This window comes from Cygnus atratus, chromosome 28 (genome assembly GCF_013377495.2).
Source record: "Cygnus atratus isolate AKBS03 ecotype Queensland, Australia chromosome 28, CAtr_DNAZoo_HiC_assembly, whole genome shotgun sequence".
In the NCBI taxonomy this organism is placed as follows: Eukaryota; Metazoa; Chordata; class Aves; order Anseriformes; family Anatidae; genus Cygnus; species Cygnus atratus.
Window position 1 is genome coordinate 1826462 of NC_066389.1, and position 60948 is coordinate 1887409.

General features: G+C 55.9%; 2 protein-coding genes across 4 annotated transcripts; both read right to left on the reverse strand.

Moving 5' to 3' along the window:
* Nucleotides 1-6698: 6698 nt before the first annotated feature.
* Nucleotides 6699-21441, reverse strand: PLEKHO1 (pleckstrin homology domain containing O1). 2 transcript variants are annotated; one of them, XM_035571812.2, is made up of 7 exons: nt 21068-21441; nt 20115-20261; nt 12338-12478; nt 11305-11409; nt 10376-10477; nt 9134-9900; nt 6699-8870 (listed from the first exon to the last, which is right to left on the reverse strand). In XM_035571812.2, exons 1-6 carry the CDS (start codon nt 21095-21097, stop codon nt 9136-9138), a joined length of 1290 nt encoding a protein of 429 aa, XP_035427705.1. In that variant the 5' UTR covers nt 21098-21441; the 3' UTR covers nt 6699-8870; nt 9134-9135. The 2 variants fall into 2 exon arrangements, with proteins under 2 accessions (XP_035427705.1, XP_050571808.1); XM_050715851.1 differs by having other exon boundaries at nt 7353-8870; nt 20115-20252; nt 21068-21435.
* Nucleotides 21442-27424: 5983 nt separating this feature from the next.
* Nucleotides 27425-51138, reverse strand: VPS45 (vacuolar protein sorting 45 homolog). 2 transcript variants are annotated; one of them, XM_035571800.2, is made up of 15 exons: nt 50954-51138; nt 50393-50527; nt 49968-50028; nt 48803-48882; nt 48347-48415; nt 47936-48073; nt 47390-47500; nt 46162-46296; nt 45714-45827; nt 45031-45198; nt 41412-41570; nt 40653-40760; nt 40214-40335; nt 34398-34529; nt 27425-27975 (listed from the first exon to the last, which is right to left on the reverse strand). In XM_035571800.2, the coding sequence occupies exons 1-15, from the start codon at nt 51044-51046 to the stop codon at nt 27888-27890; spliced, it is 1713 nt and encodes a 570-aa protein (XP_035427693.1). In that variant the 5' UTR covers nt 51047-51138; the 3' UTR covers nt 27425-27887. The 2 variants fall into 2 exon arrangements, with proteins under 2 accessions (XP_035427693.1, XP_050571801.1); XM_050715844.1 differs by lacking the exon at nt 27425-27975 and adding an exon at nt 33784-33921.
* Between the last annotated feature and the right edge of the window lie 9810 nt (nt 51139-60948).

A 60948-nucleotide genomic window follows, 5' to 3' on the forward strand; every position in this document is an offset into this window, starting at 1 on the left:
CAAAAGTCCCGAGTTTGGGTTGTTTTAAATTAATTTTGTGTTGGGAAAAGCCGGGAACGGGGATTTTCTCGTCGGGTTCAGAACCCGGGTGGAGGATGCGGGGGGGGGCTCTGGGGGGGGCTCGGGTGGGCCCGGCTCGGCTCGGCTCGGCTCGGCGCCGCTCCTTATATGGCCGGGAGCCGGAGCGCGCCGCTGATTGGCTGCGGGAGAGGCAGAGGCCGGGGAGGGGCGGGGCCAGGGAGGAGGCTGGGGAGGCCGGGGGGAGGCTGAGGGGGTGGAGGCCGGGGGAGGTGTGTGGGGGGGTGAAGGCTGGGGGAGGTGGAGGCTGGAGAAGGTGGGGGTGGAGGATGGGGCGGCTGGAGGTCAGAGCAGATGAAGGCTGGGTCAGGTGGAGATGAAGGTCGGAGCAGGTGGAAATGAAGGCTGGAGCAGGTGAAGGCTGGGGCAGGTGAAGGCTATGGCAGGTGGAGGTGAAGGTCAGAGCAGGTGAAGGCTGGGGCAGGTGGAGGCTGTGGTAGGTGGAGGTGAAGGTCGGAGCATGTGGAGGGTGGAGCAGGTGGAGGCTGGAGCAGGTGAAGGCTGGGGCAGGAGGAGGTGAAGGTTGGAGCAGGTGGAGGTCGGAGCAGGTGGAGGTAAAGGCCAGAGCAGGTGGAGGCTGGGGCAGGCGGAGGTGAAGGCTAAAAACTGGAGAAGAGCCATTGCAACAACCCTCCGGTTCGCCCCAACCTTAATTTTTGGCGTTCTTCTTAACTCTTCAAGCTCCCAGAGCCATGCCACCGCGATTCCCCCGGAGGCGGAGGCGGCAGCAGTCTGAGATAAAAACCACGGGAGAGGGTTTGTCACGGCACGGCCTTGCTGCCCAAGCAGAACGTGTGGGTTTATAAATTGGGGCTTTTCATTTGGTGCAGATTGGTGCGATTTGTGAATCTCTAACAGGATTTGTAGAGCCACAGCAGGGTTAATAAAACGAGGCTGAGATTTATAAACTGAGAGTGGGGTTTGCAAATCCATCAGTGGGGGTGGAAATCCTACAGGCCAACTCCTACAGCTGCTGAAGGTTTTTAGTCTCCATCTGATTTTTAAGAGTTATTTTTTTGAAGCCAGTCTGCAAGAGCTGCCATGTGTAGGTGAGGTTGTTGAAATGTGAACCAAGAAATAGGACATTTCTTGGGGTTTAAGAGCAAGCCTAGAAAGGCTGGAAACTGGAGGAGTTTAAATGCATTTTTGTGTATCTTAAATCTAGTTTTCCAACCTGTTTTTCCTGTCTTAGCATGGATCGCTACAACACTAGCCTGAACGCTTGCTTCCTGCAGGCCACCAGTTACTGCTGAGGAGGTCGCAGGGAGCCAGCGTTGGGTTTTTGTTGCCAACAGCTAGTGCTAGAGTGATCTTGTTGGCACCAATAAAGAGCCTGTCCTTTCACAGGGTTATGCAAAGGCATGACGTTCAGATTCAATCCCCAAGGATGGGATGGATAGGACAGGACAGGATAGGATAGGATAAGGATGGATAGGATAGGACAGGACAGGATGGGATGGAGCAGTTCATTTGGAAGGGACCTACAAAGACCACCAAGTCCAGGTGCCTTAAGCGTGCTGCAGGAATTATCTGTACACTGGGGGCCGGGGGAGATCTGGGTAGCACTGGGTGCCTCTGGGACGTGAGACAGCCACTGGGTATCCAGCAGGGACCTGTAAGCAGTGAAAGAACCCAAAACTTGGCCATTGCATCCTGCGGGGTGTTACTGTATATTTAGAGGATGCGTAGGAGGGAGCTGTGCGATTCCAGGAGCTGCAGAGCATCCACGCTGTGAGCTTGGGCAGCGCGTGTGCAATAAGCTGCTGGGGTGGCAACAAGCCCCGGGGGGCTCTGCTGCTGTGGACCTTGCTGTGGCAAAGGGCGCTGCTTCGTCCACGCAGCAAGCCCCGAGCATTCCCTGCCTGCTGGCCTCCGGGGAGGAGGCTTTGGTGGGAGCCTGTGAGAGAAAGGAGCTCGCTGCCCTCTTCCAGCCCAGCCCAGCTCTCCATTGATGGTTTGGGGAGGAAATGTGGGGAGTCCCAGCCGAGCTGGTAGCTGTCTGCCTGCTGATAGCCGCCCTTGTCATAGTCACAGTGTCGTGGGATGGGTGAGGTTGGCAGGGAGCTCAAAGCCCACCTGTTTCCTGCCCCCAGCCCCATACAACCTGGTCTTGGGCCCCGCCAGGGATGGGGCACCCCCCAGCTCCTCCAGGCAGCCTGCGCCGGGGCCTCGCCGCCCTCCTGGGGAAGGATTTCTTCCTGATACCTGACCCAAAACTGCCTCCAGGGGTACCTGGCTGGGGCTGCCAGCAGTGGCAGCGGGTCGTGGCCAAGGGCTGCTGCGGTGCGGACAGGGTCTGAGCTCTGCCCTCGTCCTGTGTGAGCAGCACCCGCTGCTCGGTGCCAGCGCCACTCATCTCAGCAGGTCACCAGCACAGCACCTCCATCAAGTTCTTCGTGGGGCAATCCAGTTCATCAGCATGAAAATGTGCTCAGTATTAGTCCTGCAAACATCATGTGGTGGTTCTGGTTATGCAAAATCCATTAAGAAAGAGTTCTTTTTTTTTTTATAGTTTTCCTTTAATTTAAAAAAAAATCTTTTCATCACAGCCTTAAAATCAATCAAAGTAAACAGAGCTGCAGCAGACTGGAACAATGTCCCAGAGTCTGTACATATGGAAGGTTTAATTGACATAAAAATCAGTGCAGATTGGTTCCAAAAGCAACAACCCATTCCATTCCCCCCTCCCAAATCCCCTTTGTAAGAAGAGGAAAGGAGAAACTGAAATACAAGTCAGAGAGGAAAAGAATTGATAGATCAAGCAACAATAAAATCAGGTCTGTAAATATTCTATTGAGCAGTCGCAGCAAAAAAATAGCACCTTCAAAGCCCCTTTGTACAATAGATGTGGAAACCAAGGCTTTCCAAGGAGTTTGATGAGTTAGAGGCATGACATGGCGTTTTGCTTATGGGCAGGAATCAGCTCCGCCAACTTCAGCTGTTTGGGCCTGCGTACAGTTAATGGAAGGAAATCAATACCCCTAGAAGGTGATTTATCCATCCCAAGATGAGCATCTGCAATAGTTTAGATTTACTGGAGATACCATTTCTGTGTAAGGATGTGAACTGACTGATGGCAGGGAAAACAAATCCCGTCCCGATCAACCCGTCTCTCAGTGGCATTTCTGTTCCCAAACCACCGAGACGCTCTCGGAGGCGGTGGGGGACCCAAGCCCTTAAATTCCCTTTTAGCTCTTTCTGGAAACTTGTTTTGCTCTGGGCTGTGACTAGTCGGGGGACGAAGCCAGATGGTTCGTTAGGCATGAGGATTCGTTATTCCGGGATTTCCCTTTGCTCTCTTGGTTTGTAGACGATTTGACCCCTTTGAGTGTTGGAAGAAGAGCGGTGGAAGAGGAGCACGCCCCGCTATCACACAGCAAAGCCAACCTTGGGAAGGTCTGACCAGATGGGTGTTGAAACGTGCTCCCGATATCTACGTTCCTCTGTGCTCAGCCGCTGCCGGAGCTGGGTGATGGATGGAAGCTAAGTGCAGAGGAACTTTGGGTGTCCGAGCAAAGCAGGAGACAGAAAAGGGGGGCAGCTGCAGCCTCGCACCACAGCCAGGCGAGTTCCTTGGCAAGAGCTGCCCGCATTGTGGCGGCCTTCAGATACCTCCTGCGGCCCATGGCCTGATCCCGGCAGCAGCATCCCTGCAAGCTGCGTGGCCGCTGTCAGGAGACGCCGCTCGGAGGACGTCCGTGCAACCCGGGGCCGTTGGTGGGTGCCAAGCACCCGGCCCCGCCAGGCGGCTCCTCGCGGGCCGGAGCTCGTGATGTCCAGAAGAGGAAGGGGCTGGCCACCACCACCTCCCTGCTCTGCCTGCGCTGCTGTCCTTTAAGACCAAACCAACCTTCCAGCAAATAACTAAAACTCATGAGTCCCTGAGATCCTTTGCCAGAAGGCCGGGAGTTGGCTCTGGGCTGCACGCGCCAGCAGCACGCGCGCCCCGGCCGCAGCACCGGAACCAAAGGCAGGCCCTGCCGGGGGCGAGGCCGGGCTCAGGCCCATGGCCGGGTGCCCACCCAGCTCTGTCGAGGCCATGGAGAAGCCCAGAGGCCGGGGGCCTCCCGGAGCAGCTGCAGCTGGGGCAGGGGCAGCCTTCCTCTCGCCGCTTCCTACAGCCAGCACAGCGTGGCCTCCCAGAGCACGCTTCTCCAGGCCTCAGCCTCCTCGTGCTTTACAGCCTCCATGCTGGTCCCTAAAGCCTCCCTTTTCTCGCCCCCCAGCTCTGCAAATTCCCTGCTCCCTTCTTCCCGGCGCCTTTTGTTGGCTGTGGGGTCTTGGAGCTCAGTTGCAAACAGCTCCCAGCCCTCTGGAAACCATTCAGGGGTTGTTCCTGGGGGAGGACAGGAGGCTGAGGGCTTCTGGCCAGCCCCTTCTGCTCTCAGGACCGGCAGACAAGAGAGAAAATCCCAGAAATACATAGCCTTCAAGTTTTCTGGGAGGCTGCAGCCGGAGCAATGAGACAGAGCCCCCAGGTTGGTCCCCGTGGGTGTGCAAGGAGGGGTGCAGGGGCTGGTGCCATGCATTGGAGCCCCCCGAGCCCGACCGAACCGGGAAGGGGCCGGGGTCCCCGCTCCTTCGGTGAGCCTGTGCTTGGAGCAGGGAGAGCTGGGGGAGATGGAGCAGGGGGCAGTTTTTCTCTAAGTTTTCTCTTCCTGCCTGTTTTTTGGTGTGTTTGGAGGGACAGGAGCACACTTAAGAGGGGAGCTGGGGAGAGTTTCCCTGCAACGGAGCCAAGGAAAGCTGTTTCCTATTGAAAAAGCCCATAAGTAGGTGCAAGCTTGTTTAACAGGAGCCCACAGCAGGCTTGAGGCAGATTCCTCAGCACGCTGCAGCTGTGCAGGAAGAAGGGAACGCAGATTCGGGGAAGGGGATTTGGCAAAAGTCTTAAATAACGCTCAAAGTTTTAACACCTGAGAAACAAGCATGTGTCTGGGAGCCTCGGGAACACTGCGCCGCTGTGTGTGCCACGCAAGCAGGACCCCGGGGTGTGGTCCCGGGGGGGATTTCAACGAAATCGGACCTCGGTGGGCACCTCGCACCCTGGTGGGCACCACAGCCCCTGCCCTGCATCGCCCTCTGGGTGGGGAGCCCTCTGGCTGGAGGAGCTCTGGAGGCCGGGCTGCAGAAGGGAAGGGAGGCAGAGGCAATGGGGGAGCAGGCGGGTGGTTTTCTTGCTTTCCACAAGAGTCCCGGGTCCCTCTGAGAGCCCCCGCTGGGCTGAGCAGGAGGAAGGCGGCGGCACTGAGAGCGCCGAACCCTCGGTGCTCCGGCAGATCCGCCACTTCATTGGCAATGCTTTCCCTTGTAAACGTTTGCATAATGCTGTGGATGACAGCTGAAAGGGAAGAAAGTCAGAAACCAAAACGAAAGGCCTTTGGAAATGTCCCTGAAGGAGAAGTTGGGAGCGATTTTCTGGAATAAAGCCAGCCTGGAAATTTCCTTTTTGAAAGGGCGTTTCACAGCTCGACACCTCAATCCCTGACTTGGGCACACGCCGGAGTCAAACCGCGGTCAACACTTCCACAGCACCAGCTCCCGTTTGCACCTACAGCCGCTCCTGCACCATCTTCTCCAGGCACTCGGCGTGCTCTGGGCCATTCACCGGCCGTCCAGCAGGCAGGGACCTGGGGCTCTTCCCTGCCTCCTTCGGTGACACCGGGCACGGTGCTGCAGGCAGATGTGGGGCCGAGCCTGGAGGATGGGCTCCAAATGCTGAGGTTCTCGCGGCTCGGGCACACGAAGGGATCTTGCTGTTGGCATTCTCGAACTGCTGCCTTAAAAATGTTCTGCTTGCCTCCAACGCCACTTGTTCACCTTGCAAGTTTTCCCTGCCTGTGCAGCATCCCGGGGGACATGTCCCCCTTCGGTGGGCACCAAAGCGAAATGCCAAAACTCTCAGCTCCACGGCGGGCTCTGCCGTTCGTCCTGCTGGCTGGGGACCAGGCTCAGAGAAACTCTTCGTTTGTGATTTCATTCGCTTGGGAACATCTGGTCTCCCCGAAAAAAAATCACTGCCCAATGCCCAGAGGAGCTCCGAGGGGCTTTTTGGAAGGAGCAGCGATGCTGCGGGGAGCTGGGGACGACGGGGAGCTTCTCGGGGTGCGAACCCAGTGTCCCATGCTTCGGGTGGGCTCCTGAACCCTCCTGACTCCAAAAAACCCGCTGGAATCCTTTGCAGAAGTTTATTGCAGCTTGAAGGTCCTTTGTTATTAGTTTTATTATTGAAAAAAAAGCAAAATTTCTACCCCTTCTGGGTCTGGTCACCGGGGGCTGCGCTCAAGGTGTGGCAGCACGGAGTGACTGGCACATTTTCCATGCACGTGCCGTTTTTGCTCGTAATTGGCTTTTTGTCTCTAATCTCACAAGTCAGATCGACAGGGGAGAACTTTGCAAAATTTAAAATTATCGAAAAAAAAATAAAAAGAATAAAAAGAGGGCAGAATTACAGCCCGCTTGGGAGAAGGGGTGGGGGATCTTTCTACCCTTTCTCTTTGCAGTGGGGGGGCGCTTGGTAAAACAAAATGTTTTATTTTGACTTGGAGTGATTTTTAAGGGAAAACTATTTGTTTTTTTATAATACAAAAATATTCCCTAGTGAAAAATAGAGGTTTTCTACTCTGAAAAGTCTTTTTTTTTTTTTTTCCTTCATAAGATGCTCCCTTTCCCTGGGCCCTTCCAGAAATGGTGCTTCCTAACAGGAGCAAATCCTGAAAGAAAGTTCAGCTTTGGCAACAACGAACCTTCCCTAAATCAGCCCCGTCATCTCCAAACCTCGTTCTAGTTACAAGGAAAAAGGCTTGCACGGGCTGGGCCAAAGAGCTGCTATCGTCCCATGGCTCTGCCCCCGTGCGATGCATCCCATGGGCAGTGGGGAGCAGGGGACGGCCGGGGGGGGATCCAGCCCCAAAACCTCATCGACGCAGCGCCGAAACAAGGGCGCCCTTGGTGACTTCATGAAACAGACACGTGTTTTGGATGACCTCAGTGCCTCTGGAACTGCTCCGGCCCTGTTAATCGGCCGATTTCTGTACTAACGTGGTGCTGAAGAAAGACCAGGGGTGTTCCCATCCTCGCTCGCGGCACCCGCGCGTCCCCACGCAGCGCAATTCACACCACCGGGGTTTTGGAATAGCTTTCCTACTTTGAAGACAAGGCTAACGTTAATGCTGAATGTCACACCAGGAAATTATTTGCATATTTTTCTTGTTCTCTTGATCAAAGAGCTGAATGGGAAGGGTTTTATCAGAGTGGCTCACGTGAGTTCCCTTTTAGTCTCTTTTAGGGGTTATGTTTTTTTCCTCTGATGCACCCAGACAGATCCTTCGAGTGATAGAAAAGGTGAGGAAAGATGTTAGAGCAGAAGTGCTGGACGGGTGAGACGTGTTCCCCCGGCCTGCAGCGGCGTGAGCTCAGCGGCAGAGCGTGACCACGCCGGTGACGCCGTCCCAAAACCGTCCTTCGGTGGCGGGCCAAGAGCCGTGCCAGAGCTGGGAGCAAGCAAGAGGCCGGGTTTGAAGCCTGTCCGTAATGAGACCTTCAGGAACCCGGTGCCAGCAGTAACGATTCTGACGGGGAGGTGGGAGGAGGAGTAATGGAAACCAAACAGAAATGCTTTCCTCGCAGCGCTGGCGTCTATGCTTCAGCAGCACGGCCCTGGGTCGCGGAGCTGAGCCGGCACAAGTGACGGGAGCCGGCCTCTTGTCCCAGGGAGCCCGGGGTTAAAAGAAAATAGACAACACCGACTGCAGCCAGGAAATAACTCTGTTGGTTTTAATATTTTCAGGGGTTATTTGCAAGGTAGGCAAGGGAATTAGGTTTCTTTAAATAAAAAAAAAAAAAAGTAACGATTGGATGTTATCACACTGGTGTACTTCGAGCCCTGTGAGACATCCTAACATCCACCTCGTGCCCTTCTGCGTAACGGCGTGCGAGCTGAGCCCCGCGGAGCAAAGCTCTCACCTCGGTGGGCCTGATCCTGACCCCAGGGAGCAGCAGGGCCAACCTGCTGCTGCCCCACTGAGCGAGACTCAAACCCACCAAAACTCCCTTTGGCTCTCGGTTTACAGCCACCGCCTGCACGCAACCCTGATTTTTCCATTTCCCCTCAGCTCAAAGAAAAGAAGAAAAAAAAAAAAAAAGAAGAACTGAAAATGAAAAAGCCAGCAAACAACCCCGCCAAACAACCTGCATGGGCTGTCGGATAGATTCAAGGCTTTCATCCTCTATTTGCACAGAAAGGAAGACGTGGAGCTGCTCACTCCCATCGCGTGGGGCTGGGGGGGGGTCTGTAAAGCATCACCGGAGACAGGGCTGGTTTGGGCACGGATTGCATACCTGCTGCCCTCCCTTTGGAGGGCTGAAAATGTACCACGAGATGAGCAGCCACCGACCCCGGAGTTCACAGCGGGACCATGCCCGGACGGAGCCGCGCGGCCGCAGTCCAGCCCACGCCGCCGCTGGCTCGCGGGAAACCTGAGGTCAGCCGGAGCTTCCGAGCATCTCCGAGACAGTTCCTGGGTGATGGGGGACCTGCAAGCATTGGCTGGGACGGACACCTTTTGTTTGTCATTTATTTCCGAGAGGACAGTGAGGGAGCAAGACAAGACTCCTGGTCAGGGAGCTGCGGTGCAGGATACAGCTCGGATTTGAGAGCAGCAAAGCCAGGGCTCGTACAGCGCAAGAGCATCCGTCCCCATCGTTACGCACGTGCTGCTCCAGGCATGCAGGGGCATTTTGTAGGAGCTGGTGCTTTCTGCCGTCCTCCAAGCATGACAGAAGCTGGGGGCCTGCGGTGCAAAGGGTGCTTTTTAAAATAGGAGGTATAAACTGCAACTGAATTTATTGGAGCACAGGGTCGCTTCACCGGGGCGGGGGGGGAGGTGATGGAGGAAAGGAAGGGTTCAAGCTTTGAGAAGCAAACTCGGATGAGAACAGGCACCTTTTCACTCTTTTGAACACTGAAAATAATAATAATAATTAAAAAAAAAAAAAAGAAAAAAGACCAAACGGCCGCCCTCCCGTGTCCCTCCCTCCCCATCCCAAGGCTTGCCTTCACATCATGCTCTTCCTGTAGTGGGACTGTGAGCTCTGTTTGGGCTTTGAGTCCGACTGCTGCAGTTCGAACTGTTTGTACAGGTCCCTCAGCTCCCGGATCTCCTGCAGCACCCTCTTGGCTTGGCTCCAGGTGGAGGAAGCCTCCCCCAGCAGCCTCTCGGATTCCTGCAGGATCCTCTCAGAGTCCGACTTGGAAGACGAGGAGGAGGAAGAGGTGGTGGTGCTAGTGCTGGTGTTGGAGTCCTTGGCCTTCCTCTTGCCCTCCCCGTAGCCCTTCACCTCCGTCAGCAGTTCCTGAGTTTTTTCCAGTTTCAGTGCAACCAGTTCTTGTATCCGGGACAGCTGCTCCGGCTCCGCGGAGGCAAACTGTGCCTCCAGCCCCCTCCTCAGCACCGCCCGGTGCGCGGAGGAGTCCTGCCGGGACAGGATTTCTTCCATGGAGGCACATTTATTCTTTTCTGAGTGCGAGAGCTTTTTGGGGACCTGCGGGGTGTACATGGTCCCTTTGTCAAAGGAGTCATTGCGCTGTGCGGATCTGTCCCACGAGGTCACCTCCCGTCTCGGGAGGCTCCCAGTCCGGCCCTTCTCCGGCGCTTTGACGTTCTCCGAATCTGAGCGGCGCCGGCCGGCGGCGAGATGTGCCACCGACTTGTCCAGGTCCACCCGGAAACTCTCTTCGCAGGTGCCGTGGTCCTCTGGGGAGGCGTCCTCCTCCTGGATCAGGTCGAGGGTCAGCATGCCGTCAGAGGTTGAGGTAGATGCCTGGGGGAGCAGAGGTCTGGGTTAGGCTCGCGCTACCCGGAGAGGCGCCGAAACCTCAGGCGCGCATCCCCTGGGTGTGCGATGATGGAGCAGGGACAACAGCGAGCGTGGGCGAGCGGCAGAACCCCCGCGTGTGCCAAGTCCCTGCTCCTAGCCAGGGCACGGGGTGGACGAACGGTGGGACGAGCCACCTGTGCCAACGTGGGGACACGGCCCCCAGCCCCAGGGACGCCCCCGAGCAGGACCCCAAAGGAGCATTTCGGTTCCAGCCCTGGGGGCAGGGGTGTCGGTGACTCTGCAAGACCTGCGCAACGCGACGGAGAGCGCTGCAGGACCGGAGGGCTGCTCCCAGCAGCCCAGGGGAGCCCCGAGGCTTGTGGCAAGTCGCAGCTCAGGCCAGGGCTCAAGCACCCGCTTATAAATGAAATAGTTAGACGGAATTTTACCTAACCGGCCTGGAGGTTGCCGTACGTACCACAGCCATCAAATGTCCCCGTGTTGGGGGGCGTCGGGAGTGCTGTATTTTTGCTCTGTCGCGGGTCGGGTGGGCGAGGTAGCTGTCCTCTTCGACAGTGACCTGAAGTGGTGGCAAAGGCCAGTGAGTGCCCAGGGGCTCAGGAAACCCAAGCCAGTCCTCGCTTCTGACAAAGGGTCGGGGTTGTTGGGGTCCCCATGTCCGTCCCCTCTGTGCCTGGAGTCATTCCTGGCAATTCCCTGCTGCATTTACTTGTAGAGATTTCCGTGGTGGTGATCGATCACCTCTCCTTGCAGCAATCCATCCCACTGCTTTGCCGTCCCGCTCCCTGCTCTAAAGCCTTTCCTGTGCCACGACCCCAGTTCTCTTTCTCTACGGGGGTTTGTGTTGCTGTCCACAAGGACCAGCAGCATTGCAGTGCCAGGCTGCCCATGCTGAGCATGGATGGGAGAGGTCGGGGGCTAAAATCGTTGGCACGGAGCATTAAAATGTGAGATGGGGCTGAAACACAGGGAAGGGCACGGCCCCGGCACGGGAGGGCTCGGGACGGAGAGGGGCCGAGCTGGGGTGGCAGATGGTACCCGTGGGCTGCTCTCAGCAGGGGACCGTGTTGGTTTTCAGCTAATTCCTTAATTCAGTTCCACTGCGTAAAGCTCCTTTGCAAACCCAAACGCACAGTGAGGACGGGAAGGAAGCCCTGGGAAGCCCTGAAAAGCCATGGAAAGCCCAGGGAAGCCTTAGAAAGCCCTAGGAAGCCCTCCCCTCCACGATCCCAATCCCTGTGCAAGGCATGAGGGCTCGCATGGGAATTCTGAGGCTAGGTGGGTTCAAACCACCTGCAGCTCCAGCAGAGTCCACCCTACAGGCAGCTGCAGCAGCCTAAAAGCATCACCCAAATGTTAAAGCTGAGACCTCGGCATCCCGCTCACCTCATCTAAGATGCGGTTCTTAGCACGAGTGATTGCGGAGTTGAGGGCGTTAATCCAGGACTCTTTCTCTTCTGGACTCACAGCCAGGAAGATGAGATTTGGTGCCTACAAAAGAGGGGACTCAGGTCAGCGCCTAAACCCCTCCAGAGACGCTCTCACCCCGTCCCTGCCCACGGGATCCCACGGCACGCCGCGCCCCAGCTGTGCAACGCAGAGCACAAATCCTTGCTGCACCCAGCCCCTCCGGCCCTGGCTTTGCCCTCGCCGTGCTTCTCGCTGCCATCTCTCCACTGCCACCGCCAATGGGACAGAGCCACGCAGCCACAGCCCGTCCCCGCAGGAGCAGCCGGGTTTCCCAGCCTTTCATAGTGTCAGACGCATGCTGGGGGCAGAGCGATTTTGAAAATACGGCCTCTACAGGGGCTCCAGGATCCTTAGCTTTTTAAGCTAGATACTCAATAAAAATCACTTCTGGCCTCCGCAGCGTTGTGTTCAGTCATCCCCATTGCTCGTGTCGCTTGGGGACAGTACGGCCGCTTTCCATTTTTCCCCTTCTCCTCCCTGTCCGCCTTGCACGGTGTTACACAATCGCTCCCAAAGTGCAAGGTGGGCAAGCCTGCCCTGCTGGAGCGAGGAGCGCAAACCCAGGTCCCGTGAGTGCATCGGTGCCAGGGACGGCTCAGGGTGGAGGCTGCCTCCGTCTGCAGAAGGGCTGAGACCTCCGGGGTCCTGCTCCCAGGCAGCCGTGCCCCCATTCCAGCACTTTTCAGCTTTTTAGGCAGCGTTCATGGGACAAATCCCCCCGCGGCTTTTTGATGCTGCCCCTTGGCTGCCTTCACTGCGCGCCCCCGCAGCAGAGCCCCTGCTCCTCCCCGCAGCTCTCCCGCTGCCACCAGCCCCATGGTGGGGATCTGTGGGTTTTTAACCTTATTTTGTTCTCCTGCAGAGCTCAGGCTGCCCGGCGTCACCCCCAAAAATGCATCAAGCCCCCCAGAGCTCACGGCTTTCCGGGGCTGACCGTGTGCTTGCGTACCGTGTTTCCAGGCTGCCTGGAGTGGGCGAGGGTAAATTTGCTGTGGTTCTTTTTGCTTCTGCTTTTGGACTTCCTGAGCTCTTCACATTTCTCATAATCGCTCAGGTCAAACATTTCCTGCATGTTTTTTTCATCTTTTACCTGCAAAACAAAAAAGAAACAGCCGCCGGGCAGGTGTCAGCTGGAGCAGGTGCCGACTTTCGGGGGGTGCCCGACCTGTGGTGAGCGTCGCCCACCCAGGGCACGAGTGCAGCACTGCTAGCTGGTGCTACGCTTGGTTTTGGGGGAGAAACAGAGCTTTTCAGCATGATATCATTAACTCGAGTCGGGAGACGTATTTAGAAGGATCAGTCTCCTGGGTTAGTTCCTGCTTTGCTCCAGGATTCCTTCGGGAACCCCAAGAACGTCGCGGTCACTGCACCACCCCCAAAGTCCCCACGGGGTGGGCAGACTCTGCCCTGTGCTTGCGGACCCCCCAGCCGAGCAGGATGGGTGCAGAGAGGACCCTGCCTGCGGGAGGAGGTGGTTACGAGGGGCGATCACGTTAGTGCTCGCTGCTTTTCCGGAGGCAGCACAGCACAAGCCGGAGGGATGAAGCTTAGCGCTTCCTATTTTTAACCCGGTGGCATTAGCGCAGCCTGACAGCTGATTTGGGGGGCGGGTGAAGCACGGCCAGCCCCGGCCCACGGCCACCACGGGCGTGCTGCTCCCCAACGAGGGGCTCAGGGCTCATCGAGGCACCGCCGGGGGCTCGGCCTGGGGACCCATGGGAGGTCTGAGGGGGAAGCGAGAGCTGGGGCTGGGGCTCGCTGCCGCAAGCACTTCTCGGTTCTCGTTGTGAAGCCACCAGCCGGCTGCTTTGCAGCTGCTGCAAGATGTCTCTGCCTCCACATCCATTCCCCTAGCAGCCGTGGGGCGCAGCCTTCCTTTCCGCTGCTGTCTTTAGTGAACATCGGACCCCCGAGCTTGGCCCCAGGCTCTAGGGCGCAGCCCCAAAAGCGACTGATTTCTGCTCAAAGCATCCTCCACTGCCTATGGGCTGTCGTGACCAGATAGGGAAGTCTCTGGCACGTCGTGCCCACCCGTATTCCCACCCCGTGCATTTCTAATCGGCTTTCCCCTTGTCGCAGCGCCATCCTGCAATCCACCTCTTTCCAAGAATCTTGGCTGAATTCAGCCCAAGCTGTCTGCAGCAGGAGGAGCCGATCCCCCTGAGCCCCGGCTGCGGCAGAAGTCCTTGCTCCAGATGTTTGCTCATGTAGGTCACTGGGACTTCCCCAGCCCTCCCCTCGTGTCTCAGACACCCAGAGCCTGCGCGGTGGAAGCAGGGGAGCCAGACACCTTGCCTCCAGGAGCCCAAACCTTGCCTCCAGGAGTCCAAACCTTGCCTCCAGGAGTCCAAACCTTGCCTCCAGGAGCCCAAACCCTTCCCTCTAGCCTGCCTCAACCCTAGGACCACCTACAGGGGTCTGCAGAACAGACAGGAGTAAGTGGTGAGGGCAAACACCCTTCAGGTACCACCAGACCGGGGCTGATGTGTGCCGGGGCTGTGGCACCGCTCTCGTCCCCGCAGCACAGCCAGTGACCTGCGTGTGCATGGACCTGTGACAAACCCTAAAGGGCTGAGCCCCATCTGTGGATGCTAAAGGGATGGCATTGGGGTCCCAAACTTTAGTTTTGGGCCAGGTGGGCACGTTCAGCCCCCTGCGGGGGTTTTTGAGTCCGTGCAAATAAAAAAATCCTTCAGGTCCGTGCTGGCTCTGCGCAGACCTAGCTAAGGTGCTTCTCCGCGTGCTGTGCACGATGTTCCCCTGCTGCTGCAGCTGCAAACATCGCAGCAATCCCACGGCAAACCAGGCAGGCTCTGAGCTGCGAGGGGGCTCTCCTCGTTTCCATCAGCAGGACTTTGGGCTTGGCGCAGCTGGGCAGCGCGTGGGGCTTTGGGGGACATTTTAGAGGAAGGAGCCGTGGGCTGGAAGGAGCCGCCGGTGCCCATCCGCAGCAGCAGGGACACAGGGCGATTTCTCCATCACCCTGCGGGGTCTGCAGGGGTTGGAGGGGGTGGCAGAGCAGCGCTGGGCTCCGCTCCTGTCGGGGTGACCCAGCGCCGTGAGGCTCCCTCTGAGTTGGTCCCGCAGCCGGAGCGTTGCTGTGGCTGTCCCGTGGGCTCCTTTGTTTTCCTCTCCTCTGCTGACTGCAGGTTGAGCACAGGTTTTTTGAAGGAGGGGTGATTTCCAGTCTCAGATGCCAAATTCGAAACTCTTAGAGGAAAGGTTTGAGCTCTGGGAAGGGCTGAACGTCTCCTGACCACAGATCCCATCCCTGTTTGTGCCTGGCTCTCCTGGCTGCAGGGGTGGTGGCTCCCCAGGGCCCGCCAGCCCTCCTGCGAGCCTCTCTGCGGGGTGAGGGGCCCTATCCTGCCCACCACCCAGCTTTTCACCCTGCAGGAAAGCCTCTGGGGCTCCTGCAGCTTCCACGAGGCTGCCTTAAGGTCTCTCCCACTGTAGTTTGGAGGCTGAGAGCAACCAGGGAGTGCTTGGCTCGGTGTGCTGGGTGGGTTTGGGTCCTTCCTCTCCCACGGGTGTGACGTGGGGCGAGCGGACGGGTCTCAAACCTCCCGGACGGGCAGCTCCTGCCCTCTGCTCTGCAGCAAAAGGAGGCCCCTGAATGTGGCTTAAATTAATCGGTGTGACCCCCCAGACGGCTGGACAGGCAGATAAAGTTTCACCGGCTCTGAACGCCCCGCTACAGACCAGGGCTGCGTTCTGGGGGCGAGGAGGAAGGGTGGCCACCAAGCCCCCAGGGCCAGCGCTGCAGTTCCCCTCGCATTCCTTTGGTGGGATTCGCCTGAGCAGCTCCCCGCTGCGACGCGGCAGGCTCGGCGCAAATGCGTAAGGCTGCAGAAAATCACGAGATGCCGAGCGTAACATATCCACCAGACGTTCAAGAGGGGCTCGGGGCGTAACAAGAAACCTGCCAAACCCAGCAGCCCAACGCTGGCAGCCTGGGGGCTGGCATCGGCCAGCCTGCTCTCCCCGAGCAGAGACGAAAGTTTCACTTCAGCTCTGCCACCCAGCAGAGGGACAGAAATTTCTGCACAGTTTAGCTGAAATCAGGCTATCGCTGAGCTGCCGCCTGCTCCATCCCTGGCACCCCATCATCAGCCTGAGAGAACTTCGGCTCTCAGAGCACCCTGCACCCACGGCCCCGGTCCCGACGCTGTGCCACCCCAACCTGCAGCCACCCCGGCGCGGGACTGGGAGCGTTGGTGCCGCCTGTGCCATCGTGCTGGACAGTGCCACCGAGGCCTTGTGCCAAAAGCGTCCACCTCACCCTGCAAAGTGTGGAACTGAGCTTGGCCGAGCAGGAGCGGGAGGAAGGTGGGGTGGGAGGAAGGTGGGGCAGGAGGAAGGTGGGGAGGGAGGAAGCTTTCAAGGTGCAAGAGGTGAGGAGGGAAGCGGCAGCAGGTCCCAGCTGGCCAAAAGCTGCTGCTTTCCGCACGAGGCTGCCACCGAGCACTGCTGTTGTCCCTAGGCATGGATGTGGAGCACCGCTCTGAACGCCACGGACACCAACCTCTCTGCTGAGCATGTCCCCAGCACACAGCCCGGCCATGTCCCCGTGGTGCACGGCGCTGTGTGCTCCCCACGAAGCCTCCCTGCAGCCCTGCGGGCACGAGCAGCACCAGCACAGGAGCAGCACCTGCACCGGAGCAGCACCGGCGCTTTGCAGCTGTGGCGTGCACAGGAACCGTGCACAGGAGTCGCAGGTGCTGCTCTGCACACACACACATGCTTTTGCACACCCACATGTGCACACATCCCTGCCATGCTCTGGGCACGCTGCGCAGCGTTTGGTGGTGCCGTAGCGAGCGGGGAGCGAGAGCAGCCGACTTTTCAAGTGCTCTCGTGCTAATTGAGTCGCTGCTGTTGGTAGCAAACAAGAAAAGGCTTAAGGAAGCCCCGAGAAGCATTTCCTCATTAACATCTCGTCATCGCGGGGCCGTTCATGCTGTCTGGACAGCCCTGGGCTTCCTGGCAGGAAGTGGCAGGAGCCCAGCTGTGTCTGTGGCGGTCTGGCTGCAATTCCCAAGCGTGGAGCAGTAACAAAGCCGCACTACAAACAGGAGAACAATTACCAGAAATTTGGGGGGGGGGGGGGGGGGGGAAGAGCCGGTGTGGAGGGGAAAGAATGCAGAAATGGTTTTAAGGAGGTTTTGCTTAGCAGAGAGCCGCTCGCTTCAGCCCATCTCGCCGTGCGTGTTGCTGCCCTGAATGTTTTTGGATTTTTTTTGGCTGATGACCAAACGCTGAATAACGAAGGGATTTTTTTGCCTAAGTTCGCAGAGTTCAGCCGGTGGAGCTGAGCGCAGGCTCCCGGCCCTGACCACGGGCTGCAAGCCCCAGCTCCCATTTCGGTGCGTGCTTGGAAGGGCGAAAGGCTGGGGCTGGGAGGGCAGGTTCGCAGCCTCCAGCTGATGCCCGAATGCAAGAGCACAGCTCAGAGCCCTGCCTGCGTTTTCCAGGTGTATCAGCTGGTCTAATAAAGCGCGGTTCCCCTCCTTCCAGACCTGGTTTCCGCCAAGGAGAAAGCCCAGGCTTTTATCAGTTGTTCCCATCGCCTCCTAACCAAAATTAATAAACCACGGCCAGCCTCCAAGCACGGGTCCCAGGCAGGCCCCTGGAAAGGCACAGGGATTCCCAGCTGGTTCCCGTGGGATGCTGGTGGGCTTCTGGCAGCGTGACCCTGCTGGTGGGAGCGAGCCCCTTGGGAACCTGCCCCTGCCCCTCGGAGCCTGCGGGAAGCAGCGCGGGGCTCAGCTCCGCGTCCTGCGCTGACACCTGTGATGGGGGGCACAACGTCACCATCCCCTGTGCCACCGCCCTGCCATCTGGCAAAAATTCAGGCAAAAGTCCCTAAATGTCTGCTTTGAATTCGTCCAGAGAGCCCTCGGCAGAGCTGAGGGCAGCATTTGGGAGCGCAAGCGTTTGACCCATTCTGCCTGTACCGTGAACAACGCGCCCGCTGGTCCACAGCAGCCGCTGAGCTTAAGAGGAGCTGACAAGAAACACCGAGGTTAATGCGGGAGTTAGCTTGTGAGCTCCATCCACCAGATCCACCTTGCTCCGGTGGCTTTGATGGAGCAAAAATAATTTATAGCAGAGGACTTTGATCTTTTGCTGAAGCAGGCAATCGAGCTTCCTCGCCCATCATTGCAGAAATCAGGCTGAGTTTCCATCTGCCTAGGGGCCATTCCCACCAGAGCTTTCTGCCCGTGTCTCCTCGGGGTTCCCACCGGGTAATTCCCTCCTTGGCTGCGGCCGGAGCCCCACCGGCAGCGATTCCCAAGCGGAGAGGCCGCCTCCGGAGCGGAGCCTCCTGCACCGCTCCTCAGCGCAACCCAGCAGTGGCTCCGTTTTCTCCAGTGGGCATAGTCTGGCGTGTGAAAACCCAAAAGAGGCTCTGTCCTGTTCCACTTGACAAGTCCCAATTTGTTAAGCCACTGGTGGGAGCCGCGGGCACCTGCTGCCAGGGAAGGGAGCGCAGAGGGAGCCTGAGTGCCGAGGGACGCGTGGCCCCGGGGAGGGGAATTGGTGTGTGGAGGCCTGGCTCTGCCAAAGGTTTTGGTGTTAAAAGTCCTGGCTGCCTTTAGCGGGAAGTCTTGGAAATGCAGAGTAGTAGGCAGCCACAGCAGGAGCGTCCATGCGCACACACACCGGACACGTCCACGTACAAATAGGGATGTCCATGCGCACACCAGACATGTCCATGTTCAAAAAGCCGTGTCCATGCACACACCAGACACATCCATGCACAAACCTGACGTATCCATGCACACGCACAGTGTCCACACACACACACATGTTCATGTGCAAACCTGACATGTCCACGCACACAAACAGACCTGACACGTTGCACACACACACACACCAGACCAGCGCCACTTGCCAGCGGCCAGCGCCCCCTCCGACCCTGAGATCCCCGGAGCAGCCGGAGCAGGGACACGGGTGGATTTTTTGTTCCCACAGGCACACACTTCGGTGTGCACATGCACGCAGCCAGATGTTACCTCTGCAACCACATCGCTACACCACCGCAGATTCTTCCATATAAAGACATAGGCAGTCACTGCTGCGCGTTATTTATGGCCTTTCACACACATACCCGCATGCACACAGCTACAGCACTGCTTCAGCTGCGCACACAGTAGGTTTTTTTCCCCGTAAAAAAATAAATGCACGCTCCCTGAAGCAACCTCAGGTGCTCCTTGCTGGGAGCCGGCACCCCATGGCCGCTCAGGCACCCTGTGCCCGCCGGGATGTGGAGCTCACGGCTGTTAATGAGACGCGGATGGGAGGGACGGGCAGACAGACAGACGGCTTCTTCCTGCACATGTTCCCTGGTGTTGATTCCCGTATGAGTGCAGCCTCGCTTGCCCAGGCTTCCCTGCTGCTCAGCCAAGCAGAGCCTTTTGCTCGCGCTTTATTCTGCGCCGTTCAAAGACTCGGGGCACTGGCGAGCGACAACGCCACCCACCCCGGCACAGCCCGGCAGCACCGCAGCCCGCAGCAGCACAGCTGGGCCTTCGGGGTGGCCGGGGCTCTGGAGAACGCTCTCATCTTCCCAGGCACAACCCTGTGTGCTCCCCATCCCAGGGAAGGCCCTTTGGACTCGCTGGTGGGGACTCCTCTCCCCTTTAGGCACAAGCTCCATGTGGCCAGCCCATAACCAGGCTTCCTTCTGCCCAAACATCTGCCTCCGTGCCGCCTCGGAGCAGGGCCCTGGCACAGCAAAGCGATCGCCCAGGCAGCAGCACGCCACGGGTGAATCCTTCCCCCCCCACACTCATCGCCGTGCCCAGCAGGTCCCGAGCTCGGATCCCTGGCCCCAGAGGTGCGAGAGCTGCTTGGGGGAGCCACGCGAGGCGAGCAGGCCTGCTGCTGAGAGCACGTCCTACAGCCCACGTTACTTCTGGAGATGTGCAGGACCGCACACCGAAGGATTGCCAGCCACAACGCCTGCCTCCCACACCCGTCTCTCCGCCCAACTTTTCCCAAACCTACACGCTCACCGTGGGTTTGGCTGCCTACAGTCACTGATCGTTCTCTTGTTTGGTCCATTTACCCAGCAGCATTTATTCCCACCTGCGCTTTGCCGTGCCCCGTGACTCAATTCGCCCCTAAATCAAATTATGCCTTGCGCTCAGGACCCTATTATCTCTCCAGATCCTAAACTGGTCCTAAATTGATCGAGCTGGGCTGGGCAGCATGCCTCTGAGCAGCCCCCAGGCCCTGAACAACAGCCAGACACCACAGGCAGGGACCCACCAAGCCCTGACCCAAATGGGGTGTTTTTACCCCAATTTCCCCACCCTCTCTCACCCCTCACGGTGAGTTTTTAAGGAGGACTCGGAGGGAGGAGGGCTCTTGCCTGGGGGTTCCCTTCCTGATGAATTGATCGAGACAAAACTAAGGGGGGGCAGCTGTGCGAGGGCAGCCGGGGGCCCAGCTGCGAGTCGCATCCCATTAAATCTCATGTAAACCCCACAGCAAGCCCCAGGCCCCAGCCTAGAGCAGGGGCACGTTTCCAGCTGCTGGTGAACCCCTTGAATTTCCCCGTTCCTGGGGACAGAAAGTACGAGGGCATGGGGGGGGGGTTTGTAAGGGGGGGTCCGGTCCCAGCCCCTGGTGGCCGCGGGGGGCTCGGGGCTCGCGGTGCTTTTCATGTTCAAAGGGAAGAAGGGGGGGAAGGGAGAGGAAAATGAAACCGAGCCTACCTCCTTCTCCGAGATGTAAAGCTGATCTCCCTTCAAAACCACATAACGGTTCTTCCAGATTTCCCTAAAAATGCCTTTCCCGCAAAATTTCCGCACCCAGCCGACCTTCTCGGGCTGCGCAGACTGCTGGTTTCCATCCTGGTGCCCCTAACACAAAGGGAGAGGGAAGGAAACGGGGGGAAACATGGTGTTAATTCGTGCTTTCCCGCTCCCCTTCTCCCCCTCCTTCCTTGCCCAACTTCGCTTCCCCTCCCCTGGCCCCCCACCACCGCTTTGCCCCGTCCCCTCCGCGCGGATTTCCCGGAGCAACGACAGCAGCGCCGGGGGGCGACGCGAGCCCCGCGGGCAGGGTTTCACCCCTGCATTATATAAGAAAGGCGCCTGGGTTGCATTCGCCTCCCCCAACGTGCATCTGCTGCCGGAAAGAGGAACGGGGAGATTTGCAACTAATTTTTTTTTTTAATTATTTTTATTTTTTTACTGCGCTGAAAATTGCGTTTTTGAGCCTTTTATCAACGATTAGTCCCAGAGGCGAAATCTATGCTCGGGTTTCTGTTTGAGATTTCTTCCTAGGGGCAGATAAGATCTGTGGGCACGGCAGGCACACGCAGGCGGCACCGAGCAGACACAGAGCGACTGATAGATGGTGTCTGGATTTTATCGTTTCCTTGCGAGCAGAAATGAAAACTGCCTGCCTACATCGCTCTGCCCTGAGCGACGAATTGCATCTCTGGGCAAATTCGAGAGGAAGGAGAGGCGCTGGGCAGCAGGGGAGAGGGAGACGGCGCTGGGCTTGGTTTTGTTTTGATCCGGCTGGGCATTTTTTTTTCTCGCAAAGCGAGGGGTTGCGGTGGGGAGAGGGAGCAGGAGACGGCGAGCCCCCCCCCCTCCCCAAACCATCCGGGAGCCTCCCCCACCCCACCGTGCCCCGGAGCAGAACCGATTCGACTCACCCTTTTGGCAGAATTGGTTTTTTTCATCATTCCTTGGTGCGCCGAGCCGGAGGGAGATGGGGGGGGGGGGGGGGGGGGGGTCGGAGAGGGGCTCCCGGCGGCCTCCTCTCTGGGAGAGCGAGGCTGGGAAATACACAGGGCACCTCCGCTCCCTCCCGCTCCGTCCTCGCCCTCTGTAGATTACAGGCGCTCTCCAGTTACATGAAGACCAGCCCGCCTCTGTAACACATCCTTAGCCGCACAGACACCGCGTCCCCCCCCAGCAGCCAGCACCACCACCACCATCACTGAGCTCTCGTGGGCTTGCACTGGGCTGGCCTGGGCTCCCGAGCTCCATCTATAGCCGTGCGCGTGTGACGTCTGGGGTTCACAATAAAGGGCGAATCGCAGCCCACGAGGGTTTTCTTCTTTGTTTCTGACTCACTGCTGATGGGCGGGGGGCACCCCGGCAGACGGGTGCCCGCGTCCCAACCCCGCTCCTGGCCGAGGTTGTGGCAAAACTTCCCGGGATGTGGCAAAGCGGCCAGGAGGCACGGGCAGGGGGCTCTGCCCCGACAGCAGCTGAGATTTTGGACGTGTAACCACGGTTTTGGAAAGGAGGCAGCCCCTGGGGGGGCTCGGAGAAGGGCCCACTGCCCAGCACCGATGCCTGCAGGCAGGGACCTACACGGTGAGATGTGGTGCACGGCTTCCCAGAACTAAGGAAATGCTCGGCTTTTTTTAAAAACGCCCCTTTTTCTGCTTATTTGTTCTTCCCCGTTTTATTTCTGCAGGTGTTGCGAGTTGAGAACTCCCGGTGTGGGATCACAGACGGGGTTAGAGAGAGGCGCATAAAAAAGAACAAAAAAAAGAAAGGGAGAAACGGTTCTGTTTGGAACGAGGCAGATAAGAAGAAAGAAAGAGATCGATCAATCGCTGATCCATCGATCAATCGCTGATCCATCGATCAATCACTGATCCATCGATCAATCACCAATCGATCGATCCATTGTTTGCTTCACGGTGAAAATTTTCCAGCCGAGTCGTTAGTCTGGCACATGCCCACACTTTGCCGATTGCAGACTGGATTTTAACCCGAGTACGTTGGAATTAATGCGTGGAGAATACTGATGGTGTACTTGAGCAGGGCCGCACGTGTCTTTTAAGGCATCGGATGGTGGAAGCGCAAATAGCGGAGCGTTTTGGGGGCTTGCGAGCAAGGGGCTGGAGAGACGGAGCCGAGTCCTACTCACCACCCAAAAGGTGACCGCCTACGGCCCCCGGTGCCTGGGGGGGAGGCTCTCTCCAGCGGGAGAGCTTCGTCATGCCCTTGGAGTTGAGCGCCGTGCCGGGAGGCTGCTCCCCTCCAATGCCCTCCCTCAGGATGCTCAGCACAGCCCGGCATTGGTGGCTGTGGATATATGGATATATGGATTTATGGATATATGAGTGGATTTTGACTTTTTGAACCAATACACAGTGTCCTAACGCTTGCGGCGCTGGGTGCACCCGGGCTGCTGCTCCCCGTTGCTTGCGGCACGGTTCCGGCCCCGGCGCCTTTGCTGGGCACCAAGGGGAAGGGCAGTGGGTCCTTCCAACCCCTCTGAGCCTAACTACCCCTTGTTAATTAGAGGGTCCCTTCCCACTCCCCCATCAATCAATGCAGTGTAAAAGGGGCTTTGACAAAACGTGGAAGGCGTCGGGCGGCGCAAACGGCCACGCCGCATCGCCCACCCGGCACAACCGGGCTCTGATGCGGTGCCGATGGCCGTCCCCGTGTCTCGTGCCGGGAAGTCACCGAGCGTCCACCCATGGCCAAGCAGCGGCACGCTCAACCCAAGGAGGAGGAATTGAGCTCGAGCTGAAATCCTCGGGCTGCTTCGGCAAAGCCAAGGGGTGTAGCTGGCTGCGGCAACCCTGTGGCAGTGACTCACGGTGGGAGAGGATGTGACCACTGATTCAGGGCTGGAAACATCAACGACTTGCACGGAAGGAAGGGAGATAGGAGGGAGTCCAGCTTACGTTTCCGTGCCTGAAATGGGCGGCCCCACTGCTGGCAGCGACCCGGCTGGTGCTGATGCAGGGTTCGCTGGGCTGGGGACGGGGCGGTTGTGGCCTCCCTGAGCCACCGCTGAGCCAGGCAGGGCAAGGTAGCACGTGGAGAGATTCTGCATGTCCCCGTCCCCGTCCCCGTCCTGCCTGCAGTGAGCCCTGGCTGTCCTGCGATGCGTGCTCACAGCAAGGATGGCCTCGTGCCCAGAGACGCAGGCAACCAGCCCCCAGTGAAATCCCTGCATCTCGCATACCGGAACAGCTAATGGAAGAATTTAGTCCTTTATTAGCTGCTAATGAACTCGACCCATAGTTTAACAGCCTTTGTGTAGACTGGATGCTGGGACGATTTGTTTTCCCAGCTTGGATTTCCAGTAGCTGCGTATTTTTTTGCGGTGGACACAGGATACATCAAAAGCACCCGATAAACATCGCCGCAGGAAAAAGCAGCGTGTGGCCCCGAGCTGGAGCGGCCCCCTGGGTGCGAGCAGGCCAGGCAGGAGCAGAAGTGTTCAGATCTCGTGTTAAAAAACGACGACGGTCGCTTCTGTAGCACCTGGGTCTTCCGAAGGGTCTGCGCAGGGATCGGGGTCCTGCTGCAGGTGCTGGGTGCTGCGGTTCTGCACCACGACTCCTCACTGCTCCAAAAACTGACCCCAAATCCCCACTTGTTGCTTTCTTTTGCATAAGATAAGGCCGTGGTCCAAGAAACAGCCGAGAAGCAGGGCCTTTCTGCCCTTGTGGCTGTGTCCTTCTTGCTGTCCTCAGACACCCTGTTCGCTCTGCTCAGCCCTGATGTTGCAGTTTTCCTCCCCGACGATGTGTTGATTCATAACAAACAGCTACCAAAATATCCTCTCGCTGCAAAAGCAGAACAACAAACACCCTCGGTTTATTTATGCATTTAACACCCCCCCCTTCACGCCCCCCTGCATCATTTTGCCTCTGGATATCAAGTGTGAAACTCCTGCTCAGGAAGACGAAGCGAGTTTAATTAGGGCACGTGTTTTTCCTTGTCTTTGAGGACAATTACAGCAGTGCTGTTTGGAAAGGGTAAGCTCAGGGGGGACATCGGACTTTGCAGGGTTCGGGGCTCAGGGTGGCAGCGAGGTGGCTCCCGCAGGGGGCTCCCGGCTCTGCCCACCCCCAGCAGCTCGGGGTTGGCGATGTGGGGCTGGAAGGGGCTGGGAAAGGCAGCAGAGGGATGGGGAAGGGTTTACCTGTAATGGTGAGCGGGTCAGGCTGGGGCCGTGACCTCTTCGGAGCGAGATCCCACAGCCCCCGAGCTGCCGGAGGAGGTCTCAAACCCTGGCAAAGCTGGAGCCCGCCCGGCATGGACAGCAAGAGGGCTTGGGCTGGATGGGGCTGGATGAGAGCGAGACATTTGGGGACCTGGGGGCGAGGCAGGTCCGCAGCCAACCCCTCCAGCCCGCGGAAGGGCCAGGAGCACCCCAAAGACCTCTGGAGATGCAGCCCAGAGCGATGCCCAGCAGCATTTCCAGCACCTTTCTTCCCAACCTCACCTCACCTCCGAATCGAGCTAGCGCGGGTGTCAGCCCCGTGCTCCTCCTGCAATGTTTTCCCTTTTAACCACGACTTTCCTCCCGGAGGCCCAGATTTATTTCGCATGTCTTATTTAACGGTGTGCGAGGGGGGAGGAGATCAGCCTGCCAGTGAAACTCGTGGCGTGCCAATGGAGGGGGCAGCTCAAGAGCAAAAATTCGAGAGGCAGGAGAGGTGGGAAACTGCAACCCGACGATCCCAGGGTGGTCAGGGGCTGGAGGGAGCAGTGGGATGGGAAACGGCAACCTGGCAGGGCTGGAAACCACTTGCAGTGCTTGGCCGATGGCCAGGGATTTCGGAGCCGGCTTCAATTCCCCTGGTGCAGCCGGGTCCCGGCACCCATGGGTGCCACCACTCCGGGCAGAGGCGCCGGGTGCGGGGCAGCGTCGCTGGCGGGGGCAGAACCCAGCAGAGCCCCGCTTCGCCCAGCACCAGGCAGATAAAGAACCATGCGTGGAGCAAAATGCTTCACTCCCGAGGTGTTTATAAAGTCCTTCTGTTACAAAGAAAGGCTGAGTTGGGAAGAAAAGGGACTTATTTTTATTTCAGGGGGCCCAAACTAGTTTGATGTTTGCTAAATGAACTTTCTCCACAGTTTTGATTCTGAAAAAACAAACACAACACTCTCCCAACAATTGAGCCGAACGCATTAGCAAAGTGTTTCAATGCCACATTTGCATTTTGCTCTGAAAAAAAAAAAAAAAAAGAAAAGGCAGCTTTGGTGCAAAAATTTCACCCGGGCTCAGCATCCTGCAGCGGCATCGCCTCCCTTTCTCTCCAAACCACGACTTTGCCCTTTGCCTTCCAGCACCTGGGGACGGAGAAGAGCGAGGGGTGTCCTCCCAGCGGCAGCTCCTTCTTGTCCCCGCTCCTTGAGCAGACGCCGGCTGCGATTCCAGGGCTCTTCCCTTTTGCACGGAGCCTGCAGAAGCTGTGGCCGGCCGCGCCGAGGAGAGGAGCAGGGCTTTGAATGGCCGAGGCTCCCCCACGTCGCCCCCGCGAGCGCGGAACAATGCGAGCCGAGCCACAAAAAGCCGAGAGCCTCCCACCTCCTACCCAGGGCCCTGCTGGTTCCTTTTCAGCTCGGCGGTTTCTCCATGAGAAAATGCCCTGGGAAAGCGAGTCTTCGGGGCGGGGGGGCTTTTGTTCGTGATGCCCTAGACCCGAGCCGCAGCTTTTCCTTCCTAAGATGTCAGAGGAAGGCCCCTGGGAGCTGCTTCTCCCCAGCCGGCGTTATATGGCCACCAGGAGGCAAATGAATAACCCCACAAAACGACCTCGTGCATCCATCGGCACGGCAGAAAGCCCTGAAAGAGACGGGGGCGAAGCCCAGGGGCTAAGAACCGAGGCGGGGCCGTTGTCACGCCAGTGCTGACTTCCAAAGAGACCCAGGGAGGACGGGCAGCCCGGGGACGGGTGCTTTGGGACGGACGGGGTGCGTGGCTCCAGCAGGTGCTATAAGGATGTAGGAACGCCGGCGTGAGGTCCCCGGCTCGTAGTGTGCAGCCCAGGGCAGGAGCCTGCGGGTTCCCAAGGTGAGCCCCCAAACCCCAGCGCTTCTCCCCGATGTGCGCCTCTGGTTTGGAAAGCCCCCAAGGTTTTGTGTCGGGCTTGGGCCAAACCTGCGCTCGCCGGGAAGCCAAAACCGGGGAGATGGCGAAAGGAAAGGCTTGGGAGTTGGCTTCGCTTGGGAGAGGCCGGTGGAATCCCAACCACCGCGGTACCAGGAGCAAACCTTCCACGGCTGGCAGGAGACGGAGCTGCCCAACAGGAACATCGGAGCCCGCTGGCTAAACAACAGCCAGGCCTGGACACCTCGCCGGGCTCGGCTCCTGTCCCCTGCCTCCAGCAGCCCCACCTTCGAGGACTGCAGCGCTACCGGGCGTGAATCCTACAGGGAGAGCAGCAAAACGTGTCAGCTTCCGAGAAGCGCGGATGCAGGCGATGGGCTGGAAGCCCCGCCAGCACCCGGCCCTTCGCAAACAATGCCCGACGGCCCCGAGCGAGGAAGGAAGCGGTCCCTAACGGTGTGCGTGGGAACCCTGCCCCGTGCCCTGACCCCGTTGGTGTCACACCGGAGCCCCGGCGCAGCTCCGCGGCGCACGGAGCATCAATCCTTCAGCACTGCGGGGAGGTTTTCGGGTGGACGGGCGCCCGAGCTTGGAATGACCTTGCTTCAGGGAATGAAGCCAGAGAAATGAGCCCGAGTTCAAGCACTTTCCGTCCACGGCAGCTCTGCAGAGCTCTCAGGGAACGGGAGGTTCAGTCCCGTCTATTTACGGGAAGGCAGGAGATAAGGGAGAGCCCTGCTCCTTGGCAGCAGACGCTCGCAGGAGCCAGGCATCCAGGCTGCTGACGTCTGTTCTGCCTCTTAACCTGTGCTGCTCTCGCAGTTCCCGGACCTAAAATAAAAGGAAATTTGGAAAAAGAAACAACAAAAAAATCCTCCTTGCCTCTCCTGGCTGCACCCCAGGAGCCCCTTCTGGTCCAGCTCCGCACCCCCGAGAGCAGCACCTCTGCTCCCAGCTCTGCTCCAGAATTGCAACGCTCTGTTTCTTTTCAAATCCAGCTTGTTTTGTTACTGCTAGAGTAACTTCGATGAGGAAATCACGACACTTTTTCAGCTCACAACACGGGAACAAGAAAAGGGGCAGAGAGTTGTGCTGGTTTAAGGTAACCAGAAGTGAACAGGGAACACTAAGGACGTCGTTCTGCCCCCGTGGCACTAGGAGAAACGTCGGGAACCATCCACCAGACGAGAGGTTCGGTCAAATGGATCGTTTAATAGGGCTCAAAATATACAGACAACTGAGCAGAGCAAAGGTCCTGCAGTGCCCATCGCCTTCCAGAGATGCACGTGGGAATCGCGGCCGTTGGACGCACACTGGGGGGGCTCACCCAGCACCGACAGAGCGAGGCAGCGCACGGCCACCGGCCGGCGCCGTGCAGGGCCTCCGGGCTGCTGCAGGGACTTCTCCTGCGGGCCACAACTTGGAGAGCTCCCGAGAGCTGCGGTAGTGAGAGGGCAGCGAGGGGGCTGCAGCTTGGGGCACGCCCCGGTGCGTCACCTCGGATGCCAGCGGCAGCGTTCGGGTGCTTTTAGTGCACGTGGAGGGTCCTGGCAAGCAGCAGCACGGTGTGGGAACGTCCAGTGCTGCTCCGGAGCCGGAGGGTTCGGTCGGTTTGTGGAAGCTACGGAGGGGCGAGATGGGAATTCCTCCAAGATTCATCGTCTGCTGCTTGGCCTCGGCGGCGCTTGAGAGCTCTCGGTGCTTCGGCCACGGAACCCCGCAGCCGTAACCTCCTCGAGGAAGCTGCCAAGAGAAGTTCAGGTTAGTGGAGGCAACGTTTCGCTCACGGAGACCACGGAGAGCAAAGCGCAAAGGTACGGGACGGCAGCGCCCTGCCCTGGGCACCCAAAGGTGGGGCACCCACCACGGGTCACCCCGAAAGGCTCGGGGAGGTCTCTCCCCAAGGCCAGGGCCGGTGAGGCTCCCAGGAGGGCTCCCAGGACGGCTCCCAGGAGGGATCCGCGTGGGCTCAGCCCGGCCCCGCTCACCTCCGGTAACAAAGCCAGGAAGGCCAGCGGCCAGGCTCGGCTTTCTGCTGGCTCTCAGCCTTCCTGCGGGGTGATAAGGCAGGAAGGGGCAGGGTGGAAGCCTCCTGCTGAGGCATCCTTGGAATTTTACAGCCAGGGCTCTCCGGAAAGCAGCCCCCTGCCTCCAATTTCTGCCCTACACACCGCAGGGTTTAAAGGACTGACATCTGAATCTAACTAACGAGCCATGTGGAAACCTCTGGGCACCAGCCATTCATCGGGGCAGGTCTCAAGGAAGTTTCAGCTCAGTAAAACGCTTAAACGCACACTCAGCTTCATGCCAGGCTCCCCGTGATTTCCCAAGGGACCCCGTCAACCATGTCCTGGAGCAACGGTCCCCTCGGAAAGCCAAACCCAACACGTTTGGGCTTCTCAGCAGCCCCTCAGCCCGCGGAGATCAGCTGCTGGGGGCAGCTGCAGAGGGGAAAAAAAGGCCGGGGCAGGCAGGGGGCGGGCGGCAGCTGGCGAAGACGTCTGCGGGTCCGGGCGGTGGGCTCTGCATCCTGCCCCGCTTCGATACCAAGATAGCGAAATGGGAATTTGCGAGCCCGCTCAGTCCTTGCCCAAATCTGTTTCTACTTAAGCCCCAGCAGAATTCCCTGTCCTGCCTTCGGGAGCGGAGCTGGGCTCACGAACACCTGGGAGCCTGCGAAGTCCCACTCGGCAGCGCGCCTCCGAGCCCTGGGCACGGCTGGGGACGGGCTCACAGATCCCAGAATCATCTAGGTTGGAAGAGACCTCCAGAATCATTAAGCCTCAGAAACAAGTTGGCTAAAGAGGTCTGGAATTGGGTTAGGGTCTGAGGCTAACTCCGTCCTTTCAGGAGGAAAGCCCCTCGCCGAAGCACAGCACCGCAGCTCCCACGGAGGCTCTGCCGAGGACGTGTTACCAGGACGGTGGTTACTCCGGCAATGCTACCAGTTTCTAGGCTGACTCATGCCTTCGATATGCTGAGCAAGTTATCTGAACGTTAATGCTTTTTTATAATAAAAAAAAAAAAAAAAGAAAGAAAAATCAGGCCATACCACAAACCCTACAGAAAACGTGATTCCCCCAAACCAGGTCCAGCGGCCAAGGTCTCCGGAGCGCAGCCGATGCCAGAAGCGAGCCCCCAGGGGGTGGATCTGGAGCGCACGGCACCGTGCTCCATCGCTTCCCAGGACCCCTGGGGATCCTAGCAGGGTGGTCACGGCCACTGCGGGCCGGGCGAGAATGCAAAACCCCAGAGGGAATCAGAGCTGTGCCCTGCTGCGCCCCCACACCTCGCTCCCTCCGTGGGCACAGGGACCCCGTCCCGGGGCAGCCGCAGGCGCAGCCCAGCGGCGTTTGGCACCCGAGCTCCGGGTAAGTGGGTAAGTGGGTCAGGGTAAACATCCCCTCGGATTAACCCCTGCAGGTTTGTGCTCAACCTGCGCTCCGGATGAGGCGGCCCCACGCGCCAGATGTTCCTCCGTCACCACACTCCTCGTTTTCGGAGCTCTTCGCGTCCTGCGCTTTGCTGCGAGCGCCCAAAGCCCCCCAAAATGCAACTTGGGGTCTTGGAATCCTCTTGGAAAGCTACCGAGAACCCGTGGGTTTCACTCCAGCACGGTTCTGCCCGAATTGAGCTGGTTCCTGCAGGTGATTACAGAGGCTGCTATGGTCAGGCACCATCCCGAGAACGAACTCTTACACTCACCATAAATAAAACTCAAAAACATGTTGTTGTTTTTTTTAAACATGATCAACAACCCCCAGTCTTCCCCGTTACAGCTCCTTACGTTACTGGGATAAAAACAGAGAGCTCTACACTCAGGTTGCCATTTATCAAGTGGTTCTGCCCAAAACCAAAGCTCTCCGGCACGGGGCACAGCTCTGCAGCGAGCCTTCCCTCGGCTCCTCACGCAGGAAAACGTGGCCAGGAAGGTTTCCTTACCTTTCTGACAAGCCCTAACAGAAGTATTTTCAGGAGGGCTGCCAAAGTTTCACGAGTAACAGAGGCAGCCAATCTGGCCTGATCAGAAAAACCCTGAAAATTCCTTGACAACAACAGATTTTTTCCACCCCGTTGGCGTTTCTCAAAGGATCTCCGAGCGCTTCCAAACGCGTCTCGGTGGATCCTCTGATAATTGCAGTGAGAGGGCTGCCTGCTAGTGGGAATGGAGGTAAAAAAAATGAAAAATTAAGTGAACCGAGAGGGGACAGACTGATCTGCAGCAAACCTGAGCGTGCGCAGTGCCAGACAAGACTCAGAGATTTTCTCGTCTTTGCATTTCTGCGTTGCTCTGAATCTCACTTGATTTTTCAGCACTCCGGATGCTTTAATGCATTTTTTGCTCCCAGCTCCTGGTTGCAGCCCCCTGGACAGGACGAGAAGACCCAGGGCACGCTCCGAGCCTCGTCACTGACCGGGCTGCCCTGGGTGATGCCAGGAAAGAGTCCATGGAGCGGGAGCACTACGTGGATTTCCCTGCTAGAGGCAGAGGGGGGAAGACAAGAAACACAAATTCTCTCATCCCCTTTAAAACCACGGGGATTTTTTCCAACAGAGGAATAAACTCCACCAACAGAGCCCGTTCGCTTCCGTAGCCTGATTTCTTTCCAAGGAATCCCTTTGCCAACGTGCCTCTTTTCAAAGCGTGAGCGCTGTTAAAGGATTCCTGCCCGTATTTTGTGTTCCTACGGACACGAATCCAGGACGATCAACAGCGACAGATCCGCCTCGACATGCTGCAGAGTGGAAGGGAACTTTAAATGGGTACTTTGAGACTTTCTCTGCGAGCACAGAGGGTTGTGTAAGAGCATTTTCATCCCGTTTTTAAGCCTCTGGGTGCAGCGCAGCCACCGGACGAGGCAGGGTCTCTTACACAAGTAAGCCTCTCACAACCTCACAGCTCCAACAACGCAACCAGCTCCCGAGGCTCGCCCGTCTCCCGCTTCGTCCAAAAGCGGGCTGGATAGCCCTCAAGCCACCCCCCACCCCACAGACGCAGATGTTGATCACAGTTTGAGTTGGACTGGTCAGAACAATGAAAGCAGGGGCTTAGTGTGCTTACACGGGCTGCTCAGCGCATTAATATAGAAATCTCCTTGTTTATTGTGACATATCAGCCCTAATCCCGCAGCAATAAGCAACGGCTCATTAAAGGGAGGCCAAAGGATTACCGCAGGAGTTAGGACACGATAAAATCTAGGTTTCCTCGCATCAGACACCTCGGTGCGTTGCTGAAACACCCGTGAGCCTCACGCACTTTGCTTGAATCGCTGCCGGTGTTCAGCGACGGGGAACTTCATTTCTCAGCTCGCCCTGCGTACAGGAGGCCAGTCGTCCCTCAAAAAGTGCTCGAGATTACTGCCAGCAAAGTGCTAGCTGTTTCTTATCCCCCCACCGTGGCCTTTCATCATTAAGGAAATGTGATTCAAGCCCCGAGGGCAAAGCAACTCACCTGGGGCAGGGCTGTTGTCAGAACGGGACCCCCGGCAGTCCTCATCCCACAGCTCCCGGGCAGGACCTCGTAGTAATCAGCCCTTACCAACCAACAGCCCGTTTTTTCCCCCTTTTTTTTTTTTTCTCTCCCACTTCATTCTTTGAAATGCAAATTCTGATACAGTACCCTCGTTTTTCTGTAAATAATTCAGCGACTGCGCCAAAACGCCATCACGGGAGAAGCCCTCGCTAGCTAACGTTACTCCTTACAGCACCAACCGACGAAGCGCAGCTGCAAATCTGGAATTTCATCCAGCCAGGACCTGCTCAGAGACCTGCTGCTGCGAACAGACCACGAGGAGAGCTGCCCAGCGTCACCTCCGAGGTCAGCAGCAGAGCTGGGATGGGAACCTAGAGCCGATCCCCTCCTTCCTCACCCGCCTGCTCGCCACCCTCCTGCCTCCTCCTCCTAGACGGAACGCTGCCGGGAGATTTTCCCCGTCCCAGTGACAGTTTTTGCTGACTCCGCTGTACCGATACACTTTCGGGGCAGGTCTCAACCTCCAATCTGGCGTGAAAAGCTATGCCATCCCAGGCAGCTTCGTAGCGCTTACTCTGTCGCTTTTGTTGTCGTTGCGCCCAGCGTGGTGCGATGACGGCGCCATCCAGGTTCTCAGCACAGATGCTGGTAGAAGTTGGATGCGGGCCTGTTGGTAGGTGTCAAAATCAGCCTCGAAATGCATCGGTAGACGGTGAGGTTATAGCGGATGGAAGGCTGAATACGAACCAGGTTTTATTTTGCATCCTTGCAAGGTTTAAGCTTACTTAATTCCTTTCTTTTCCTAAGTCAAAGAGCAGCTAGTACGTCTGCTGGTCTCTTTTTCTGACTATTTCTAGGCCTGGCTAAAACAGGATTTAGTTCAGAGGCTACTTTGTAAAGCAGAAGGTTGAGGAAGCTGGGTAATTTGGGCAGGAATCGGTTGATATGTGGGCTAATACAGACTTGCCTTCGTAACCCAGTTCATAAAAGCAATTTGCTTCTGGGCCAGCGCCAGTTCAGGAGCTTTCCAATCATCCGCTGTTAAACCAAAGAATGGCCAAATTTTGGAGCAGGCGCTGGGAATTTGCAGGGTTTGGGCGTTTTTTTCTTAGCAAATGACAATCGGTCACTGAATCGCCTTGCAGAAGAATTGTTGCTGCATCTGTGCAGGCAGCTTCGGGGCCTGCAGATCCCTTACAGGCATGAAGGGGAAGGGCAAAAGTGCAGAGGGTGTTATAAATACGACCCGGGACTCTAATACAGCAACAGTGCACACACATGGCCTCAACCCAAGCCGTTTTTTAGCCTACACGCTGCGCTTGGGTCCACCTGTCAGTAACTGAGATCAAAGAGGTGCCTGACAAATGTCTGCCTGCCATCCAGAGCCGTGGTGGTGGCGGCGTGCGCCTCCGGGACACTGCGGGGGCACCCGAAGCTGTCAGCTCAGGGACTTCACCCTGACTGCCGAGAAGAGTAACTTTTCCCTCCTGTTTAGGACTCTTTTTGTCTGCGTTTCCACTCGGGGGCGGTGAAGCTGTCCTTCCCTCCCAGCCCGGAGCTCCCTTTGGGCTCAGAGCAGCTGCTGGACAATTCGAGGGGCTCGCCCCGGGCTTGGATTCCACCACGCTTCCTGCTGCAACACATGGGAGAGCCGTGGGTCACCTGTCACATTCCCGACGTTCCCCTCCTGCTGGTAACGGCCCTGCAACGTCATCACGAGAGGGACGGAGTGGTGCAGTAGGAGGGAGCAGGGCACGTACTAAAAGAATGCGCGGTTCTTTACTTGGCTAGCAACAAGCTGTGCTGAAAAAAACCCCCAGCGGGCTCAATTTTCACCCGTGGTCCGATATGCAGATGAATAATTTGGGTTTGGGAAACGTTATTTGTGTTTATAAAGAAGTTACTTCACAGTGAATGAACCAGGCTTTCTGTAACGCCAGGAATTTGGGCCAGTCTCAGCAAACAGTTTCAGGTCTCTGTACGAGCTGGCTGACTCTGTAAATCCCGACTGAGACCCTTGGGAACGGCTCGCTCGGTGAAATAGCATCGATGCTGCCTGACACGAGCCCTTCCAGCTCCGCCAGCCAGCTGCCCGAACGTTTCAGGGACGGTGACCCAGGAAATCAGCGAAGCTCAGCGCGGGCAGCGCTCCCCAGCGCCGCTCAGCTCCTGCAGGGATTAAGCCCTCACAACGTCTGGCCTCCCAAGAAGGCAACCTGGAGCGTAAAGCGAACCAAGAAGGAAAGCTCCTTTCTCTGGGGAGAAATGCAAAAGGCACAGCCAATACTCTGCAGGCTCGTGGGCGGCAGAGAGGCAGCGTAATCACAGAGCCCAGTTCTAATCATAGGCACATCAGCTTCGCTGCTATCACACGCAGTCGCTCCAGATTTCAACAGAGGCAATGAGACCACAGGCAGTGCTGAAGTCCCGTGTGCTGCACTGGTTTCTCATTCATAGTGGAGTGCCCGGTGAATTCTAAGCAGGAAAAACTACACACGTCTACTTCCCTGCCCTCGGATCCAGTTAAGCGCACGTTAAACCTTCAGCTTGGTAACACGTCCCTCGGCCATAACGAGCGGAGCGGGGCTCGCACCATTTACACACGTTTCTGTATAATAAAGATCCCTCAGGCCTCACAAATCCACGCCCACGTCGGCAGCTCTGGGTACCCAGCACGGAGCGAGGCCGTTACCTTTTGGTGTTGTGGATCGTGGTGCCCCCCAGGACGATGCGCACCCCCGGGTTGGCGCGGTTCAGGTTGTAGACGGTCAGCGCCTCTTCGTAGGTCGCCCCTCCGATGACGAAGACGATGATGTCCTGGGGCCTGCAATAAAGGCACAAGCGTTAAGGAGAAATCCTGCACCAGCCACGGGCACCGAGGCACTGATCCTGCAGACTGCTCTCCCCAGGCCATACCTCGTCTCTGCGATGCGCCGGGCTCAGGACCGACACCACCGCGTGGCCCGTTAAATCGCTGGTCAAACATCGCCTCTCCTAAACGTTTACACAGCGTGCTCGCGGTCCTTAAAAGGATTTTAAGGACAACTGTGCAAAACATTTCACGTGTGATCGAGACCCCGCTGCGGCTGGTAGATCCGATGGGTTCTGGAGCCGAACGAGAACAGCCGCGGTGCGCACACCTCTCGGGCTGGCTTTGAAGGGCACGGATCGGATGCAGTTTTGCTGGCTGACTACAGAACTGTCAGGATTTATCCCCATGTTTACCTCTGAGGTTAGGATTTTACAGAGAAGTAGCATGAGGGAAAACAGGTGCAGAAGGGAAGCGTCATCCCCGAGTGAAGCACAGAACGAGACACGTGCCCTGCACGTTCTGCTCTCACACGAAGGCTGCTCCTTCCCTGCGCCGCCCTCCCTAACCGCTCCGGTTTTCTGCTCTCCGAAACCTCAGAGGGGATCATTTCTGCCAAATCTGTGGTGAAAAGGCCTGGGTGGCATCCTGGCAGTGAGGTACCGTCCACTGCTCGAGCCGGAGCTCCTCGCTGCGGAGGACAGTCAAGTCTCGACGCGATTAACTGCCTGCTGCAGCCTCCGAAGTGATCCCTGCTCTCCAAGCAGGTGCTTTTATTAGAGGACAGCCGCTTGCTGCAGCGACCAAGGCATCAGGCATCCCTCTGCCCTGGGCAAGCTCTGGATCGGTGACAAAGTAAAAGGAGCACAAGGCAGGGATGACCCCGGAGCACACCTGGGCTCCGTGGTTTCAGTTGCTCCCTGCTGAGGAGCCAGCGCGCAGAGCTCCCGGCACCCGTTAGGCGCAGGGGAGCAGCTTGGAGAAGGAACATCGGGGATTTGGGTCTCAGCAAGCAGGGCTACAAAGAGCAGAGCTGCCATCGGCGTCCCCTGCGCAGGGAGAGGCTGCAAAATCTCCTGCAGCCTGCAGATAAGCAGGGTTATATTTAGCAGCCACTGCGCAGGTTCGAGCAGCTCGCGAAGGCAGACGGAGGGTTTCGCACCGCGGCGCCAGCGCCCGTCACCGAGCCGTCCCCAGGGGACAGAGCAGGGCCGTGCCTCCTCCTTAGAGCTTTGGGAAACCAGATGCAAACGTGCCCGAGTCTTTGGGGAATGGCACTCCAAGGGAAGGGGAGGCACGGCGAGGAAGTGACCCGACAAGCCGCCGTCGGTTGTCAGAAGTAGACCGAAAATCCTCACGAGCCCGATTCTGTCAGCTCGTGCAGTCCCCAGCGCCATCACTTACATATTTCGGGTCAGAGCTGTTAGAAGCCCGAGGAATTTAGGGGCAGAAGTGGCACGGCCGGCTGCCACGCGCTCCTCTGGGATGTCTCAGCACGCTCCAGTCTGCCGTCACCTTTCAGTGCCACCACGACGCCTGCCCTGCAAATTCCCCCCCTCTCTGCAGTCCCTGAAGCCTGTGCAGGGCTGGTCACAGCCTTCTCCTAGGGGTCAGGGTCACGTTAATTAGGCTAACGAGATGTTGGAGCGCCACAGGTGAGGGTGAGGCTGTACATCACCTAGGCTGCGCGTTACCAGCCAAGGCCTGGTTGCAGGTCACATCCACGGGGAGGGAAACCACGCTTCTCTTCCCTGTGCCGGGCCCAGCTGCACCGGAGAGGAGAAGAAAAAAACCAGAAAAATATCTTCCAAAGTCATTTAGAAATGTGTTAAGAGAGGTTTGAGAAAGATAAAGCCTGTTTTGAGGCACATCAGGTTAAGGAGGAACTGAGTGCACGCAGAAGGAGCAGCGAGTCCTTCTCCGTGCGTGGTGCTGCACAAAACGAGAGCACAAAAATGCTCCGTTTGCCCTGGAAATCAGTTCTGTGCTTTTTATGAAGCAGCTGGCACTGGCCGAGCCAGGAGACCAAACGGCCGAGCGACCCCATCACAGACCACACTAAAATCTTCCTGCCAGCCTCAGTCAATGCCCGGGTTCCGTCTTGTGCACAGCTTCGTCACCGCGCGTCGGCGGCTTCTGTTGTGGGGGAGAACGCCCGTAGGAATAGGAACAGATAAACCGACATCCAGAAAACAAAACAAAAAAAAAAAAAAGGAGACCAGAAAGATCCCAGACAGATAGAGGAATGCAGGAGGAAGGACGATCCAAACGTGCCTTGTGTGGGTGAGCTGATATCCGCAGACTGAACCGGGAGCGCCTGCGAGGTGCTGTCACAGGCGCGCTCGTGAAGCGCCCGGGGAATTGCTGCTCGTCCCAAGGGCAAGGTCTGGAATAGGAAGAAACCCCGGGACTGTTACGGGATTAGTGGGGGAGCGACCTCCAGGAGCACTCTTCAGCCCTGGGTTGTGGCCGTGCACCTCCTCGGGTCGGCTCCAAGCTCACAGCGGAGCGCTGCAGGCGTTTCGGAGGGGAGGACAAAGCAACCTCCTCGAGCAAACAACGACCCGGCCGGAGCTCTGCCTTAAAAAACGCTCGCAAAATCACCCCGAACACAAGGCAACGTGTAGGATTCAGCAGGAGCGCTACTTCTCCTCGTCCTCAGGGCAGCGAGGACTGTCTGTGAGCTCAGACACAAAGGCACCCGGGCACACGGCGCAGGCTGCGAGCTGATGGCTCCAAAAAAGGAGATTTTGTGGTCGCTGCCCGAGGAGCCGCCTCAGCCATCCCTCTGGGCGTGCGTCAGCTGCAGGCACTTCGGAAGGGTCGGCCGGTTCCAAATTCTTCCCCTCCTCGAGCGGGCAAAGAGGAACTTTCCCTTCAAAGAGACTCGGGAAGGGGAAAGACCCTGCCCTGGCTTGAAGGCGCAGAACGCCCTGAACTGGACGACAGCAGCGAGTCCTCGCGTCCCACACCTGAACTTCGACGGGTTTTCGGAGCAGGGCTTGCAAGAAGCAGGTGGCTGACGGCGGGACCTTAACGGCAGGACCTTCAGGGCTCCCTGGGGAGCAGCGTGCCCCAGGGGCTGCTGCGGATCCTTGTTTGGTTTTATAAACGTACCAGTGACAGAGCTGTCCCGCGGTCTGATTGCAGGCTGCTTGGGTATGAGCTGGGCTCCGGCCATCTTAGGTAAGCGGGATCGGGGCCAGCTGCTCCGATCCCAAATGCCCTATTAAGAGCAATTCCCAGGCCGAGGCATAAACAGAGCAAAAGCTCCACCCAAAGGGGAGGCCTGGGCAGAGCCCGGCAGCGCTCGCAAGGTCTCACAAAGCTCACGAGGCGTTTGGAGGCATCTCCTCCGGCTCCCACTGCTCGCTGCGAGGGAAAGAAGCTTTAGGAATTTTTCGAGCCAGCAATCTCCAGCAGCAAGGTGGAGGGGACTGCAGGCTTGTGGCACACCAGGAAGGATGATATTTAACGCAGCGGGAAGGAAAGGAGAAGCAGAAGAAAGCAGAATTGCTTCTTGCTCTCTCCTAGGAGCTCAGCGCTTTGCAGATTCCCTTTCCTTCGCTGCTGCCAATTTCCACGGATGAATTTGGACCACGAGCTTCTCCTCCCTCGCAGGAGCGTCATGTGTAATACAGAAAGAAATAGTTAAAAAGACTCCTTTCGCATTCCTTGCTGCTCAAGCCACTGCCTCCCTTTGATCAAAAAACACCAAGCCTTTCGCCCTGACCTTCAGCTGAACCCCTGCCAGTGGCTGTAACGCCATCCTCCGCCAGCAGAAAGCCAGGAGAAGGACAGCCCAGCTCGCCTTGGGCTCTGATTCCGTGTACAGACTTTTGGGAAATTATTAAATGCAAATTCCTTGCTCAGCTCGTTTGTTTGGCACAAAGGCAAAGCCGTAAACTGGCCCCCTTTTCTCCCAACCCTTACAGCTCAAACCCTTTTTAAGATGAGCCCCCGTTTTTAGGATGTTACAGTTTGGCAGCTCCTTCTCTTTTGGGTTTTATTTTACCAAAGCTACAGGACTCACGTTGGTTAGCTACGGGACAAGGCTGCAGCTGCTGCGGGAAGGGAGCGAGGTGGAAACTTCATTTCCCTTCTTCCGACTTCTGCTTTGCTTTAGTTCTAGGTAGGAAGTAAATCCTTCCCACGCTCCCCCAGATGAATTATTTGGGTGCTCTTTGTGGCGGGATTCTCAGGGGTAGGTTCCTGTGCCTTCTTCCAAAAACATTTAAAGGGGAAATCCGAGTGAGACACATCTTAGCAGTGTAACAGCACTGAAAGCGAGAAGATAAAGGCCAGAAGGCCACTTCCAGCTAGCTCAGGACCAGCCCAGGTCAGGGATGCCTGGATGCAGCTTCTGCTGTTCCGCCCGCTTCATTTCAGACCCCAGATCCTTTCTGTTGGGCTGACATCCATCTCAGTCAGGAGCTGGTTTCAAGGAGAGATGACAGCATTCCTGCTGCCGGGGAGGGCCCTCGATATCCCACATTTATTGAAACTGCCCGGCAACCCCGTCCAAAATCCACCATTTTAGTTTTAGAGGGAAAATGTGGAGCGAGGCAGATGCCTTCGGGCCTCCCAAGGACATACCCAAACTATTTGTTGCTTTTATGATAATAATTCGGTTTTTTAATTCATAAATGAAGTGATTTATATCCCCTGCTGTCAGCCTGGCATGGGATTTGGACGCTCCCCTGTTACAAAACACATTTTCCCTTTCATCAGATGGACGCAAACGTCCCAAGGCAGGGGTAGGGAGGAAGAGCAGCGTGTGTGTGCCTCGGGGAGCCAGCCACGAACGTTCGCTCCCTGACATGCCCCGTCCCTCCCACCCCCTCGACACGGCTGGACCTCGGTCCCCAAGCCCATTTCTCTCCCGCTCCAAACAAATCTGCAGTTTTATTCCAACCCAAATCGCCCTGCAGCAGCCACCTCTCATCACGGATCACCCAGAGGAAGCCAGGCGGCAGCGGCCTCGTCCCCTCAAAGCAGACTGCCGCGAGAGGGAATAAGAAGCCCCCAACCAGCACGCCACAGGAGCTGCACAGAATTCACAGAAAGGAAAGCGAAGAACCAAACAAAGCAGTGGTTTGTCCGGAAAGCTGCTAGAGAACTTGGGGTCTTCCCTCTGCCCACTCAGTGCCCTCATCTGAGGCCCGTATTTATCTGTAATGACTTCACCGACAACAGATTAGCCGAGCTCCAGCGAAGTCAGCTAGAAGCAGACAGCCAGGGCCCTTTTCAATTACAGTTCTTAGCCACATTCAGCAAGATCCCGTTCCGCTCAGAAATAGTAACTGGCTCAGAAGGGAGAGCTAGCAGTTGGACTATTTTTGGGACTCTGCAAATAAACGCCAGATGGTATGGAGTGAAGTTAGGGGGCATGCTGAAATCCATCATGTGAACATCTTGGTGCAGTGGCATTATCCTTTACCTAAGCTCTTGCAACAGGAATGTCAGGTCTTGATGTCTTGGCCAGCGCTGAACACGAAGAAAGGAAGCCCTTATTTCTGTCTTAACAGCCCTCCGCAACACCTACCTGAGAGCACAGCCGCCATCTATGTGACCAGGACATTTCTTTGACGAGCCCAAGGTGGTTTTTTCACCCAGGGACAAACAACAAAGCAGGTGGCAGCACCAGGAGGAGCAGGAGTGCTCCAGTTCCCAGCTCTGTCCTACAAGGCCCCACATACCTGTCCCGGAGAGTGTTGGGCCCCAGGTAGGGGTACTGGCTGTCCTTGAGTTTCCCTTTGATGAGCTGGTCTAGTGTTTCTTGCAGGAGCGGCTGGTGCTGGGTATACACATTCTCAACACCCTGCAGTGCAGAAGAAGCTCCTGTTACGAATTAACACAGCGAGGCAGCAGGCTGAGATGATCAGCAAAGCCACGTTCAAAAAGCACCAGCATCTATCTGATGGATACAGCAAGTGTTAACCGTTGAGTCGAGGTTTAGAGGGACTTTTCAGCAACCAACTCCCATCGTCTACGTGAGAATTACACCCTAACTGCTCCGTGCACTTACTATTAAACTCTGAAAGCCACGACACGTGGCACTGCAGCTCATGAGAGTCCTGCTCTGTGGCTGTGATTCTGGCTACAGCTGTCATTACTTCACCCGTGGCAGAGCCGTACCTTCAGACCTTTGAGGAACTGTTTGGTGATGGCCACAGCGTCCTTGGGACTGAACAGGTCGCTGCCCCGGACCCGTTTCCCTCCGTACTCCACAACAGCAGACACCAGCTGTACAGAGAGGCAAAAACAGAATCCGTTTAACATGGGAAATCAGCTTCCAGGCAGTTACTGTCCACTCAGGACTCAGAAGAGACACTTTCCCCCTCTCCAACAAGAGCCCCTGCGCCCTGACGCTGCCTGCACGAGGAGAGGGGCTGTCGTTCCCACAGCCTTTTGCAGGGCGAGCAGATCCTCCACACGAGGTGACATCATTCTGCTTCTCCACCCCCTCTCCAGCTGCTCGCTGCGTTTGCCAGGCGCTGCCACCCTCTCCCTCCCAGCCAGGCTCCTGCTGCGGGCTCGGTGTGTCCCTTGCTGCAGCCCCTGCCTCGCCAGCAGGAGCTGGGGGCAGGCGAAAGGAGCGCGCGCCGGGCCCTGTGTCCATGCCCCACGCCGGTTCTAGCAGCCTCCTGGCACGCACGCCACCTCTGCTTCACTGAAATCCTTCGTAACATCACTGATTTGGGGGATGGGAATTAGGGAATTAGCTGTGAAGCACCACCTGCAGGCCCCAGCTGACCTCTGGGCTCTCTCTGCGGTGGCAAGCCACCAAAAAGAGCCTTGTGCTACGCCGAGGCACCACCAACAGGCACCTTACCCCCGAGGAACACATCCCACATCTCCCTCCTGCCCCAGCAGAAGGGGAAATGCGGCGGTTACCTTTCGGTATTTGTCTGGCACCCCTCTGTTCCTGAGGTCCGCCAGCAGCCCCGGCAGGCTGTTGCTGCTGTGGCGCTCGTAGTGCAGGGCGTAGAGCATCACGAGTCGCGCGGCGTCGAGCTCCGTCACCTTGGGGTTCTGCAGCAGGCGCCGCACGTTCTGCAAGAGAGGGAGAGCGGCGTTAACGGAGGAGCCTTCGGAGCACGTTAAATCGGACTGAGAGCGAGCCCACTGCCTAGCAACAAAACTGCATGGAGGAGGAACGCGAGGGAATTAAACTGGGAGGAAGTAAGGAACGGATCCGAGCTTCCGGCGTGCTCTGCGGTCAGAGCGAGCGGAGCACGAGCTGCTTTTGTGGGCCTGGGGATTCGTAACCTGGTCCTGGTGTCCGCTCTTAGCTCCCCAAAATGTGCTGCAGGGAGAGCTCAGCTTGGCGTGAGCCTCCCCTGCACGGGGCCATCAGCAGGCACGCGCAGGAACGTTTCCTCTCCTCTCCTTCCCAACCGGAGTGAAGCAAAGGCTGGCCCGCAGGTCGCTTCAGGAGGCTGTCAAGAGCAAGGAGCGAGTACGACTGCGCAGATTTTGTTTTCTTTCGCAAGGTGTGGAGGAGCAGCATCAAATTCTCGGGCAATCTTTGGGTGTGGGAAGCGGAGGGACAAGCATGAAGCGCTTGGAAGCGAAGGAAGGAAGGAATTAAAGCAGGAAAAGGCAAAGAAAAACGACAGCAGCGGAGAGGAAAATACAGAAACCCACGGGTATTTCCTTCCAGCACGCAAATTATTACTTTTCCTGCTGAAGGGAGCACGGTGCCGTTTTAAATACGAAGGGTGCACGCCCCAAAGAGCTGCCTGTTGGACCACAGACTGCTCCCAGGGAAGATGTGGAACCCCCAGCACATGCTGCTCACCCCCCAGGGACCATGAGCAGGATACAGTGGCTCATGTAAGCTGGCCGGTGGCCACAAAAGCACTAGGGCCTCCTCGTTCCAAGAAAAAGGACTTATTTCCTCTCTGCACCCTCTCAGTCACTGGGTAGAGCCCTGGAGCTAAGAGAACACACACGAGAGCCAGGCTGGGAGCTGGGGGGAGCAGTGGGAGTGAGAAGCTTCTCAGCTCTGAGCTCGGAGGTGGCTCTGGCAGAAGAGGCTCCGACTGCTGGAGGTGCTCGCGGGCATCTGGTCGGGGCTGGGCAGATGCTCGAGTACACCCCAGGGTCTGAAATTCTCCCCGTGCTGAACGTTAAAGCAAAACATTCAGCCTACTTTAGCTCCGACGCAGGGAATTAGAGGAGCTGCCAGTTGTACAGCTGCAAAGTGGCACTTCCAAGCGAGGGACAGAACCAGCTAGGATTTTTTCCACCCTAAGCAAACGTGACCTTGAAACGCTCCAAAAACCCCAGCGTATCTCTGCAGGGCTCTCCCACCCTCCCAGGACAGATAGGCAGCGTGGAAACATTCGGCAAACAGCTGTGAAACAACGTTGGGAAAGCGGTGGTGTTTCCCCAGCTGATTCAGCTCCGCTTGCCGTTATCTGCCCAGAAATATGGGGTGAAATCCTGGCTTGGAGGAGGATCCCCGAGGCGAAGGGTAAAAGCCTTGTTAAGGTCAGGACTTCACCTGCACGGGGAAGGATGGAGTCGTCCCACGGAGAGGTTTGCTTGCGAGCTTTTTGGCAGCACAGCAGCACTGCCCGTGCACGCGGGGAGCTCGTGGAACAGAAAAGCTCTTGTCCAGCTCGGGAGGTGGGATCCCAAACCTCCCCTTAAGGCTCCCGTGAAACGTCGGGATTAATGAGAGCAGGGAAAGAGTAACCAAAACGTACTGTGCTCGGGGGCCCTGGGCCGCCAGAGAAATTAACAATTGCTGAAGTTACATCGGGGGGAGAACAATCCTGCCTTTATTTCGTGCGCTGCCTTGTTCATTGTGTCCGTGGCCTTGCCCCTGCGCTGCCGTTAGGAGACTGCGACAGGGAACGGGGCAGCTCCAGAGATGCCAATCTGCCTCGTGCAGAAAGATCCCAGATCATTTTTTGCAATTTTGCATTTATTTTCTAGCTACTACGCGGCTTTCAGTCACTCTCGGTTGTCAGAAGCGCACCAGAGCTCCTTCGGCGTGTGGCTGTGACCAAACTCTAGCACTGTGAGAAGGGCAGAAACACCCATTTAGGGCAGAGCAGGACCCAAACGAGCACCAGGGTGAGCTCCAACGACCACCCTGCAGCTCTCGGTGGGGCTCATCTCCCTGCCTGCCCCTCTGCTCACCTCCCAGCACGGCCACGCTAACCACAGCGCTGCTGCTGCACCTGCCTCAGCACCACGAGGTCGTCTTGTCCCTACGAATCTGACACAACTTCGGAAAAGGCAGAAAAGCAGACCAAAAAGGGTCTGCAACGCCAAGCACCCGAGCCTCAGCATCAATGCTGGGCGCTGTGTTAGTTCCTCAGCAGCAAACCTGCTTGGAACAGCAGGAACAGCAGCTCCCAGCGTAGGCACGGTGTGCTGAAGTCAAGGATTTGATTTTTAACCTGCACAAGCTTGACCCAGGAGCTGTGATATAGCAAGAGAACCTCAGAAGAGGTTTCCAGCAAACACATTTTATGGCTACAACCTCACTTCAGCACTTGGTCCTCTAAATCCTACCCAATACAAGCCATCAGATCGCATCTCTGTGCTCCCAAATCTACGTAGCTGCAGTGACTTCAACGGGCCTGTCCGGCTTCACATCAGCTCAGGACCTGGCAGCAGCTGGCAGTGCCTGGAGAATTGATCTTATCGCTCAGCCACCCACCTGGAGCGCAGCGCAACAGCCAGAGAAGACGGGTATCTCAAACCCGTTGGAGATGCTCAGCTTTATTTTCCTGTCCAAGTGTTGTAGTGTTGTGTAAAGGAGCCCGTTACGCAGCGTAACATCTATCCTAGCCACAAAAAAAATAAGGAATCGCTTTTTAATACTGAATCAGTGGCTGAACTCTGCTCTGATACAGCCCCTCTCAACAATGCTGCTATTTTCCCTGACTAGGCAGCAGCCCCAACCCGTTGTTATCGACGTGCTGTCAGATGTGAGGTCAGGTCACGGAATCCAGCAAGCCAGCACAAGGTCAAACCTCCACTCTCAACTCGGCTATAACAGGAGCCTCTTTTAGGCTTCTGCAGTCCTCTTTGCCAACGAAATCTTTTCTCTAGGAGGCTTTTCGCTGTTTTTTATTTAAAAAAAAAAAAAAAGTAAAACCCAAGACCTCAAGGAGCAGTCCGGTTTAGGCGACTTCATGGTTTCCATTTTTTAAACCAGTGCTGCTCAGGGGGCCAAGCTCTGATTTACTGGTGCCTGCAGGCAGCCTGCCAGGAGCCAACTGACTGCATCTAACGCAGGAACGCGGCATGTGAAATGTAAAGACAATCTGCAGAGATGCTTCTCCAGCCAGTTATTAACTATGATTCATCCTCATCTGAACCGAACGGGTAGGAGAGGAGCAATCCCAACCCCCAGTGCCCCAGCCCTGCAGGATATCTGCACGCACTGCTCCCCCTGGTTTTCGGTACCAAACCTCCATCAACCGGGGGGCGACGGGATCAAAGCAGGAGGATTTAAAGGATTCACGGCGAGGTGCTGAGCCCGAGGTACCTGCAGGGCGCTGGAGTGGTCGTTCTGGCAGGCCAGCTCCTGCTCCACCTCCGACACCTCCAGCAGGTTGCGCTCGGCCACCAGGCGGGAGAGCTCGCCCACCACCGTCACGTGCTTCGACACCGTGCCGGACATCTTCTTGAACTGCGGGTAGTTCTCCACAAACGCCTGCAGAGGGGAAAGCAAAGCAAGCCATTCTTCAAATAGCAGCAAAAACCATCCAGCTCGTCCCTGGGTTGCACACAGGCACTAATTTTTTACCGTAAGCGAGCCCGGTGCCGGTATACGGATGCTCACGCCCCCCAAATCCAGAAGCCCCGAAGGTTTCTCCAATTACAAGATGTTTGGCTGCACTTTTGGTTTACTCTTTAAACACAAGGATACGGAAAGTATCTCCAGAGACGCTGCCAGGATTCTTTAAATCCTCAGCGGTGACTAAATTAACGGCCCGTGCTCGGAGCAGCTGCCAGGTGAGCCAGCTCAGCTCTAAAGCCCGCGCAGCCACGCTGGGTTAAGCCAAGCACTTAAATGGGGGCTTACGGGTTCAGTTGGGGGGCTGCTGGGTTCCTGCAAGCTCTGAGCAGCAGCTTAGAGAGCAGGCAGAACGAGCAAGCTCGTAGATTGTGCTGCAGAACGGCCTAGAGAAGTGTCTGGCCTCCAGTGAGACACCGCGTTGTTGTTACCTTCATATCCGCTATGGATTCCAGCTTCTGCTGCTCCTTGGGTTTCCTCTTCTGGAAATCCTCCATGAGGTTCTTGATGTTGCTGCCGATCTCGGCGAAGTTCAGGTACATGTTCTGCAGGGGACAAGAAGGGGACGTGAGAGAAAGCCACTCGGGCAGGAGCCTTGGTGCGCTGACGTGCCACCGCGCATCGTCTGCCCGAGACCCAACCGAGCAGGCAGCTCTGAGGCAGGCCCAGGTTTTGTTTAAATCCCGGAACCAGCCGTGTTATTTCTCATCAGACGTCTCTTGCATCACGCATTGATTCCACCCCGCGTAAGCTATACGTCACCACCCTGACGCCCGAAGCAATTGGGAAGATCCTTTTGCACAGCAAAACCAAGCACGGGACCCGATTCCCAAACCCGGCCCCTCAGCAGGATCCCACCCACCAGACGACGGCACCTACGTTGGCGTAGAACTCGTCGTTCTCGGCGGACAGGACCACCTCCCGGAGATCCTTGCTTATGCCCGGCACGCGAGAGAGGTCGATGCGGTTGTTGTTGATCCCCAGCAGCTCGTGAACCATGGCCTGGTACGTCCACTGCCAAGGATGGGGACAGAGAGAGGCAAGCGGTGGCTTCAGCAGGACAAACAGCACCAAAGGGCAGAGCTCAGGCTGAATTCCGAGCCACTCTGCCTCCCTGCAGCAGCACACCGCGGCTCGAAGCGTGCGTTCCCCAAACTTTTGCCATCAGAATAAATTCTGTGGCGCTCAGACCGGCTTCTCGCTGGCGCAAACACGTGGGAACACCACCCCAAGAAGAAAGGTGCTTGGGACTGATCGTTCTGCTCAGCTAGCTCTATTTTCTCCTCCGCCTGCGAAGGGCCACGTATTTTTGGCTGCAGAGGTTCCACGGTTACAAACTGTTTAATTTTCCTACGTGCTTCGGCACTCCTGAGGCAGCCGGAGGAGCGTGTGTTTCTGCACACCAGCGAGTCACTGTATTTACCCGGGGAAGATGAATGCTAATGGAGAGAGAGAACTGAAAGCTGATGGGAGGGAGTGCTGGCGTGCCCGACGCTCCGTTTACATCCACCTGAATCCCTCTTCTGGATGCAAAACCTCCCCCGGAGCAGCCAACGCTTCTGGCGAACCTTTCTGAGGCCGTCGCCTGCTCGCCAGGCTGAGCTGGGGCCGAGCAAACGCCGCAGAAATGAAAGGAGGGAAAGGGGCTGGGGGCAAGATCTGCAGCAAGAACCCAAAATCACAGCAGCTATCAACAGCACGGAGGGGGAAACGCACCGCTGCAAGGTCGCTCAGTGAACGCGTGCTACCGAGCAGCCTCGAGAGCTAAACCCGTGGGGAGGACGCTGCCAGGGCACAGGGCTCGCAGGGCGAGGTGTGTTTTGGGGAAGTGGTCGTGGTCTGGTCCTCCAGGACACCGGTGCCACCTGCCACCGAAGCCAGCACGCACGATCCGTGCTCGGCAGCTTGAAAAATATCAAGCCAGGAGACAAAAGAGGGATTTCAAAAAGAGCAGGGGCAACGCTTGTCTCCTTTTATACCTTTTGAATATAAACCCTGCCCTGTCAGGCTGCAAACTCCACCTCGCTGCTACTGCACAGGGCTCTGTGCACCGCCAGGACCCGTGGTCCTCCCTCAGCCCCTCGGCCGACCGCGATGATTGATTCACCTGGTTGAGCAGCGGGGTGATGGCGTCGTCGGAGCGGTCCAGGATGAGGAGCAGCGGAGGAACCTCCGTGCGCCGAAAGTCGAACAGCTCGTATTCCTTAGTGATCACTTGCTGGTGAGAAAAGGAGGGAAAAAAAAAAAAAAGCCATCTGAGCATAGGTTTACCTGGAAGAAGTTCCCTCTTGCTTTGGGCACGGGTGAACAAAAAGTTGTGCTGCTGTCTAAGGCTGCAGTGCCGCGGATAAAGCGCTACCTGCTCCCAAAAGGCGCCAGGTAACCCACTGCAAATTGTAAGAAACGAGGGTGCAAGTTGTGAGACGTGTAAGAAATGAGGGTCTTCACCTCTTTTACAGGTTTTTTCAGAGACAAGAGACGTGCCCTGCCCAAAGCCGCAACAAGGAAACGGCAACGTCTCCAAGAATCAGCTGAAGAAGGGTATTTCCTTCAAACACACCGACTTCTCAACAAGTTAAAATCAAAGTAAGTTGCCAAAATTAAAGTAAGTTGTCAGATGTCATCTGACATCACGGCCAAGCTCTCACCACACCTTCACGCACTCGGCAAGCCTCTTTGCCGGCTCGGACGAGAGCTGGTAGCGAATCATGGGGCATTTCTTCAGAGACAGCAGCAGAGCAGTCAGCCCTTGAGTCGTCCTGGCCAGCTGGGCTGGATCCCAGGTGCGGCCCTGGAAGGAAAGGTTGCAGCTAACACGGACACGCCACCCCCACGCGCGTCTTTGTAACTGGATGGATATTTCGGCTGAAGGAGGGGGAAATAGCAAAGGCCCCGACCCCGATCCCCCGCTATTCCTCTCCTTGCCGGTCCCTTTGAAGGACCAGCTGCCCCCTCACGGACCGCACCCCACAGCCAGCCCGCCCCTGCGCCCAGTTCGCCGCGGCTACTGGTCTGTCTAACCACAGAACGAGGCCCTGGAGAGGAGCGGTGCCTTTTTCCATACCTGGCAGCAGCCCAGGAGGTTGAGAGAAAAAACGTGGGGATTCACAGCAATGTAATCTCCGTAGAATTCCTGCCAAAAAGTGAGAGCAAACGCCGTCAGGTGTCTTGCCAGCCCTTATTCAGCCCACAAAGGTACGTGTTCTAGCATCAGCGACGCTAAAACCTAAGCACTGCCCGAACTCATCGACACCGATCGTTTCTCCTCCCTGAAAAGCCACTTTCTGGTGTGTTTCTGTGCAGGGAGCTCTTTGTCGACGTCGCAGACAACATTTGGCAGCCTGGGGACAGGCAGATGACAGCAGGGGCTCTGACAGTGGAGGGCAGGGAGAAAAAGGGCAGGCCTGGGGTGTTTTTTGCGCAGTGCTCCTGCGCGCTGTTCAAGAGTCCTCAAGCTTGCACCTTCACCTTCCCAGGGCTTTTGGATCCAGGAATCTACTTTAAAATATTCAAAATTCACCTGGACTTCTGCCACGACTTCCTGCTCATCAGCCTCAGCTAAGGACTTGATGTCACTCTTGCTGATCACGTTGCTGAAATCTGAAAGAGAACAACAGCACGAGCCCGGTCAGGCGCCGCCAGCGGCACACAGCGCAGGAAAACAGCCTGACCTGATTTCCCACCGGAGCGGATTGCCACAGAGCTCGTTTGACTTTACCCCTGCAATTATGACGCAGACGTTTCAGGCTGGGAGGGAGCTCACACAGAAGGGAGTTCACACTCTGAGCCCCACGCCAGCTTTCTGCCGCTGGTGCCAGCACCCCGTGTGTGACTGCTGCACTGAATCCAGATGAGGTGGTGCGTGGAACACGCAGCAGGACACGGCGGCTCTGGGAAGGCAGGGCTGGCTCCCTTCTCCCCTCCCTGCTCCACCAGGCAGCCCCACAGCCGGCAGATTTGCACGAGTGAGAGACAAACAAGGTGAAACGGCTTGGTACAAGCATCTCGCATCGCTGTCAGCCAGGAGCTTTGTCCTGCGGAGCGACGCTGACATCTAGAGGCCACCTCGGCTCCTTCCCCAGAACCTCAGGAAAGGCGAGGCCTGGACTTCAGCAGCTGCAGCTGTTCTGGTTAATTTCCAAAACCCCCGAATATTGTACAGCATGAGCGAGAAACACCTGCCTGATGCAGCAGGCATTACAAGATGCCTGCTACAAGTTCAGCCCTAAGCTGGGCTGTGAGGTCTAACGCTGCCTCTAAATGATTTACCTTCAAGACTTGGGTCAGCCTCTCACCCTGGGCACTTGTTTCCCTTCTAATAAGGGCACTTTGCTGCCAGCATTAGCCTTCCCTCCCCCTTTTTGTGTTTATGAAGCAACACAAAGTTATAAAACCCCAGAAATTTTCAGAAATAAGCCATAACAGAGCAATACAAATTTAAGGTGCTGCTTTGCAAAGATCTTTTAGGAGTTGTTTCAGTTTAACTGTTTTATTTCATACACATATAACCTTTGCTAAAATGACTTGGTGATTTAAATAACATAAAAACTAGAACTCAGACACTTTCGGCATTTTGTAAGTGTCTGAGGGTAGTCGTACTATCTTGCATCAGTGTTTTCTGCTGAGCATCAGGTCGGGCTCTGGCTGCAAAGCCTGGCTTATTTGTTAAAACAGAATGCACTTACAAATGAAGTAGATGCTGTACTTCGGCCTCCGCAGCTCCTGAATGAGATATTCCACATTCTCCTGAACAAAAACAGAACCGGGGAGAGATTTAAAACCGCTGCTGTGGTGTCAGAGGGGACGAGACTCGTCCACGCCTCCTGCTCGTCCCATCGGGGTCCCTCATCCCAACCCGTGGAGCAACGTCCCCGTCCCCCTGCGGTACGTCACAACGGTGAGGTTAAGCACAAGCAGGATGCGGGCCCAAGATGGGCGCTGGGTGGAGGGTCAGGAGCAGAGTTGGGTTTTTGGGGAGCTCAAAGCCCACCTCGCTCCTGTCCCCGCCGTGGGCACCACCCCTGCCCCCAGCCCAGGCCGCCCAAAGCCCCCCCAGCCTGGCCCCCGTGCAGCACCTCGGGCCCAAAGCTGCGCTCGGGGCGCTCTTTACCTTGGTGGGGCGCAGGAAGCAAATGGCTTTCAGGTGCTTCATCGGCTCCCTGTTGAAGGAGTCGATGCGCTCGAAGAGGTACACCTCCTTCTGCAGGATCTCCGACTGCGTGTACACCATGCTCACCACGCCGGTCTGTGGGAGAAGCCGGCCCCACACGTCACCCCGGGCCCCACACATCACCCCCAGCCCTACACATCGCCCCCAGCCCCACACATCTCTCCAGGCCAGCCCCACACGTCCGCCCCCCAGGCCCCACACACCATCCCCAGCCCCACACATCTCCCTGGACCCCACACATCTCCCCAGCCCCACACGTCCCCTCGGGCCACACATCGCCCCTGGTCGACCCCATACATCACCCCCAGCCCCACACATCCACCCCCCGGCCCCAAACGTCCCCCCAGGCCCCACACATCGCCCCCGGCCCCACAAATCTCCCCTCAGGCCCCACACATCTCCCCCGGCCCCACACATCTCCCCCGACCCCACACACCCCCCAAACCCCACACGCCCCCCCCCAAACCCCACAGATCGCCCCTCCCCCAGCCCCCCGCTCACCGTCTCGCGGTCCATCAGCAGCACCTTCATGCCCGGCCCGCTGTCCTCGATCATTTTCGCCACGTACTGCTTCACCGCCAGCACCGCGTTCATCTCGGCCCGGCTCCGTCCTGCCCGGCCCGGCTCGGCCCGGCTCGGCTCGGCTCGGCTCTGCCAGGCCCGGCCCGGCCCGGCCCCGCTCCACCGCCTCCCGCCGCCCCCCTGGGACTTGTAGTCCTCCAGCCGCAGGTGCCGCGGGGCGCAGCGCGGCGCTGGACTACAACTCCCGGCATGCCCCGCGGCACGGCCTCGCCCCGCGGGCCCGCCCCGCAGGCCCGGTAACGGCGGCTCCCCGCCACAGGGCCGCTAGGGGCCGGGCGTTGGGTGCGGAGGGTGCGGGGCTGGGGTCGGGCCCGTCGGTTCTGAGCCCGCTGTGGGGCTGGGTCCTGTCAGTCCCGAGCCCTCTGGGGGGGGCTGGGATCCCGCTGTGGGGCTGGGGTCCCACTGTGGGGTTGGGGTCCCGTCAGTCCCGAGCCTGCTGTGGGGCTGGGGTCTCCGCTGTGGGGCTGGGGTCCCGTCAGTCCCGCTGTGGGGCTGGGTCCTGTCAGTCCTGAGCCCCCTGCGGGGTTGGGGGCCCGCTGTGGGGTTGGGGGCCCGTCAGTCCTGCTGTGGGGCTGGGTCCCCCCTGTCCTGGTCCCGCTGCGGGGCTGGCTCCTGCCGCTGCTGGGGTCCTGCCCTGGGGCTGTCCCGTCCCCACCATGCTCCTGAATAAAGTCCCGCACCCGCCTGGGGTCCCGTCCCTTCCCTCCTCGCCAAACTGCCCCCAACTCCTCCCTGCTCCCCCTCATCACGGGGCTGAAGGGGACTCAGCCTTGGTAAGGGGAGGCCCTGGGAAGGGACTGGGCACTAAACCGAGCTCTCCTCCGGCTCCCAGGGCTCCTCCTAAAAATGCCGCTGTGTGAAGGCCGAGGTAGGTACCCTGCCGTGCGGCGGTGCTGCTGCAAGTTGTGTTTTCCAGCACATGGAAGGTAAAAGGGATGTGCTGAGACACCTTTTGGGTATCGTGTGCGATTAGCTAATCACCTCGGTTCTTTTTGACCCATAATTTATCGCTAACACCGTCCACCAAGCAGCCCGGCGTCCACCAAGCAGCCCGGTGTGACTGGCGCTGATGCCTGTTCCGCTAACCTTTAAAGCTCTGTGCTATTTATTCTGCTGTTATTATTCCTGAGCGTGACAATTTTGGAAAAGGGCTCTGATGTTCATAAAAATGTAATCGTGTAACGTGCGTGTTTTATACAGGAGGCGGTGAGCAGGTGCTGATGAAAAATGAAAGCTATTTGCCAATCGTGTAAGTACCTTCTCCTAAAAGCTGACACGCAGGAACTCCTTCATGCTCCCAGCTCATCTTTTGTTCTGCTTGATTAACATTTAATATACATCCAAATACATTACGGAAATGCAGCTATAGCTGAAAATTTTTGTATTTTATAGGAAAAATAAAGATCAGAGGAAGAGGCTTGTCCATGAAATCTGCTCCTTTTTAGACAGCAGTCAGTCCGTGAGTAATAGTTCTGAAAGCACTCTTGGGGACGGTCACAATGCATTAGTGACAGGCTGACTGTTGAGGCTTGGGGATGGAGACGAGATGGGAAGTTTGCTCATACAGCAGTGTAACCGAGCTGTTCATAAAGCGTCGCATTTCTCCTGGCTACATTACGAACGAATATTTTTCTCTCCTTGCAAGCTGTGCTCTTTTACCTTTCTAGTGACTAAACGGGGTGCGATTTAGAAATCCCAATTCCTGCAGGCAAAAAGCAGTCGTAGTGCCTTTTGCAAGTGCAGAGACAACCTCCGCAGTCTAGTGAGTTGAGGAAGTTTGGCTTATAAAATACACAAAAGTGTGCGAGTGTGATTTAGCGAGCGTAATACCGTCCCTCTGCAGTGTGCGTGTTGTGCAATAGCAAACACCTCGTGGCTGCTGTCGTTTCTGCGAAGAGGGAGCTGGCACATCGCAGGGTTTGTTGCATTTAGAGAAAAGCTATCCTTAACTCTGGAAGAATCGGGCATTTTTGCATTCTTGCCTGCATCTGGAACATCGTAAGCATTGCAACAGCAGAAACACAACCGGTGCAAGCAGAATGTTTGTTAATTTAAAGAAATTATATTGGTTTGGCATCGATTTCGTATTGTTTTCCAGAACAGCCTGCAACATAAAGACTAAAAGGCTTTAGAGATGTTCTAAAATCAAAGACGCTTGTTCAGCCCTAGAGAAAGCTGACGTTAAGGATGTACGACGCTGATACTGATCTCAGTGCTCAAAACACAATGTTTGTTTCCTATCCCAGGTCCAGGAAATCGATGCTTTGAGGACAGAAAATAGGAAGCTTAAAAATGCGGTACGTGTTTTACTTCTCTGTGTTGGTAGGCAGCTTGTTGTAGGTCAGCTTTTTGCAATTGCACTGGGAATAATCGCACACATCAGTTTAACGCCTTTGGTTTCTTTATTATACATAGATTTCACTGTTAATGTTTCTGTGTTTATGCTCAGTGCTGCTTTCATTCTGTTTTCTCTTCCTCAGAACTCAAGGCTGCGATATAAAACAAAAGGTAAATTATCCACGGTGTACCTCAGCATCTCCCAAAAGGAAAATCTTTATCGTTAAGATTTCATAAATTAGGCGCTGAACTGAAGAGAAAACATTCGTTATTAAAAATCTTTTAATACACAAACATGAGAGGAAAATAAGGGGGGAAAAAAATGAAGTCACTGGGATTTGCACGGGAGGGCTGACTGCCTCACACCTTGCTTTTGCAATAGCCCTCGCTGTACGTGACACCTTGCAGCCAACCACACAAGTCATTCGTAGCCAAACGCACTGAAATGAAAGAAAAGTCCACGAAGATACGGGTGGGATAATCTGTCCCCATCCTGCTGAGCCGTCCGGTTCCATCGTGGGTAGGAAATGGTGGTGACTCCTGCTGCGTTTGGGAAAGGGAGCTTCACCTTTTAGGTTGGGCGGCAAAAGTAACGTGCCGTTCCTTTTTCTTCCTAGATTGGGCGATAAGGAGAGAAGAATATAAAAAGTAAGGATGAGGGTTATCTTACATTGGGTTTAAATGATCTACAGCCGAGCTAAACTGATGTGGCTTTGTGGTTGAGAAGGGCAGAGCGAATTTCACCCGCGATTAATAAATCTTCCCAATTCCTGGTGCCTAAAGTTCAGTGACAAATCGATGTCTTTATCAGCTTTGTACCTGAGAATGGTTCTGACGAGTAACACATCTATTTGCATTTTGCTTTCTTTTCCAAGTGAGATCGAGAGACTTTCCGGCGAGATCTCCAACTACTTAAATGTCACCAACTTCTGGGTAAATATGTCAGTGCCTTGACAAATTCTCGGAGGGCTCTGATGAGATTACGTGTCCTCTAAAACGTACAGCTGTGCTGCTGTGACATGAAAAATAGTCAGAGGAAGGGAAGGAAGCCCTGGAGACATTAATTGTAAAAATGATGGGAGCTTGTGCCCTTTTTTGTAGAGATGAGGCAAGTGTCGGGAACAGTTTTAAAGAAAACAACAGCAAAACCCCTGTATCCCAAAATGGAGCAAAGGGAAAGCAGCTGTAAACTGGCCCTTATCTCCTCCACCTGCGGTAGAGAAATGTTTGCCTGTGGGGCATATGGGAAGCACAAGTGAAATTCCAAAAGTGGACTCCTTAAGACTTGTAAAAAAAAATAAAAAAACCTTGCTTTTTCTGTCTGCTTCTAAACTGAATTCTCTCTCCTGTTTAGGATGAAGAGTCCGAGCATCTTAACGGCCCAGGTATGTTATCTACAAGCAGTGAGAGAACAGCTGAGAGTGTTTTCCTTTCCTGTGTCACCCTGTTAGAGCTGTGCTCGGAGGCTCAGCCCCGTGCTGCGTTGGCGCACGTCCCACCTGCTCGTAGCCACCACGAGCTTAAGTGAGGGAGAAAACGTTCGTGCAGTATTAGGAGCCTGACTGGTGTTGTTACAGCTGAAATGAAATTATAAGAAAAATGTTTTGCATTCCTAGTTAATATCTAGGATGTGAAGCACGCAGCCTGCAGGGAACTCGAAACGTTACAAGGATTGTGCCTCTGTTTTTAACCTAGCAGATAAGAGAACGCCACGGGGCCAGACCAAACACGCGAGGTGAGCGAGGGGAAAGGTTTGCTTAACCAGTGCCTCTTGGAATAACAACAGGAGATCATGTGTTGTGTCCTCACTTTAAAAATGCCTTTTTTTTCCTAGCTGAATTGATGAGGTAAATTAGTAAGAGGAAGAACTCTGCTTTTCAGAGTTCGCAGGTGATCCGTCTACCAGCTAATTCACAGAAATTTTGGGTGCCTTCCAAGGTGTTTTCACAAACCTAGTGGCTACATATATTTAATATTTATTTATTTATTTGAAAGACTTAGATTTGAGTTGTGAAACGTTTGTCTTTCGTTTGTTTTGTTCTGTAAAAAAAAAAAAATTGAGAAGCACTGACACCCTATTTCAGTATTATTTCGCTATCAGCTTTAATTAAAGCCCTGGAGCTTAAGTGGAAGCTGGCAGCGGCTTAGATTAAATAACTAATTAAGCACAAATAGCCCCAAAATGCAACTGCTGGAGAAAACTACGAAAGATCAGTGGCGTTTTGAAATGATTTTGATTGTGCTTGAATTCCTGCAGCACTCAGACAGAGGGCGCCTGCGGAGCGGAGGAAAGGTAAGGGCTGCGGAAGAGGTGCTGGTGCGGGGCTGCCGTGGCGTTGTCCTGGCCCTACAAAACTCAGAATCTTCTTGGTCGTAACCCCTACATCTCTTGGGACGTTGCTGAGGTGCAGCAACGGGGAAAGGGGAGGATGTAACGTCTCACCTGCCCTTAAAACCGCTAGGTCCTGTAGTGAAATCTCCGTCTTGCCAAAGGGAGAGGTCTGGAAAAGAGGAACCCGCTCTTGAAAGCCAGGTGGTGGGAAAGTTCTGACCCCGTAGGTTTCCGTTTGGGACACCTACAGATGGCATCGGAGCCTTTTTTCCTTCGTGTCAACCACTCACACACTTCTGCAAATCACGTATTTTGAGAGGTTTTGTCACCCCCTCTCTTCTTTTCCCCTGGTTCCCATCTCTCCCTCTTCCACCACTAGTCCTTCTCCTCCTTGTGCCCAAAATCGTGCAGGTTTTTTCAATTTCTGTCCAAGTAGCTTCATGCATTTGCTGCGAGGCTGATTTCAAAGCCGGGCGAGCAGCTTGCTCTGTAAGACAGAAACATTTCAGTGCTGCAAGCCCTCTGCCACGGGCTTTCAGAGCTGTCTGTGCTCTGGTGCTGATGGCTACGCAGGATGGGAGAGCTTGGTGAGTCCAAAAAGTGTGCTTCCAGGCTCAAAGGACAAGGAAGTTACCTAGTTCTGCTGAGAATTAGGTAATGCTCCTTCGCAAGAACGCCAGTTCTGGTTCGGTAATGTTTGAGCACCCGGAACAGCCTCTGGTCCCGTTAATCTCACAGGAACAGCAGTTGGGATTAGGTGCTATTTCCAGAGTGACGGAGCTAAAACAGGGCTAAACAAAACAGAGCCCGAACCGTCACGTCCCTATTTATAGCAAAATGGATAAAGGACTAAACCCTGCCTTTCGCTTCCAATTAAGCAACTCCCCTTTCCTTCGTCAGGTGAGCCCCACGCGTGTTGCCTGCTAAGCACGCGCTTGGATTACCCCCCGAGGTCCCGTTGCAAATTTAATTTTACTCCTGGAAATGCTCAGGGTCGCATCCTGCAGAGTGCTTAGAGCAGGTAGTCAACGTCCCTACAGATGTTTTGTACAAAAAAAAAAAAGATTTTGGTGTTTTAGCTGCAAACTGAAAGCGTCGGTATTTAATTGCATCCTATTGTTTTCTGGCCTTGTTTAGTTTTTAAATGATTCGGTGTCTGGGAAGTACTTATCGTTTAATTATTTGTCCGGTTTCCTTGGAAATGCTTTTGTGACAATGTCAGTGATGATTTTTTTTCAACTAAATAAGCTGAGAGTGTTGTCTCCTCCTTAAGTACGTCCCTTAATTGGCCTTTAAAGGAATACAAATGTCTTTTTTTATGCTTTTGCCATTTTCTTCAGTGATAGATTTGACTTGATGAATTAAGGAATCAAAAGTATAATGCGAGAATTATTTTTAACGTTAATATTTTACTCTAAGAATTCAAAATTAATGTAATTACTGGGGGTGGAATGTTCTTTCATTGCAGGACTGTTGCAACTCAGACAGGTGAAGAAAGCTCAAGGTAACGTGTAACAGAACGAATGCAGTAGGTTTGTTTTAGAAATTTGCTCTGTGAAATTATGTTCACATTAAACATGTAAAGTACGGACGGAAATACACCAAGTTCTATTTTTATTGTTGAAACCTATCGTTGCATCAAAAGCTGTAACAGCATCTCCGCTCCAGCGCTGAGTGTCGACGTCGGGACATCAGGTACCGATTTTGGGTCAAATTCAGGTAGCATCGGACCCATCTGAAAAGAAAGTCTGATGCTTGCGAGACATCCAGCCATAGAAAAATACCCAATCGGCTGCAAATTGCCTTACGCTGCTGGAGCCTGGCTTTAAATTGCCAGCGGAGGGATTGCGTTTGAAACGTCTTCTCAAAATCCCTCTGAGTCAGGGACTGTTTGTTCTGCTGTAGTGCAGAGCCGAGCGGCTGGGCTGGCACCGAGCTCCCCCAGGTTCCCCTGAATCAGACGTATAAAATAATGAGAAGATCCCAGCGCCTCCTCGAAAAGGACAGCCAGGCAGTGGTAGTGAGCAAAATTAGAGGCATGCTAAGCTAGCAACACAGAGCTTTGGTTAATTTATCCAGCTAATTTATTTCAAAAGACAGAGTGGGTCTCTTGATGCAGATTTTACCTTTTTTACCTCTCTTTATTTGCCTTCTAAACTTAGCCGGATGGTTGGAGAGTCGCCGGCCCAAGTAACGCAGATATCTTGGCTTCGTGTGAATGCAGCAAATTGTGGTCAGGCGCTGCTCATTTTTGATCTCTTTTTGTTTTCCCCCTTCCATGCCTGAGCTTTGAGCAGTAGATGAGCAAATACTGGGGGTGATAAAAACTTCCTGCCACTAACAAAAGAAATATTCCCGGGTAAAAATGGTTCCCGTGATTATTTTATCAGCTACTGAGAGTAAAAACGTCCATCTTACTTTTAAGGTGTTTAAGCTTTATTTGCAGAAAAGATGTTTAAAGCGAACTTGTTTTTATTTTCTTTATTTTCCTCTCCCGCAGGATGACTTCGGATGGTGGAAGTGTGGTTTAATGTCAACATGAATTGTTGCAGGACAACAACATGTTTGACATTGGTTTTAACTTAACTCTTACTTAAGAATTTATTCAATCTATATAAATAAAGTTCTGCTTATCTCATTATTAATTATTCTAGTCCAATTACTATTTAAACAGCGTAACAGACCTGGGGCAGGTTTGGGTACCTAAGTTTAGTCAATAGGATTGTCCCAGGATTACGGGGATGCCTATTTTAAGAGAACAATTTTTATCTCGATTATTTAAAAAGGAGATTTTCCTTTTCTCGTTTCCAAGGGAAAGTAGGCCAGGGCCTGCTGCGTTTGCTGGGACGTCACGCGCTGCCATGTCACAGTTGTCCTCCTCTCTGCAGCCTCTGATCCACGCGCCGGTGTCGCGCATCGTTGAAATCGTGCTGCTTTGTTCTTAGTGTAGGAAAAAAGGAATCGCAACCTGTGCTGTAGCAGATAAGACTGGCTCTTTTGCCAAATCCGAGTAGCTGTCCCGGCTATCTAAAAGATTTCAGGGTAGCTAATCGGAGGAATTGCTCCGTAGGGACGTGAAACAGCAAAAACTGGGGGCTGATTTGGGCAGCATTCCTTGTGTTCGGAGGAACTGCAGACGCGCGCTTTGCGTAGCCCGTACTCCACATTTCATCCCGCTATTTTCTGTTTGAGCCATGTGTCAAAGCAGTGACGTTACTGGCTTGGGCTGCGCCTTCCTTATTTCTTCCCACTCCAAACCAGAGGCACGGTTTCGTGCACGTAACCGCTCAGACCAGACGTCTGGCTGGACACGAGCGCCTAGGTGAAATCCTGGAGGCTCGGGCTGAAAAGCAGGCTGCCTCGAGGAGAGCTGAAACCATCCTGAGTCAAACAACGCCGTGGAATAGCTCCTGCCTTTTGTGTTCTTGGTGCCAGCAGCAAGCTGACGCACCGAGGTGCCCGGCAGGGCCTGCTCTCCGCCTGCGCCCCGTGTGCCTGCCAAGGTAACCTCTCTGTCAGGGCCTTAAGCCGCACGGAGCTTCAGTGCTCGTCTCCCTGAAGGCCCCGAACACCTCAAGGCAGCAGCCCTTTAGCCGGAGAAGTGCCGCCGGTGTTTCTTTTGAGTCCCTTTGCTCCCAGCCTGGAGGCTTTGTCAGCGCCGACACTGGGGCCGGGTCAGCCCGTGGCGAGCACGGCTCAAGAACTCGGGCTTTGTGCCCGTAAATTAACATCTTCAGCAAAGCTATTTTCCTATCACGTCAATAAAAGGGTAAAAAATAACTTCAGGCGCAGGAGAGGAAAAGCAGATCGCTGGCAAAGCTAACCGCTGCCAGCGGAGCGGAGCTGAAATTCTTGCAGACTTTGAAAAATGGCATAGGTGCTCAGAAACAAGTGTGCCCGCGTGCCTCACTGTACTTTTCTTCCCCTGGTTTTCATCAGTAGGAAATAATTTTCTTTATCTCTCTCCTATGTGCAAGAGAGGCTGCGTAGCTCGCGGCACAGCAGCCCCAGTCCTGGCTCCGTGTCTGGTTTCTGGTGGCTTGGGAGAGCCTCGGAGCCCTTCTCTGTGTCAGTCCCTTACCCGGGGAGCGATGCTCAGGTCTGAGACATCTCCTGCTGTAGCGCTCGGGTCTCCCGAGGAAACGTGCCGTAAGAAGAGGCTCTCGGCAAATAAAAGGGGGTTTGGACAAGGCTCTGTTTTTGAAGAGCTTGAGGCCTCCGAAGCCAAAACTGAGTTTGTTTTCCTGCTAGCTTTACGTGTCAGCTGCCGTTTAACCCTCTGCTCTTCTGAGCAAAAAGAAAAAGTCATCGCACCACGAGTAGGCATGGCTTTCTTCCTCCTCAATTATCTCTCATTAGTAAGTACAAGCAACTCCATTTAACTGCCTTGGGAACAATTTCTGCATCTATTGAGCTGGCCTACAGTAAGTCTTGTGGTTTCCTGTTGGCCTTGGAAACTGAGCACACTTCATTATGGGCAATGGTTTACTGCACCTCATTATTTTTTCATAATCTCATTGTACTTTTCCTTTTAACAGCGGCGGGGGGGGGGGGGGGGGGGAACGGGGGGAAGCAAGTAAACAAGCAAAGGTCCTTTTGGGTCCGGAACCTCCCCAGTCGTCTTTTGGAATCTGCAACCATGCATCAGCGACGTTGAGTTAATTGGCCACTCCAGAAGCTTTTTGGAAAAAAGTCAGAGAGTTTTAAGGTAAGGAAAGCTCTTCAATAACCCTGTGAGCTCAGGCCTTTAAGAGTCTTCTTCACAATAGGGCCCAGAGCTCAGTGGTCGAGTCCAGGAGGAGGTGGAGCGGCGCCGGCACGAACCCCGACAGCGGCAGCCCTGCTCTCACAGGTGCCTTGCCTCCCGTCGCCGGTGTCTTGGCAGCGCTTGCCATCTGTTCCCGTCTTTATCCTCACCGCCCCCAATCCCTTATCCTCTTTATGGCACTCTTCTGCTTTATCCTGATGTCCCCTGGCAAATCCCTGCGAGGCGCCGCGCTCAGTCACGACCGCGCTTTAATCTTTTTCGCATCCTTGGTGGAAAGGTGCTGGTGCGTCGCGCTGCCGGCTTGCGCTGCGGGTGCTGTAGGGACGGGGGGGGGGGTTGTGCTGTTGTCTGGCGGTCCGGAGCATCGCCCCCGTGGGGTTTGGCCGTTCCTTGTGCCAACGAGCAACGCCCGAAGCTCCAGAAGAGGTGGAGGAGCTCCAGGCTCTGCCCGCTGTGCAGCTCTCTGGGTTTGCTCCT

Bases quoted from the DNA above. Each gene is read 5' to 3' on its own strand.
- PLEKHO1 (XM_035571812.2), bottom strand. From the start codon at position 21,097: ATGATGAAAAAAACCAATTCTGCCAAAAGG. The intron at 20,262-21,067 runs GTGAGTCGAATC...CCTTTGTGTTAG, and splicing joins AAACCAATTCTGCCAAAAGG to GGGCACCAGGATGGAAACCA. The intron at 12,479-20,114 runs GTAGGCTCGGTT...TTTGTTTTGCAG, and splicing joins TTTACATCTCGGAGAAGGAG to GTAAAAGATGAAAAAAACAT.
- VPS45 (XM_050715844.1), bottom strand. From the start codon at position 51,046: ATGAACGCGGTGCTGGCGGTGAAGCAGTACGTGGCGAAAATGATCGAG. The intron at 48,416-48,802 runs GTGAATTTTGAA...ACTTTTTGGCAG, and splicing joins AAGTCGTGGCAGAAGTCCAG to GAATTCTACGGAGATTACAT. The intron at 46,297-47,389 runs GTGAATCAATCA...CATCCTTGGCAG, and splicing joins TCACCCCGCTGCTCAACCAG to TGGACGTACCAGGCCATGGT.